The 66,555-nt window shown below is 59.8% G+C and overlaps 4 protein-coding genes and 1 long non-coding RNA gene across 7 annotated transcripts in view; 3 read left to right on the top strand and 2 right to left on the bottom strand.

Annotated features, from left to right (window-relative positions):
- Positions 1 to 4,899: 4,899 nt before the first annotated feature.
- Positions 4,900 to 6,677, top strand: HAPLN2 (hyaluronan and proteoglycan link protein 2). Its single transcript, XM_035009863.1, has 5 exons — positions 4,900 to 4,987; positions 5,201 to 5,554; positions 5,709 to 5,825; positions 5,952 to 6,134; positions 6,397 to 6,677. Exons 1-5 carry the CDS (start codon positions 4,900 to 4,902, stop codon positions 6,675 to 6,677), a joined length of 1,023 nt encoding a protein of 340 aa, XP_034865754.1.
- An 11,513-nt stretch (positions 6,678 to 18,190) lies between these two features.
- BCAN (brevican) lies at positions 18,191 to 34,608 on the top strand. Its single transcript, XM_035009840.1, has 14 exons — positions 18,191 to 18,668; positions 22,448 to 22,557; positions 23,141 to 23,515; positions 23,815 to 23,989; positions 24,277 to 24,404; positions 24,894 to 25,187; positions 27,165 to 27,398; positions 27,911 to 28,555; positions 31,865 to 31,972; positions 32,506 to 32,664; positions 33,205 to 33,287; positions 33,592 to 33,736; positions 34,005 to 34,195; positions 34,484 to 34,608. Exons 2-14 carry the CDS (start codon positions 22,467 to 22,469, stop codon positions 34,589 to 34,591), a joined length of 2,736 nt encoding a protein of 911 aa, XP_034865731.1. The 5' UTR covers positions 18,191 to 18,668; positions 22,448 to 22,466; the 3' UTR covers positions 34,592 to 34,608.
- A 7,806-nt stretch (positions 34,609 to 42,414) lies between these two features.
- NES (nestin) lies at positions 42,415 to 51,562 on the bottom strand. Of its 3 annotated transcripts, none has more exons than XM_035009836.1 (4): positions 50,474 to 51,562; positions 49,389 to 49,513; positions 47,644 to 47,717; positions 42,415 to 47,165 (listed from the first exon to the last, which is right to left on the bottom strand). In XM_035009836.1, the coding sequence occupies exons 1-4, from the start codon at positions 51,431 to 51,433 to the stop codon at positions 42,922 to 42,924; spliced, it is 5,403 nt and encodes a 1,800-aa protein (XP_034865727.1). In that variant the 5' UTR covers positions 51,434 to 51,562; the 3' UTR covers positions 42,415 to 42,921. The 3 variants fall into 3 exon arrangements, with proteins under 3 accessions (XP_034865727.1, XP_034865726.1, XP_034865728.1); XM_035009835.1 differs by having other exon boundaries at positions 42,415 to 47,387; XM_035009837.1 differs by lacking the exon at positions 50,474 to 51,562 and adding an exon at positions 49,939 to 50,001 and having other exon boundaries at positions 42,415 to 47,387.
- LOC118013938 lies at positions 51,132 to 57,380 on the top strand. The gene is made up of 4 exons (XR_004680155.1): positions 51,132 to 51,187; positions 51,811 to 52,001; positions 53,368 to 53,437; positions 56,086 to 57,380. It is a non-coding gene; the product is annotated as an uncharacterized LOC118013938 (long non-coding RNA).
- An 8,054-nt stretch (positions 57,381 to 65,434) lies between these two features.
- Positions 65,435 to 66,555, bottom strand: part of CRABP2 (cellular retinoic acid binding protein 2) — a 4,452-nt gene continuing 3,331 nt past the window's right edge. Inside the window, exons 2-4 of the mRNA XM_035009871.1 lie at positions 66,513 to 66,555; positions 66,259 to 66,375; positions 65,435 to 65,859 (exon numbers count right to left, since the gene is read on the bottom strand). The exon at positions 66,513 to 66,555 is cut by the window's right edge and continues 136 nt beyond it. Of these exons, the coding sequence (XP_034865762.1) occupies positions 65,809 to 65,859; positions 66,259 to 66,375; positions 66,513 to 66,555 (211 nt within the window). The 3' untranslated portion in view covers positions 65,435 to 65,808. The remainder of the gene's footprint in view (positions 65,860 to 66,258; positions 66,376 to 66,512) is intronic.

Raw genomic sequence — 66,555 nt, forward strand, 5'->3', positions numbered from 1 at the left:
CACACTCAGCCTTTTATCAGTTCACATACCTGTGGCTTCCAAACCCTCATTCAGAAGTGATCTGGGGAGAAAGGAGGGTGGGAGTGAGCCCGGGGTGGTGGCAGAGCCTCTGTGTCCCCCTCTCTGTGGGAGGCTGTTTGTCTGAGTTGGGTGGAGGCCAATGAGATGCACAGGATCAGGGTGTCCTGGCCCTGAGACAGGGGCTGTTTGTCTTCTCTGCTCTGGGAGGAGGAGGGACGGCCCAGGAACAGTGATGGAGGAGAGGGAAGACACTCCATCAAACCCCAGAGGAGCGCATGCAGGTGGGGTGGGCTCCCTGTTGTGAGATGTGGCCCTGGCGAAAAGCCCTGCAGCTCCCTGACTTGGAGAATCCGGGAGAGACAACGAAGAGGGATGAGCGGGAACCCCAGCAAGTCCCAGGCTTGACTCCACAGCTGCCTTCCGTGCTGGTTTGTCCCTCTCCCAGCCGGCGCCTCCTCTTTGTCAGGTGCCCGAAGAAGCTAGGTGTCCTGAGGTCCCCTCCAGTTCCAAAAGCACATGATCTTAGTAATGCGAAGCTACTGATGTAGGGCTGCCGGGCGGAGAGAAATGAAGGCTGCGAGGCGATTGGAAGCTGGAACCGTTTCTAAATGGTTATTCCTGGAGGGAGTCCTCCTTCTGCACTGACAGCAAACAAAAAAGAAACAGGCTTATCCTGGGTGTTGAAATGTTCTGTATAAGGAGTACCTGGGTGGCTCAGCCAGTTAAGCATCTGACTGTTGGTTTCAGTTCAGGTCCTGATCTCATGGGTTGTGGGATCAAGCCCCATGTGGGGCTCTGTGCTCAGTAGGGGTCTGCTTGAATATTCTCTCCCTCTGAGCCTTCCCCCACTCCTGCTCTCTCTCTCAAATAAATAAAAATTCTTTTTTTTAAAGATTTTATTTATTTATTTGACAGAGAAAGACACAGCGAGAGAGGGAACACAAATGGGGAGTGGGAGAGGGAGAAGCAGACTCCCTGCCGAGCAGGGAGCCCGATGCGGGACTCGATCCCGGGACTCCAGGATCATGACCTGAGCCGAAGGCAGTCGTTTAACCAACTGAGCCACCCAGGCGCCCCAATAAAAATTCTTTTAAAAAAGAATATTTATTTATCTGACAGAGAGAGAGAGAGAGAGAAAGCACAAGCAGGGGGGAGGGCCAGAGGGAGAAGCAGACTCCCCGCTGCGCAGGGAGCCCAATGCGGGTGGATCCCAGGACCCTGGGATCATGACCTGAGCCGAAGGCAGACGCTTCACCGACTGAGCCACCAAGGTGCCCCAATAAAAAAATCTTTAGAAATGTTCCGTATGTTGATCTGGAGGTTAGTTCCACGGCGTGTACCATGTAAACGTTACTGAGCTGTCTGCATAAGATCTGTGCCCCTTGCACGTACATGTACACTGTACCTCGACAGAAAGTTTTGAACAGTGAGCGTGGACTCCAGCAAGAGCTTAGACTCCAGGGGAGACTGTGGAGATGTGTGTTCCCACCCAGGGAGGTTAAGGACCTCCCTTTTCTTGAGAATTTACACTAAGAGCTGGTGGGACAAATGAGCTGACCTCTTTTGGAGAGCTTTCCAAAATCCTTCTCAGGAATTCCCATTTTCCTCCCAGGCACAGAGACCCCTCCTTGTTGCCAAGCTGCCTGCTGTCTCTCCCACTGCAATTCCAAGCACACACTCTGCCCTCCGCGGAGCCCGGCCATCCCTGGCCTCACACCACATCTCTCCCGAGGCTTGAAGCTTGAGGATGGAAGGGGCCCCATTTCAACCTTCTCACCAACCAGGGCCCCCCCCTTTCCCTGGGGATGTCCATCCTGTTCAGAGCCTGCCCCCACCTAGGCCCTTTTTCCGGTGGTGTGTGCCAGCCGGTCCTGCATCCCACATCCCCAGCTGTTGACATTTCATTGCCTTTGCCCACAGGATAAAGAAAGGGCCCCTGTTATTCAACAATAGGGGGAAAGACAGAGACAATGAGAAATTGTGCTTCCAATGGGGTGGGGCCAGAAAAGGAAAGGACAGACAGACGGACAGACAGGGGGCTGGACAGAAGGGGTCCGGTTTCTTGAAGCTGCTGGAGGTCCTGGAAGTCTGGTTCCCACCTTGAGAGCCTCTTCCCACAGGCAATGCACACCCAGGCTCCGGAGGAAAGAGGTGAGGACTCTGTGGGGCGAGGGGAGGGGGTGCTGCTTGGATGAGGCCCATGTGGAAACGCAGAGACCACGGGAGCCTGACCATGGGTCTGTGAGCTCATCCGCAGTCATCCTCACGCACAGCGGCCCAACGTCTTCATACCCACCAGTCCGTCTGCTCCTTCTCTGGGCCAAGAACATCTAGAAGAAGCGAGGCACCCCACCTTCCACATTCCTCCAGGTAATCTTTCCCCGGTGCCTCCTTCACTCCATCCCCTCGGGGGTCCCCACCCCGGCCCCAAGCGCCACATCTTCCCCAGGCCCAGGACAGTGAGCAGTGCAGACGTAGTGCTGGGTCAGAGGCTGGACACCAGTCACTTAGCCTGGCTTGGTGGACTGACAGGTGGAAAAGTTTTCTCAGCGCCTTGGCTGCTTCTGTGAGCTCAGGGCAGAAGCCTCTCCTCAAAGGTGCAAAAGGAGAGACCCCACTGATCAGGTGCCCAAGTCCCAGGGCTCTAAGGTGCTTGGACCTGCCTGGGGCCCAGGCACCTCCTTCACTGGAACCTCTTCCTGGAGCAGGGCAAAAGGCAGCCAGTCCCTGTCGCTCCCATCTCTGTGAAGAGACCGGCTTCTAACAGGTAGGCACTGGGGGCTGTTGGCTTTCTCATTCTCTGCAAGGGCTACAAAGAGGGTATGTGTGTGTCTGCTTTGAAATGCAGAAATACAGCCCAGCGGTTAAGAAGGAGCTTGAGCCTTCAGTCAAATCCGGGTTCAAATCCCAGCAAACCTTCCTCTTACTAGCTGTGTGACCTTACTCAAGTCTCCTATAATTTGTACAACTTTAAGCGGGAGTAAAAGGGACGCGTAATCATTCCCACCTCACGTCCTTGCTGAGAGGAGTAAATACCAGATACACGTGGGAAGTGCTGGGACGGTCTCACGCAGGTCTCATGCAGGTCTCCTGGTGGGTGTCCCCCCCACCCCCCGCTGCCACTCTTCTCACCAGGCCGGCGGGCACAGGTGCACAGGGCATGTCCCCGCCCAGGTACCTTCCCTCTAGCGGCTGGGAAGCCCTCGGAGGCCAGCCCCCATTTCTCCCGGGGCAAGCGGGGCGTGGCCTTCAGTTGCAGGAAGAGGGGCTCAGCCCCTTGGCTTCCGACTCTCCCCACGTCCCAGCTCACCTTCCCAGAATCCTTAGTGTGGGCTCATTCATTAACATGCACACACATTTATTTAGCACCTACTGTGTGCCAGAAACTATGCTGGGTGCTGCAGATAATAGCTAACACATACATGGCACTTACTACATACCATACACGATTTTAAGCATTTTACGCGTGTTCCTTCGGTGAGATAGGTGGGAATTATTATCCACATGTTTACTGATGACACTGAGGAAGAGAGAAGTAAATAACTCGTTCAAAGCCATGCAATTAGCACTTGGAAGAATCAGGGTTAGAAAACGAGTAAAGCTAGGTTAAGGTGTCCTCAGCCCTATTTTTAAAAAATGGTCAAGTTGATAAAGAACAGATAACAATAAAGAAGGGAAAAATCGGGGGGCGCCTGGTTGAATCAGTCTGCAGAGCCTGCGACTCTTGATTTCAGGGTCGTGAGTTCGAGCCCCACATTGGGCATGGAGTCTACTTAATAAAATAAAGAAAAGATGGGCGCCTGGGTGGCTCAGTTGGTTAAGCGACTGCCTTCGGCTCAGGTCATGATCCTGGAGTCCCGGGATCGAGTCCCGCATCGGGCTCCCTGCTCGGCGGGGAGTCTGCTTCTCCCTCTGACCCTCCTCCCTCTCATGCTCTCTGTCTCTCATTCTCTCTCTCGCAAATAAATAAAATCTTTAAAATAAAAGAAAAGAAAGAAAAGAAAAAGAAGGGGAAAATACACTACTGGAATAGAAAACTGTGTTTGGAATTAGTTCCATAACTGAAATCACGGGATACCTCCCTGATGCAGTCAACAGTGCATAGGTATTACTTTCAAATCCGCACTGCTAGTTCACCTGCTAACAAAAGCACTTCCGAGAACGAGTGCCCAGGCCGGTGCAGCCCGGGACCCAGAAGAGCAGGTCACGGCGCACTCCAGTGTGGCCAGCCAGGGAAGAGGAGGGGTTTCCCAGAGGAGGTGAGGCCGACAGTGATGCCTGGGAGAAGGAGGTGAGAGTGAATTCGGACTCTTCTGGAGCCAGAAGTCCAAGGTGTCTGGAACACCGTGCTGAGGGCGCAGCTGGTGGGAGGCAATGTGGAAGGCGCAGGGAGAGGCGGGATCCCAGAGGGCCCTGCAAGCCGCGGTTAGGAGACCAGACTTTATCCTCCGGGCAAAGGGAGCCAGTGCTTTAAGCAGGAGAGGGACAAGTGCTCTGGCTCCCCTGGAGGACGGAGTTGGGAGAGGTGAGGGACTGCGGCGGCGGGCCGGGTGGCAGGACTCCGGAAGCTGCACCTGTGACGGGCGGGGCGGGGAGGCTGCGCCAACTCTGGACCTGGCGTCTGAAGGGAGGGGCGGAAGGGGGACGGCCCGGGAGGCCTGGGGGAAGGGAGTTTGTTACTGCCCCTTCCCCCATCACCTTCTTTTGGCCTCTTCCAGCCCCCTGCTCTGCCCCCACGCTTTCCAGCTGGACAGTCCCCTCTAAGGGATCCCTGCTGGATGGGAGTTCATCTCCAATCCTGCTCCCTCCCCGCATTCCTAGTCTCAAGAAATGCCCACTCTTTGTGCCCTGCAGACGGCGCTGGGCTGACACGCCATCATGCCAGGCCCGCTCAGTCTCCCAACATTCTGCCATTTCCTTCTCCTTTGGGCCTTCGCCATCTTCCACAAAGCCCTGGGGGACACAGGTAAGACCTCAGCCCCGCCCAGAATTTGGGGAACGGTGGGGGAGAGGCTCCGTGTGGGGAAAGTGGGTGGGGCAGCTGTTGGAGGTGCTCAGGGAGGGCCATTGTTGAGTGCGCAATGGAGGAGACGGTTGGAGGAGTCTGGGGAGTAGAGTCTGAATGGGCACTTGCAGTGGGGACCAGGGGGTTCCTGCCACTGTGGCCCCCTCTGCTCAGCACCCCACCCTGGCCCCCACTACCTCCTGCCCCCCATCCACGAGGTCATTCACTCTCGTCGTGGGGCCACGGCCACGCTGCCCTGCGTCCTGGGCGCCCCGCCTCCCAGCTACAAGGTACGCTGGAGCAAAGTGGAGCCGGGGGAGCTCCGGGAAACTCTGATCCTCATCACCAACGGCCTGCAAGCCCGGGGCTACGGGCCCCTGGGGGGTCGCGCCAGGATGCGGAGGGGGCATCGGCTGGACGCCTCCCTGGTCATCGAGGGCGTGCGCCTGGAGGACGAGGGCAGGTACCGCTGTGAGCTTATCAACGGCATCGAGGACGAGAGCGTGGCGCTGACCCTGCGCCTGGAGGGTGAGGCCCTTGGGTTCCCCGCCGCCCCCTCCTCTCCTACGGGGCTTTGGCCGCGCCAGCTCGGGTCTCCCAGGGCTCCCCCCGCCCGCCGCCGGGGTCCCCCAGCCCTCTCCCCGGTCCGCCGGCCCTCTCCAGGATGTGCGCCTCCCGCCAGGTGTGGTGTTTCCGTACCAGCCCAGCCGGGGCCGCTACCAGTTCAATTACTACGAGGCGAAACAAGCGTGCGAGGAGCAGGACGGGCGTCTGGCCACCGACGCCCAGCTGTACCAGGGTGAGCGGCCGCCCCGCGCACCGCCCAGGCCTCTCGGGGATGCACCCGGCCCCGCGGGGGCGAGCTCCGGTCGGGCTTCTGAGGGGACCCCTCTAACCCCGGACCCCGTCTCCCCGTGCCCGCCAGCGTGGACCGAGGGCCTGGACTGGTGCAACGCCGGCTGGCTGCTCGAGGGCTCGGTGCGCTACCCGGTGCTCACGGCGCGCGCCCCGTGCGGCGGCCCGGGGCGGCCGGGGATCCGCAGCTACGGGCCCCGCGACCGGAAGCGCGACCGCTACGACGCCTTCTGCTTCACTTCCATGACCGCAGGTGAGGCCGCGGGGCGGCAGGCGGGCGGCGGAGCGGGGATGAGAGCCCGCGCCCGCGGCTCCGACGGCGACGCGGGGCGGGTCCGGAGAGCGCCGCGCGGGGTGAGACGCGCGCGTCCGGAGGGGGCCCGGCCTCGCCGTCGAGACCGCTCGTGGCGCCCTCCGTCGCGCGCCCGCCAGGCCCCCCTCCCCGCCCCACTGCGACCCCGCCTCGCTCCTGCGGAGGCTTCGGCCGGCGGGTGGTGACGCGCCCCGCTCCGCAGGCCACGTGTTCTTCGTGCCCGGGCGGCTGACGCTGTCGGAAGCGCACGCGGCGTGCAGGCGGCGCGGGGCCACGGTGGCCAAGGTCGGGCACCTCTACGCCGCCTGGAAGTTCTCGGGGCTGGACCAGTGCGACGGCGGCTGGCTGGCGGACGGCAGCGTGCGCTTCCCCATCACGTCGCCGCGGCCGCGCTGCGGGGGCCTCCCCGACCCGGGCGTGCGCAGCTTCGGCTTCCCGCGAGCCCAGCAGGCGGCCTTCGGGACCTACTGCTACTCGGAGTAGGGCCGCCGCCGCCCGCGTCCCGCAGCGCACCACGGCCCGGGGTCCCGGCGGGCCGGGCGCCGGAGGGGAGGTGGCGACGCCTGGCGGGACCTCGGACGCGCGGATCCCGCCAGGCCGGAGGCCGTCCGCGCGCTCCCGCGGCCGCTGCTGGGGGCGGACGGGCGCCCAGGGCATTAACCGACTTCGGTGCCCAGCAGCCCAGTAACTTGAGGACTTTCTGCGTCTAGTCGGAGGGGGGTGGGGGGGTGGGGGGGTGGAGGGGGTGGGGTGTCTCGGGCCCAGCCGGCCGGCCGCGCGCCGAGGTAGGCGGTCAGAGGTGGGGCTCCTGCTTCGGGGGGGCTGCCGGACCGTGGGGATTGCGGGGAGGGGGCCCCGCAGGTGGAGGGGGGGACGGCAGGCACCGCGGGCAGCCTAACCCGGCGTGGACGTGGGAGAACGCGGTGCTATTGCGCCGGGGCCCACGCGGGGGCGCCACGCACCCACCTGAGACTCTGGTTCCAGTCTCCCGGAGCGCACGACAGAACCAACAAAGATGGACCTAAACATATTTAGGAATGTGTTTATATCCTGCCAGTCTCCGGTCCTGTATAGGAGACTCAAACCACTGTTCAGCTGACGGGAGACCGACCCTGCGCAGGGAGGAGGCGACCAGCAGCCCTGCCACCGAGCCCACCGCGTGGCCGGTACCTGATGTGCGCTCGCCACCCCCTAGGCGAGAGGCGGACGGACCAGGAGCATTAACATCTGGCTAAAGGAAACGTACCAGTAACTCAAGAGACAAGCTCAAATGCCATTAATTCGTTTTTCTTTAGTATATATGTTATTTTAATTAATTAGTTTGTTTATTCACTTTACTGTTCAAGCAATTTAACTCCACCACAACAAGCTTGGGCTGGTGAATGATTACTGGAGCAAAGGGTACGAACTTCGCTTGATACATGTCGTGAAATTGCTTTCCAGCAGGCCTCTTGCTGTAATTGCTAAAGAGAATTCATCCCGTGGGATTTTATATAAAGGAACGAACGGCATCTTCAGTAACTCTCACACTGCAGATGGAGAATCTGTGGCAGTTCGTAAGCTCTGCTTTCCTCTGCTTGGCTGTGGGATACGAATATCGGCCCCAGAGTTTGCCCCGAGGGGTACCTGAAACAATGTGTGTGCTGGGCACCAGGTGCCTGGCACACAATAGAGGTGCTTGCGAATGGTACCTGTCATAACTGATGATTATTATGGTAACACTAACGATAACAGAACATCAACAATACTTACTGTTGGGGTTCTTCCCAGGCAGCCTGTAGGATTGGTTGCTGTACGGCGCTGTGTTCGTCAGGATACACTCAGCCATGCTGTGGTAACAACCTCCAAGCAGCAGTGGCTTAAAACAAGATCATTTCTCCCTTAGGCTACCTCTGCATCGTGGTCAACAAGGGGCTTCTTCTTATCTTAGTTATTCAGGGACCCAGGCTGATAGAGCAGCCACCATCTTCAACGCTGCCAATCACCACACCGGGAGGGAGAAGTTGAAAGAGCTCTGGGAGGTCTTACACCCGCAGTGAATAGCTGTGGCCCAGAGAGACACCTGTCTGTTCTGTGGACAACAGTTTCTTTAGAACTAATTGCACGGCTTCGCTCAACCACAGGGGGGGCAGGAAAGAGCAACCCTACTCAGGCCTAGAAGTAAACCGGCAACTGGCCCTACAGGACCAGCCCCAGCTCCACCACAGGCACTGAGGGCGGCAGCCTGGATTCTGGAACATGCTGGCAGCCACCTCCTCCTCCACGGCCCTTCTGGGTTTTCTAAGTTCTGGTCTGTCATGGAGTCAGAGCCCCAGGAAGTCAGGATGCTGGGCCCCACAGCTTCCCTGAAGGAAGATGGCTTTCCTTCTGTACGACACCCTCAACTTTGTCCAGAGACCAGATGGGAAATAGTCACAGGAATTTTCCATTTGCTGCAAAGCCTTGTTTTTCCACCCACGAAAACACATGCCCACTAATTTTTACAACTACTCTCCACACTGCTATTACAATTTTTTATTATTATTATTATGGAGAACTTCAAACATATGCAAAAAGAGAGAGACTAGGATAGTGGACCACTTCATCATCCAGCTTGACCATTTCAAAACTCCACCCTTCTGGTTTCATGAATTCCCTCACTTGTGTTCGTTTGTGCTGGAGTATTTTAAAGCAAATCTCAGACAGCCTATTATTTCACCTGTTAATTCTCACTATGTATTTCTAACATATAGTGACTTTTAAAAATAACCATAATTCCATTATCACATCCCCCCTCAACTGACATTATCTAATATATACTTCATGATCAATTTCCCTTGAATGTCTAAAAAATATAATTTTATAGTTGATTTGCCCAAACCAGGATCCAAGTAAGGGCTATACATTGCATTTGATGAATTTTTCTTGGTTAATTTTTATTTATTTATTTTTAAAGATTTTATTTATTCATTTAGAGAGAATGAGAGAGAGTGAGCTCACGCAAACAGGTGAGGGGCAAGAGAGAATCTCAAGCGGACTCCTCGCTGAGCGCGGAGCCCCAGGTGGGGCTCGATCTCGGATCCTGAGATCATGACCTGAGCCAAAATCAAGAGTTGGACGCTCAAGTAACTGAGCCACCCAGGCGCCCCTTGGTTAATTTTTAAAAAATATCTTTTAAATTGTAATACTTCTTCCTCCTTCATGTTTTCTATGCCATTTTGTTTGTTTGTTTAGGAAACTGGGTTGTTTTCCTGTCGAGTCTCCCACATTCTAGATCGGGCTGAGTGTAGCCTTGTAGTGTCATTTCACATGTTCCTCTGTCCCCTGTCATCGTATTTAGAAGTTTGATTAGACGTACGTTCACTTTTTCTCCCAGGAGTATTTCATAGGTAAGACTGTATATTTCCTCTTTCATCACATCAGGAGGCACACGGTGTCTGGTCGTTGATGCTACGGTTGATCAGTAAATTCTGCTGCTGTCGGCCTGATCCATTCATTACAAAGTTCCTCGTTGCACCAGTTGCCTATGGCTGTTGCAACGAATTACCACAAACACGATGGCTTGTGACAACAGAAATGTGTTCTTCCACTGGCCTGCAGGTCGGAAGTCTTAACTCCCGGTGTTGGCAGTGTGGCCCTCCGTCTGTAGATGCTGAGGAGAATTCTTCCTTCCTTCTTCCTTCTTCTGGTGGCAGGCGGCATTCCTTGGTGTCTCTGGCTGCATTGCTCCTATCTCTGTCTGTCTGTGGTCACATTGCTTCCTCCTCTTTGTGTATCTGGGTCTCCTCTTCTTCTTTCCTGAGGACACTTGTCACTGGATTTACCCCACCTGGCTAATCCAGGATGATCTCATCTCAAAACCATTGACTGACTTTTGGGAATAAATTCATGTTATGAGTTACATCCACAAAGACCCTTTTTCCAAACAAGTTAACATTCACGGGTTTCAGGGATTAGGAGGTGGACATATCTTTTTGTGGCCACTACCTGACCCAGTACACCCACACCTTTTTATCTAATGACTACTGGTGATCATTGTCTAGATGCAACCCTTACTTTCATTAGGAGCACAAAATAGAGACATTCTAATTTTGTCATTCTTCCTTCCTTTATGATTAGCTGTGAACTCTTCCATAAAGAAAAATGTCCCTCATCGATGATTGTCACCCTGACTTAGATCCATTCAGGAAAGGTAGGATCAACGCCTGATTCTCTCCCATAAGTCTTAGCTAGGTACCTACGGAATGAAGGTTTGCATACCCCCAAATCCATAGGTTAAAGCCCTAATCCCCAGTATGATGGTTTTGGACATGGGGCCTTTGGGAGGTAATCCCCTGATGACAGGCTTGCCCTTATAAGAAGGGATTCGGGAGAGCTTGCTTCTCTCCCCGTGCTCCCCCACAGGTGACTCTGGTGGGAAGGCCGCTGTCTGCAGGGCAGGAAGCGAGCCCTCACCAGACAACAGATCTGCTGCCCCCAGTGCTGAGAGAAATGCGTGTTTGTTGTTTAAACTTTCCAGTCCGTGGTAACTTGTTACAGCAGCCTCAGCTAAGACAGTGGGATTCCCTAAAACCAGATGTCAAGTCAAGGCTTTCAGTATGAGCAGTTTATTTGGGGGGCCATGCTAAGAGGCTCCGCTGGGGGGCTGGAGACGTGAGGCAGGAGGGGGGAGGAAGGCAAGGAAGGGTGTGAGAGGAGCGGGCAGAGCGGCTGGTCCCGTCCTGCTGGGGAGCCCTGGAAGGCGGTGTGGAGCCTGTCCCAGAAGATCCCCCCTGACGGGCAAAGACAGTGGGGTCATAGGTGTGGGCCTCCTGTCCGAAAGTTGACGGCTGCTCTGGGGAGCACTCACCCATCAGCATCGCTGGCTAGCTCAGCGCACACAGGCTCCCACGGCCAGAATACAGCCCTCAGGCAGAGTCACAGATGTCGCCGTCGGCCTGTAGGGTTGGGTGCTGGAGGGTCAGGTCACAGTTGAGGTCCACCTTCCACACTGCTCAGATCCACGTGTCCCCGTGTCCACTCTGCCCTGTCACTGAGTCCTCAGGGCGGCGGCTGGGCTGTGACCAATATCAATATTCCACATCTTCTTCCTCCACGGTTCCTCTGTTGTCTGTGGGGCTCTCACAGTAGAAAAGCCCGGACCTTCACCCCCGAGGGCCTTTCCTTCCCATGCCTTCGACTGGCCAGCATTCTGCACCCACGGTCATGCTTCCCACCGGACATGGGCTAATCAAGAGCAAACGTCTTCGCCAGTATAATTCTTTTCTTTGCCTGTTGGTGAATTGGCATGAGGTTCCCAAAGGGACCCAGAGGCTGATAGCACCTTAGGTCTGGTGGTGCCCTTACCATGACCCCTGGCAGACACATCTCCCACCCTAGGGACTAGGGCTTCTGATCCTACAGAGCCTAAAGATATAGGGACAGGAAGCACGAATTCCCCTAGTGGGTCCCTGGGGCTGACAGTGAGAAGCTCATGGCTCTTTCCATCCCTTGGTTCCTGTACCCACGATTTCTAGCCATCCGGGCTACAGCACCATATAATGGCATTGGTTCAAAGTGTAGACTGCATTTTAAAGTCCAGTGCCCTGATCCCAGATGATGTTCCCCCCAAGCTGGTATTTAGATGTGCTAAAGAGGCCATACCCATGTACCCTCGGGGTTGGCAGCTTCGAGGTGATGTGGTATATGGCAGGGCCAATGGATGCTGTGGTCTTGGGCCCATTATCACATTTCCTTCACTGTCAAGTGGATCCCCTTGGTTAGAGGTGATACTATGTGGGATCTCATAGGGATAAACCATTTCCTTTGTGTCCTTGGATATGGGTACTGGCCAAGGCACTTGGGCAGGGAAGGTAAATCCATATCCTGAATGTGCATAACCCCAGGAAGGAGATAGTGTTCCCCGATCCAGATTGAAAGAGATACATTGTAGTCGACATGCTTCCCAGTGGCTGGTTGATCTCCTTGAGGGATGGGACCGCTTGAGGGCTCAGCACCCATCTGTGCTGCTCACGGGCCAAGCATCCAGCCGCAGTGGTTGCTAGATCGGCCCTGGAGAGAGGGAGCCGTGCCGACTTCTATCCACTGCCATGACCACGCCATTCACTGACCTCGTGCGGGCACTGGCCCCAGGCGGGGGGGCGAGGGGGAAGGGAGGGAGGGAGGACAAAGGCTGGCTGTTCTGTTCCCCTGGCTGTGAATGCTTGTGAGTGGGACTGCCATAGAACAGTGCCCGCTCCTGCAAGGCCATCCACAGCTCTCCCTCTACTTCCTTATCTCCCACCTTCCTGTCATGCCCTTTCCTGGCCTGACCAGCCAGCCAAGCCATGTGCCCACTGCCCAAGGGTCCTACATACCCCTCCCCCTGCAAACTAGGGTGGCCAGCGTGCTGCTCGGAACCTCCCCCCGGTCAGCTCACATCGGTGATCAGAGTGACCCGTCCATGAAGCAGGCCTGGGCTTCTTCCTGCCCTGAAGCCTGATCACAGAGGCGCCCCGCGAGGTTACGGGAGAGCAAGGCAGGGGCACCACAGACATAGGGCCCATGGGGGTCTGGCTTCCCGCTCTCGTATTGCCGAGCCCTCTGAGCACACTCACACCCGATCACAAATGTCCCACTGGGGATCGCTGCTGTGCCCACCACGTGTGCTCGTGACTTGGTGGCTCTGAATCCCCAGATCTTGATAGGACAGTGAGACAGGGGAGGGAAGGAATCCAATAGATCATTGAGTAAACAGTCCCAATACCTGGGACAGATGCCAACTGTGCCCAGCTGGAGCTCAAAGCTGCTGGGAGTGAGGGGAGACCGGGGGGCTTGCCTCACACCGCTCCCACCTGAGGGGGGCTGGGGCTCTGATCTACCAGCTCCCCTTCTGTCACTGGCTGAGGCTGTTTCCAGGCCATCAACTCCTGCGCATGTCTGACTTGCTGTCCACCTGTCCAGCAGAAGATGTCCTCAGGCAGTCAGCAGCCTTTGGTCTGTTGAGGTGACCGCTAAGGGGACACGGGTGGGCACCAACAGGGTCCGATACACCCTCTTAATCTTCACAATTGTGAGTCGGTGCCTCATCAATGTCCAAAGGTGACCAGAGATTTTCTTTTTTAGTATCATGATGAACTCTTATACTTTATAGATTTGATATGCTTTAATCTCTTATGGTCATTATTCATTTTATTTTTGAAAATACATTGAGTACATGAACACTTATGTGTGTGCTTTATTTATTTATTTTTTTAAAGATCTTATTTATTTGTCAGGGAGAGAGCACGTGCACAAGCAGGGGGAGGGGCAGAGGGAGAAGTAGGCTCCCCCCTGAGCAGGGAGCCTGACACGAGACTTGATACCAGGACCCTGGGATCATGACCTGAGCCGAAGGCAGATGCTTAGCCAACTGAGCCAGCCAGGTGCCCCATCATTATTCATTTTAATGCTGTCATGTCATCCTGGCAGGTGGAAGTCTTTGAAAGGTGGCTACTGGGTCCTTTGGACATGAGCCTGACCTGAGTCTCAAAACTTCCTTGATTCACAAGCATGACAAGCTGTGCCTCCCCTCACTGGGGCGTCTCCAAAGAGGCCTGGTTCCTGGGAGCGGAAAGTACCATTTAGAGACAACAGCCCCGCGTTACTGGGGAACAGAGGACAGTCTAGGCCCCAGGAGCACTCAGCGTCACTGGGTGGGGGGCGCGGGGTGGTCACTGCTTCGAAGCCTTTTCCACAGACATAAAAATCATGACTTCCCACTGTTATCTTCAATTCACACGAGAGATTAGCAGTTTGGCTTAACTCTCCTTTTCTCACACTGAAACTCTTCGTTCTGAACACCATTCCTATAATTACTTCTTTGCTTTATCACAGTAAAGTAGCGCCTTCTGCAACACCAATGCCAACGTTATGATTTCTTCATGGTTCTTTTTGTTCTTAGGGATGAATAGTCAACATGCTGAGTTTTATAATCACCTGAAAGAAAATTCTTCCCTGTGGCTTTGCCTCCAGCTTCACGTACAATCACGGGCCCTTGTTTCACCTTGTTTTAGATTTTTAGGAATTGCATCCCTATTCTGCTTTTTTAATTTAGTCTAAAATTAATTTAATTATTCCAAATGTAACTTTATGTTTCAATTATATAATATGTTTATGTGGTTCCAATGTCAAAGCCAGAAAACAAGGGGCGCCTGGGTGGCTCCCTCAGTTGGCGTCTGCCTTCGATTCCGGTCATGATCCCAGGATCTTGGGATCGAGCTCCGCATCGCATCGGGCTCCCTGCTCAGCGGGGAGCCTGCTTCTCCCTCTCCTCCCCACTCGTGCTCTGTCGCTATCTCTGTCTCTCTCTCTCAAATAAATCAATACAATCTTAAAGGGCGCCTGGGTGGCTCAGTTGGTTAAGCGACTGCCTTCGGCTCAGGTCATGATCCTGGAGTCCCAGGATCGAGTCCCGCATCGGGCTCCCTGCTCGGCAGGGAGTCTGCTTCTCCCTCTGACCCTCATGCTCTCTCTCATTCTCTCTCTCAAATAAATAAATAAAATCTTAAAAAAAAAAAAAAATACAATCTTAAAAAAAAAACAACCCAGAAAACAGGATGCTGTTGCCATTTTACAGGTGAAGAGGCTCACAGACATGAGTCCCTGCCCCAGCGCTTGCTGCCCGGCCGCAGGGAGAGGGCCTGCAAGGGGCCCGCAGATGGGACGGCTTTCTCCAGGAGATTTGGATGGTCTCAGGGTTGAGCCCTCCAGTTCCTTCATCTGTTCTTTGGGGAACAGTCTGGTGGTCCCCTCTGAACACAGGACTCTGCTCCCCTGGCAGCAAGGGTCTGTCCGCTCTTGCTCAGGGGCTCCCTGAAATGCTGTTCGTTCAGCCTGTAGGTCCCACCTGTCTCCCCGCCAGCCCCCCTCCCCGGCCACCCCCACTGGCCTTCAGCCGCAGGAGCCCTCAGAACGTTGCTGGCCCCTCGCTCGCTCGTCTGGGCCCGGGTCCCGTGCTTCCTGGCCCCTTTCAGAAGTTATCAAAGCCACCATTCTCCAGCACAGCTGTGTCGGCATCTGGAGCTGTGTGTACGCAGCCCTGCTCCCATGTTCCGGTGGCAGAGGACCCAGGTGCCTATCAGAGACGAACTGAGCTGCCTGGGCCCCACCTCCAAGTCTGGGAAAGTGGGGACAGGTACTCAAGCGGCCGGAAGGACAGGCTCTCCCAGTGGCCACTGTGGCTGGGAATCCAGTGAGGAAGGTCAGGGGCTAATACTGGAGGTGGGGGGAGCCAGGGATGCAAGGGTCTTGGTGAGGGGCTGGCTCTCTTTCCTTAACTTGGGTCATGGCCTCAGCGTTGGCCTAGGTACGGCGATGGTGGGAGAGGGGGAGGGGAAGAGGCAGGAGATGGATTATTCTCCTCCAGAGAGACTGGAAAACTCCCCAGGGCCCAGGAGGTTGGGAAGCGAGCCAGCTGGGCTGCCCCCACTCTCCCTCCTTCTCTCTCTCTCTCTCTCTCTGCCTCCACCATTTCTGTCCCCTGAGAGACAGCTGGGGCCCTGGCAGGAACCCTGGCCTGGGTGTCCGTCGGTCAGGAGACTTGCTTTTGGTCATGATCAGCCAATTGCATGCTGTGTGACCCTAGACAGTCGCTTCACCTCTGGGTCTGTCTCCTTGTCCAGAAGATACTACAGCTCCCTGAGATATTCTCCTTCTGTTCCTGGGGCAGGAAGTTCTACTTGAAATCTGACTTTAATTCTTCCTGCTTCCTTTGATCCTGTTTGCTTTCAGCCAGTCCCTGAGGGTCCCTTTCTGAGACCTCGGTGAGGTCTTGGTTCTTGCCTCTTCTCAGGAAGGGATAGAAATCGGTGGTGGTAGGTGTCGAATGGCCAGGGACCAGGTGCAAGTAAAGTTCAGAAAGACAGTCCCTGACCAGCCAGTGCCAGTTAGACTGCAGTATGAATCCTCAGAGCTGGAAATGGTGCAAGAGTCTTGGGAAGGCACTCATTGCCTCCCCCGGGAAATCCTCAGGGAACGACTCCTCTTTCAGATAATGAGCCCTCTCAGATAATAATCCACGGGGGAGTGCCCCCCAACCTCCTGGCCAGGAGATCCACGGAGATTGGGGCCTGTGTGTACGTGCACGCGTATGTGTGTGTTGGTGTGTGTGTGAGACTAGCAAAGGAAAAGAACTAGATTTTGCTGAGTTCGCCCATGGGCCAGTAGGATAGACATTACCCAGTGCCAGACATACTCTGCAGCCCGTTGTTGAGAAGAGGAAACAATTGCAGACAAAGGAAGCCCTTCGCAAGGTTTGGCAGATGCAGATGGCAAGCCAGGAATTTGACCTCAGGGCCCACGCCTCCGGGGTCCCGCCTCTCATCAGTCTTTGCAGAGGCAGCTCCCTGTTCCCACAGCGCGCGTCTGGTTTCCCACCAGGGGGCTGCCTCTTGGAACAGACGGTCTGGTACCAGCCCTGGTCCAGTCCCAGCTGCTGCTGGCCTCAGTCAAGGTCGGACTCCCCCAGGGCACCAGACTGTGTGCCCACACTTCTAGTCATGAGGGGAGGTGGCAAGGAAGGTCACTTTCTCTGTCTTTCCCCATCACAGCCAGGTTTCCCCGCGGCAAGAACGGTGGTTACATGCGAACCGCCACCAGGATTGAATTTCAGCCACTTGGTTGCCTGGCTGGGCTCAGGCTCCAGGTGCAGCTGATCCCAGCCCAGGTGGGGGCAGGCTGGATCAGGCAACCGTGCTGAGACTGTCCTGGGGGAGGCGGGATCTCCTTCAGCTCGGGTTGCAAGGTCTGAGGGGAGCAAAGGGAGGTCCTGGGGCTATCAGGTGCTGCTCAGATCTGCCCCAAGGCCAGATCCCCCCTCTCCACGGGAGGACTTGGTCCTAAAATAGTGCCTGGTCCATAGTGGACATTCAGTTAACATTTATGTAATGAAAGGAATAAACGGAGGTCCCTCCTTCCCCAGACTCTGCCAGGCACCTTGTTCTGTCCTTCCAGGCTCACACCCCTGCCGGGGTCATTTTATTTACTAAAGGACCCTACCACCCACCACCCCCAGGTCTCCCTATACTGTCTCTTCAGTAGATGGGTGTCCAGGGAGGGGCCAGAGTTCTACCTTTAGATCCTCAAAGATTTGGGGAGGAGTTTATCGTGAGCTTCTCAGAAGCCCTTTGGAAGCCAGTCCACAGCCCTGGGAGCAGAAGACTGGGGCAGCTGGGGCATCAACAGAGGGCAGTCCAGAGTCCCACATGGGAGGGAGGGACTTGGGTGCAGTCTAAATGGAAGAACATGGACCTGTCCTGAGGATGATTTGCACTGCAGGCACCCTGGGTTACTTGGGATATTTGATATTTGGGGGGTGCTGGAGATTATGGGGATCAACCCCCCCAACAAGCTATCCTTGGTGCCACCACTGGTATCCCGGGGAGAGATTCCAGGCTCTCAGTCTGTGCCAGGGGCTCTGCTTCAAGTCCCAGGAGGGAGGGGGGATGAGAGGGGGAGAGGGGCAGAGAGAGCCTGGGAAAGCAGAGGGACTGAGAGGCTCTGGAGCTGGGGAGGGGGCGTCATTGGTATTCTGAGGAGTCCCCCAAGGCTGGGCAGCACTCAAGGCCCACCCCCTGGCACCAGGCGGCACATTCATCGGCAGCAGCGCTGGCCAGCGGGCCCTCTGTGTTCCTGGCAACGCCTGTGTCTTGCACATTGGTTTGCAGGACCAGCGAGCCCATTCACAGGGCCGCCCCTCCCCCCCCCACGTCAGGAGAGTCCCTGACTCGCTTTGCTTAACCCGTGGATCTGCAGCCTAACCTCCATCCCTCCAGCTGCAAAGTCAGCTCCTCCTCTGTGCAGGGAGTGGGAGCACCACCAGAGACAAAACCCACTCAGAGCTTCCGACAGGGAGGGGGCTATGGTCCTTTGCACCTCATCCTGCCTCCAAAAAAGAGCTTCCCTCCCCCGCTTTTCTGCTCCCGTCATCCTCCCCCTTACTTTCCAAGTCTGAGGCCCTCCTCCTCGCCCCTTGCCCAACGGGGGGAAGTCCCTCCGGCTGTCTAACTTCCATCCGTCCAGCTGCAGCATCATCCTCCAGCTCCGCGAGCGCTCCCTCCCCGCCCCTTCTGCCCTCCCTCCCTCCCTACTCCAAGTCCCCGGCTTCTCCTCTCCAGAACGATGTCCTACTTCGCACGTCCTTGCTCTCGCTGCTGCCGCCGGGAACGGACGCAGAGGAGGCAGCGGGTCGCGTGACCTTCCCGAGCCCCCCGCGACTCCGGCCAGGGGGCGGGGGCCGCCCCGGGGAGGGGCGGGGCGGGGGTAAGAAAGGGGGTTTTGTGCGGCGCCCGGCGGCCCGGCGCTCTCTTCCGAACGCCCTGCGGGCCCGGCCTCTCCCTGCGCCCGCGCAGTGCCCGCCGCAGTCGGCTGCAGCCGCGAGACCGAGCGTGGACCCGGAGGAGAGCCGGGAGGACAGCCCGGAGGAGGCGGCAAACTTGGCGGTGCAGGACCCTCGCCCCGGCCCCCGGCCGCCTGCAGGTAGGTGCGCGCGAGCGCAGCCGGGCCGCCCGGACCCGGGAGGGAGGGAGCCGGGGGCGCCCGCCGGCAGCCCGCGGTCCGCGCCCCGGGCCCCGCAGCCCTGGCCTCCCGCGGCGCCCCCGGCCGGCGGCCCAGGCCAGCCCCCGAGCGCCCGCCGCCGCCTCCGGCCCTGCCGCCCGCACCCCTCCGCCACGTGCGGCCCGACTGCGTCCCAGAGACCGCGGGCTGGGGGGAACGCCCCCCGGGCCCCCGCGGCCTCCCGGCTGCGCGCTCCGGTGCCAGCCCCCAGCCCCGACTTCCGACTTTGCGCCGGGCGGGCGGGCGGCGCGGGGAGCGGGAAGCAGCCCCTTCTGGGGGCCCCTCCCCGGAGCCCGCGGGACAGCCACAGCCGGTGGTCCGGTGGTCCCAACTCTGCCACTCACTTGCTGTGTGGCCTTGGGCAAGTTAGTTGACTTCCCTGAACCTCGGGCTTCTCATCGGTGTGAACGTATAGACAGTATTTTTCTTTTTTCTTTTTTTTTTTTTCAGATTTTTATTTATTTATTATTGAGAGAGAGAGAATGATAGAGAGAGAGCATGAGAGGGAGGAGGGTCAGAGGGAGAAGCAGACTCCCCGCCAAGCTGGGAGCCACATGTGGGACTCGATCCTGGGACTCCGGGATCATGACCTGAGCTGAAGGCAGACGCCCAACCGATTGAGCCACCCAGGCGCCCCTAGACAGTATTTTTCTCAAAGTTAAGGTTGTCCATGGGAAGCATTTTTAAGAGGCCTGGCTCAGGTAGATGGTCAGCAACCATTAGCTGGAATTCCGGTTACCACTCCTGTTTTCCTTTCTGGCACTGCCGGTGGGCTGGGGACACCCCCCCCTCCCCCCGCCGCCAGGTCTTTTTATGTCCCGCTCCTAAACTCCTTTTGGAATAGCTGTGCCCACATGCTTCTAACAGGACCAAGAGATTTGCCATCCGTTTTGTTAGCACCGTTAACATCTGCATGACTTCGATTCCAGATAAAAGCAGTAAGATCAAGGGCCACTCACCCATGGCCCGCCCCCCCCCAGCCCTGCCCCCCAGCGGTGCCATCGCCTGATGCTAACTTGGCAGCATCCGCCTCACAGGTTCTGAACTAGGAGGAGCCGCAGTGGCTTGGCTGGGATGCGAATTGTATCACTAGCTGTGCTTCCGATGAATAGGACTATTTATGCGACTGTCCAGCTAGTCTTGCAGGCCCCGCCAATGCCTGGCTGCTGTAGGTTCGGGCTGCTGCTCACACGGCCGCTAAGGGGACAGTGAGAGCCTTCCTCCTGCTGCCCCCGCTGGGTACTGGAGCCTGGTTCCTATAGGGCAGACCTTGGACTGCCAGCCGGCGGGGGGGGGGGGCATTCAGCATGGAGATGGTGGGTGTAGGGGGTGCGCGCGCACACACACACACACACACCACCTGGTCTTGATCTTAAGCCTCTGTGGATTGGGACTGCGAAGCCTGTGAGGGAGCTGGACGTCCCGGTCAGACAGGAATGGTCACGTAACAAGAGGGAAGTTTCCTGAACAGCTTGGGAAACGCAAGGCAAGGGCAGAAATCCTGGAGCTGGAGCAGGAAAGAATGAGCTGGAGAGAGGGATGGTGTGGCATCAGCAGAAGGGACAGGAAGCCTGCTGATGCCGAGCTCTCTAGGTTAGAGATGGAGAGGGTGTCCCGCTCTGGAGGACGGCAGAGGGGGTGGAGAAGGCCAAGGCCTGCTCCCCACCCCAACCCCAGGTCTGAGGCTAGTGCAGGTTGAGGGGATGCCATAGTTTTCTCAGGACACCTAGCTGCCCCAGGATGGAGCTGAGGCCCAAGCTCGGTGGGATTGGCAGTGGGCTGGGGGACAGTGCAGAAGCGTCTGATCATGAGAACCATATAATCCAGGCGCCCTCTTGGCCCCTCTGTTCAGTGACTCCCATTCCTGGAGGTAGGGGTGGGATGACCTCCATATTCCAGTGTGGCCAGGTCTTCATCAGCCTCAGACCTCCCTTCATTCCCTCACCTTCAAAACAGAGATGAAAGGGGGGTCCAGGGCGTGGGTCCCAGAGTGCCTCCAAATATATAGGTTTCTGGGCCACCTGTCGGAGAGCTGGGGCCCGGGTCTGTGAGCAGCTCCAGCTCCAGCTTGAAGAGAGGGGAGGGAGGGCGCCAGAAAGGGGCCTGGCCCAGGACCTGGCCCAGCTCAAATGCAAGGCAAACGGTCTGCCCAGTGTCTGGCAGGCACTGGCTGCTCATGCCAAATGGTCCCCCCTCCTACCCCAGAAAGCAGTCCTCCCAAGGGCCCCCATGCCCAGAGCTGGTCTCAGCAGCCTCTGATCTGGCCCCATGGAGAAAGACCCTGGATGTCTGGCCCCTGTCACTCCTTCCCCCAGTCTGACCCCGAGGAAATGAAGCCCAGCCAGAGTGGGGGGAATGGAGGTGTTGTAGGTGGGAGGCATTCCAAGGAGGAACTGAGATCCCTGGGAGAATTTGGGAGAAGAGAGAAATTTCCCAGCAGCTCAGGCTCAGGAAGGGGGTAGACATGCAGGAAGGCAGAGCCTGAGAGGGCAAAGTAGATGGAGGTTGAACAATGGGCCTGGAGTGGGAATGAACCTGATCGCTAGGAAGTCTTGCCTGTAGTCTAACTTGCATCCCTCCTGCTGCACCGTTGGCCTAGTCCTTGGTAGACCTGGGTCTTCGTGCTTTTCTCCTAGCCCGACCCTTACAGATGTTGTTAGACGCCAGCTCTGCAGCCTTCGCTCCCTCAGGCACATTGGCCTGGCACCTGACTTGGCTTTGCTGGGGACCAGGGTCAGCCCTATCCCTCTCTGGGTCCCATTTCTCAATGTCACCCCCCCATCCCTCCATTATGAAAGTGTAACTGCCTTGAGATCTTCAGAGGACTATTCTGGGTTCTCAGAGTGTCTGATAACCAAGGGCAAGAGGGACATGGCCCCTCCCATTTAGTCTCACCCTCCTTTAGCCCACCCCCCAGCCTAGGGCTGGGGTGGGGGAAGGGAGAGGCTGGATGGAGGCCAGACTGGCAGAGACAGGGGCTTTGTCCCAGCTGGTTTCTGAGCCAGGAGATCCGGTGGGAAAGCCCGTGCCAGGCAGAAAGGAAGGCTGGGAAGAAGAAGGGAGAGGGCAGCCAAGGAGGGGGTGGAGGATGCTAGGAGTAAAGAGTTTCCTTATAAGTAACAGTGGGGTAGGGCTAGAGAGAAGTTGTGCATTGCCCAGGTTCAGTCTAGGAGGCCCTCCTGGAGGAGGCTAGGTGGCTATGGTACTCAGGGAGGAAGGGATGGGAAGGGAATATTGGAGGGGTGCTGGGGGAGGGGGAGGCTCTGGGTTCAAGGAAGGAGCCTGGCATGGGAAGAGCACAGGGAATTGTTAAGTTAATAGCACCCACCACTCATGTATAAGCATTTATTGAGCCCCTGTGGTGTGCCTGGTGCTGTGCATCTGTATGGGGGCTTTAGGATAGAAAGCGCTCTAAAGCCCGTAGCTTCATCACAACCCAGGAGGGTTGCTGACCTTCACAAGTCACAAGACCCGAAGGGGTTACGGAACTTGCCTTAAGTCACTCAGCAAGTTGACTAGAACCCGAGTCTTGGTTCCTAGGAAGAATCCCCCGGTGGGGAGACAGGATCAGAAACAAGGGAGTTAACAGTGAGGTGGGGACAGTGGGCTTCTTGGGTGACAATATGTGCGAGTCCCCATGGATGTGGTCGGGAGCCAGGGGAAGTCCATCTTGAAGTCTAACCCCATCTTTCCTCCTCAAGTCCCTCCACCAGCCTGAGCATGGCCCTACTATTCCTGCTCCTGCTGGCAGCCCTGGCCCTGACCCAGGGCCCTGCGGCCTCCACTGATGCCCTGGAGGGGGACAGCTCAGGTAAGCAACCCCACTCAGAGTCACTGTCTCTGTCTCCTGCATCACCCCTGTGGAAGGGGGTGGCCTTGGAGGACCTGGGGAGAGAGAGGATTGGGGGCACTGTGGGGGAAAGGTCCGGTCTGGGACACTTGGAAATAAAGGGATGAGCTGTGGGCTCTGGGTAAGGCAGGGAAAACTTGGGGGAGGGCCGGGAAGGGACAGTAGGTGCAAGGCTGCTGATCTCTAGGGTATGGGACCAGTGGATGGGGCTGGGAGGCAGAAAAGGGTAGAGTGGGGAGAAATCCCGAAGGTGAGTCTGAGGGAAACAGAGGGGAAATTTTGAGGCCAGAGCTGGAGGACCCGGGACCAGGTTAGACCTGGGGTGGGCCCCGGGGATCCTGGGGTGGTACTGGGCCACTCTTGGGAGGAACTGACTGGGAGACTTGGGGAAGGATCTGTAGAGGGTCTGGGGTGGGTCTGGGGTCCTAGAGCGGGCATGCGGGAGGGGTGGGTGGGAGGAATCCGGGCAGGCTCAGAAACCAGGTGGGACCCTGCGGACCCACACCCAAGTTCCAGCTGGCCCCATCCACCCGCCCACCCACAGAGGACCGGGCCTTCCGCGTGCGCATCGCAGGCGACGGACCAGTGCAGGGCGTGCTGGGTGGCGCCCTCACCATCCCGTGCCACCTTCACTACCTGCGGCCGCCACCGAGCCGCCGGGCCGTGCTGGGCTCCCCGCGGGTCAAGTGGACCTTCCTGTCCGGGGGCCGTGAGGCTGAGGTGCTGGTGGCGCGGGGGCTGCGAGTCAAGGTGAGCGAGGCCTACCGGTTCCGCGTGGCGCTGCCTGCCTACCCGGCGTCACTCACCGACGTGTCCCTGGTGCTGAGCGAGCTGCGGCCCAACGACTCGGGCATCTACCGCTGCGAAGTCCAGCACGGCATAGATGACAGCAGCGACGCTGTGGAGGTCAAGGTCAAAGGTGAGGGGCAGGACAGAGGGAGGTTCCCGCAGGAAGGGAGCCCTCCGTCTGAGGGGGCAAGCAAGCACACGTGGAAGGCGCTCACTGAGCTGGAAAAGGAGTGAGCAGATACAGGCCTTGGTGACCTCCTCTCTCTCTCCGGGTGGAGGAAATCCTACTCACAGTCTAGCTGAAGTCCCGCATGCTGCAAACTGAACGCAATTTGGACTTGACCCTTTGTGTGCAGGGGAGTGACAAGGAGGGTGAGGGGAGGCCAGTGTGGGGGTGGTCCTGCCTCAGGGCTCCTCTCTATCCCCCAGGGGTCGTCTTTCTCTACCGGAAAGGCTCTGCCCGCTATGCTTTCTCCTTCGTGGGGGCCCAGGAGGCCTGTGCCCGCATCGGAGCCCGCATCGCCACCCCAGAGCAGCTCTATGCCGCCTACCTCGGGGGCTATGAGCAGTGTGACGCTGGCTGGCTGTCCGACCAGACCGTGAGGTGGGTGGGGGGCTGAGGACCAGACCGTGAGGTGGGGGGGGCCAAGGACCAGACCGTGAGGTGGGGGGAGGGCTCTAGGACCGGGGGTTTCTAGTTGTGTCTGAGGTGGGCCCTGGTTCTGCAGGGGGCTTCCTGCTGTCTCAGGCTAGCCAGGCAACGAGGTTGGCCTGCTCTGGGGTGTGTCCCTGCAGAACCGGGAAGACAGCTGGCTGCATTGAAAGGCAGTGTGGTTCAGGAGGGGCATCCCTGGAGGGCTCCCTGATGAAGGTGTCTGTACTCGCTCCCAGGTATCCCATACAGACCCCACGAGAGGCCTGTTATGGAGACATGGATGGCTTCCCTGGGGTCCGGAACTACGGCGTGGTGGACCCGGACGACCTCTATGACGTCTACTGCTATGCCGAAGACCTAAATGGTGATCGGGGGTGAGGGGTTCTCGGGGTTCTCTGCCCTCGTCCAGCGCTGTCCAGAGGTCCTCCTGGGGCCTTGCTTGACCTGTCGTCCCTCATGTGTTCAAGCGGGCATCCAGGGGGCATCCAAAGAAACAACCCAGGTCCCACCCTGCGGAAACTGTCATGGAAGCAAGTTCATGGCCAAAGCCTGGGCAGGTGGCCGGAGACTGGCTCTGGGTCTCACCCTGCTGCCACCTGCTGCGCATCTCTCTACCTCTTAGCATCTCTGGGCCTCACTCCTTCTTTGCGGATGAGGAAGTGGAGCCAGGCCCCTCGGAGTAGTGACATCTATCCCGAGGCTCTACCCGAGCTTTGACCTGAAATAGGGTAGTTGATGGCATGTCTCAGATGCGGAGACAGAGGCCCAGAGAGGCCAGCCGAGGGTCTCTGCGGGAGCCCAGGGTGGAAGGGGCTCCCAGCTTCCGGTGACCCAGCCTCGTCTCCCCTCCCAGGAGAGCTGTTCCTGGGCGCCCCTCCAGACAAGCTGACGCTGGAGGAGGCATGGGCATACTGCCGGGAGCGGGGTGCGGAGATCGCCACCACGGGCCAGCTGTATGCAGCCTGGGATGGCGGCCTGGACCGCTGCAGCCCAGGCTGGCTGGCTGATGGCAGCGTGCGCTACCCCATCGTCAGGCCCAGCCAGCGCTGCGGGGGCGGCCTGCCGGGCGTCAAGACACTCTTCCTCTTCCCCAACCAGACTGGCTTCCCCAACAAGCACAGCCGCTTCAACGTCTACTGCTTCCGAGGTGAGTGACCTCCCTGCAGAGGCTGAGACGGCCCGCTCTCTGTCAGGGACGCAGAGCTGAGCCGGGGCCCCACCGCGGCTCGGACCCACGTTTCTCCCGTCTTTGCCGCTTGCCTGAAGGAGGCCTGGGTGACGCTCGGCTTGGCACCTAGGGTCCTCGTTCTGCTTATGCCTTCTGGCTTGAGCTGTGTGGCCCCGGGGAACACCTGCCTCTCTGTGCCCCCTCACCTGCCTTCCCTTCAGCCATCCATGGCTTGCCTCTCCAGGGTCAAAGCCACCTCTTCAGTTTTGGGCGGTTGGAGAGGTTTCCATTTCTGGTCAGCTCATTAGTAGAGCAGAGATGACGGACATTCTCTGAATCCAATGAATGGTGTGCTCCAGTTAACATCGTGCCCTCAAGAGCCCTCACGGGGCTTCCAGAACCTTCAGCTTGAGGGTGTCAGATCTTTAACCACCAAGTGTTGATGGACAGACACAATTCCCCCCACAGGGAGCAGATCCTCAAAGACAGTTGGGTGTAGAGATGGCTTTCTGACCACATCTTATATTGGGGGCTGACGGGAAGGCAGTGCCTGGGACCCCCAGAGGCACAAGGCCCAGATCTAGGGTGGCTGACAGTCATGGGGTGTCTGGGTCTTCACTGCACTTGTGAGCCCACAGTACTGGGCTGGAGGCAGAAATGAAAGGAGAATCCCCTTACCTCCAGGGAGCTCCTGGTCTGAAGGGGAAAGACACTTGTGCCATGGGAGCCTCCAGTCCAAGAGAAGATAAGATGCCTTGCTCCCAGCATGAGGAGAGACTGAGAGAAAAGCATTACTTCTGCTGGGACAGATCTCCAAATATATTTAGTCCGGGGCAAGGGAGCGGTGGGGAAGTGAAGTCCATAGGAAGGCAGGTCCATCTGGGAAGGCCAACTGGAAGAGGGATGATGATGACGATCACAATTGCAGGGAACATGTCTTTGCACTGCTCATGACTATGTGCTGAGCACTGTCCCAGAAAGACTTGGAAAGAGCAGCTGAATGGAGAGGAGGGGGAGGGAGAGGATGACCGGTTGGGAACAGGTGGAGGACAGAGGCGGGCAAGGGCATGGCTTTGCTCGCCTGGCAGGAGCAAGGCTCACTGGAGCAGGTGATGGGGGCAGGACGTGCTGTGCCGTCATGTCTGGCTGAGCACCCACAGCCCTCGGGGCTTTTCTTAGCCCAATGCCACCATCGCTTCATTGGTTTTCTGATCTTGGTTCTCTTCTCCAAAGACAGGTAATCCTTTCTAAAGCTCCAGTTGTTTGAAGGGAGCAGCTCCCTGAAAGATGGGGTAGCCCCTGTCTTTGCCCTCCTGCCCCAATGCTGAGACCCTCAGGTGGTGACTGCTGAATGTCCTTCCCGCACTCCGCCCTTCAGCTCTCCTGGGTATTGGCCACCTGTCCCCTTCCATTTCAAAAGTCTTGGGAGCCCTGGGAGCCCTCACACCTTGCTCCAAGAGCAGGGTCCCAAGGTGCTGAGACCACCTCTCTATCCTTCTGCCTCCATCTCCTTACTCAAGGGACTGTCTCTCTCCTGCGCCTTTCCTGACCACTCTGTCTAAAGTAGTATTCCCCACCATTCTGTCTCCTGACTCTGCCTAATTGTTCTTTATATGATAACATTATAATATATGTTTTTTTGTTTGTTATCTGTAGCTAGGCTATAAACTCCCTTAGGGCAGGAGGCTTGCTTACTGTTCTTCACTGTATCCTCAGTGCCCAGAAGAATGCTTGGCATGTCACAGAGTGGGCCCTTGATTAATTCTTGAGGAACAAGTGATGAACTCCCTCCGTGCTCCCTGGGTCCCCTGGGTCCTCCACAGGAAGGATGAGTGAGAATTGAGAGAGTCTCATGGTCTTTGAGTCCAGTGCTGAGACCGTGGGTCTGTCCACGGCTGTGGCTAGAGGGCAGAGCCACCTGGTTAACCTCCCACTGGCACTTCCCTCCTGACACAGACTCTCCCCAGCCGTCCGCCACGCCTGAGGCCTCCGACCCAGCATTGGACCCAGCCTCTGATGGGCTGGAGGCCATTGTCACGGTGACAGAGACCCTGGAGGAACTTCAGCTGCCTCGGGAAACTGTGGAGAGCGAGTCCCGGGGAGCCATTTACTCCATCCCTATCGTGGAGGATGGCGCGGATGGAAGCTCCACTCCAGAAGACCCAGCAGAGGCCCCGAGGACCCTCCTCGGTAACTGGAGTCCCCTAGCAAAAAAGGTGGGGGTGAAGGTGTAAGCCCAGGGTGCTGCTGGGCTTACGGCTGGCACGACTTGTCCTGTTCTTTCTCAGCATCTTGTCGATGCAGGGCATCTCTCCAGTAATCTCCCAACCCTTGCCTTTCCAGCACATTCCACTCCCAACTCTCTGGGTCTGGGGAGGAGGGTGCTCCCTCCTTTGTTCCCTCCTCCCCCTTAGCTACCCAAAATAGACTAGAGGATTTCAAGCCTAGGAGAGAGAGATACAATGACTGTGTTTTTTTCCTGGGCTAATGAGTGCTCACAGAGCGTTCTCCAGGTAGTCTCAGTATTGCTGCTCAAGCTGAAGGTCTTCTGGTGGGGAGCAAAGACAGCCTATCCCAGGGGCAGCCTTTCCCCTCGCCCCCAGGCCTCCCCTTCCCACCCCTCCCCTGCAGTGTTCCGGTCGGGGGGGCGGGGGGGGGGGCTGGTGCTGTCCCTGGTGCTGAACCATCTGTGCTTTGTCTAGAATTCGAAGCGCAATCCATTGTACCTCCCCTGGGGTCCTCAGAAGAGGAAGGCAAGGCTTTGGAGGAAGAAGAGAAATACACAGATGAAGAAGAGAAAGAAGAGGAGGAAGAGGAGGTGGAAGATGAGGCCCTGTGGGCCTGGCCCAGCGAGCTCAGCAGCCCAGACCCAGAGACTCCTCTCCACACTGAGCTAGCCCTAGAGGAATCGCTCTCCCACGCATCCCCACCACCAGCGAGTGCAGTCCTACAGCCTGGTGCATCACCACCTCCCGATGGAGAGCCAGAGGCTCCCAGGCCTCCAAGGGTCCTTGGACCACCCACTGAGACTCTACCCACTCCCAGGAACGGGAAACTGGCATCCCCGCCACCTTCCACTCCGGTTGGGGAGAGAGAGGTGGGGGAGGAGGCTGGTGGTCCTGAGCTGTCTGGGGTCCCTCGAGGAGAGAATGAGGAGACAGGGAGCTCTGAGGATACCCCTGCCCTGCTTCCAGCCACACGGGCCCCTGAGAGTGCCAGGGAACTGGAGGCCCCCTCTGAAGAGAATTCTGGAAGAACTGTCCCAACAGGGACCTCAGTGCGGGTTCAGCCAGTGCTGCCCACTGACAGCGCCAGCCAAGGTGGAGTGGCCGTGGCCCCCTCATCAGGTAACTTTGCCCAAGGCTCGACCTTCCTCTTTCTCCTCCTTCCCTTTCTCCCCCTTAAGCTCTGGGTCACATGACCTATGGTCCTTTAACCCCCGTTGTCCCAGTCTCTCCTATCCTTTGCCTTCGTTCTCCTACACACCTCTACCTGCGGGTGTCCAGTCTTGGATGCCGCACCTGTGACATCCATCCCCGCTCTCTGATTTCTCACCTCATGACCCCCAACTCCGTGGCCCCACCCTGTGACTCCAGCCTCACCACTGACCACCTGGGGCCCTTTCCTGCCCTTGGCTCTCCACCTGTGACTCACCGGCCCCACAGATCACCCCCAGCCTCATGCACCTTAGGTGCCCCGGGGGCTTATTGTATTCTTTGGGGCCCAGGCCCCTCTCCTGCTACCCCCTCCCCCTCCAGTGTGCCATCCCCTTCAGCCACCCCACTGATATCAGGGAAGCCTGGGATTCCATCCCTGCCCTCAGCCTCTGGGGTCTAGGAGAGCCCTTATCCCCACAGAGCCTTAAGCGACTACTTCTGTGAAGTATTTTTTCGACTGTTTCATGGAAAACAAGCCTTGGAAATAAATCTCTATTAAACCACTTTATAACCAAAACTCTGGCACCCTCTGTCTCCATCCCCAGCTGTCTGCCCTTTTCATTCCCTGGATTTGTGTTGCGGGCAACTCTATGATGCTCCCCTTCGCACCCTGTTTCTCCCTCTCCTCTCTCCCTTGCTCTCTGCGCCTCTCTGCCTCCTCCTCTTCATCCTCAGCGAGTGCATTTTCCTGTCCTCCCTTCTAACACGCTCACTGGTCCCTCATCCTCCCCCCTCAGGCTCTCCTCTGCCTTCCTTCCTGACTGCCACGAGCCCAAATCTGAATGTACAGAGGAGTCGGGGTCCGTCAGTCTGCGGGACTGCCGGGAGTTGTAGTCCCTCACTCCTGATGGGGAGAAACCTCCGCCAGCCTGAGAGTGTGTGTGCACTTGTATTCACTTCTGATGCATCTTGGTGGCTCCCTCCTAGAGCTATACATACAGACTAGTGATGGAGGAAGTCCATCTTAGTGTTGAAGCCCATCCCTGGCACCCGGGTACCCCAGCCTCCCCATCACAACTCAGCAGGGGGACGGGATCTAACTTTCATCCCACTGCCCACAGCCACCCCCTCCTTCACTGGCCCCTGCACTAATGACCACCTCACCCCTCGGAAGAATGGCCTCACTCTCCTTGAACCCAAAGGATCTCAAAGTCCCAGATGCTGGAGAAGACACAAACCAGGAGGCGAGGATGGAGAGGAAATGTAGAGGGCAAGGAGTGCGGAGTTAGGTTCTGGGGTCTGAGAGAAGTCCCACTGACACAGGGAAGGTTGAGCTTCCCAATGGAGACCCTGGAGAAGGCTGGGGTCCTCCCAGTCCCAGGACCGTCCTTCCTAGATGGTCCAGGGTGGGCTAGGGGCCCCTGCATCACACCCAGCCTTGCCCATTTCAACCATTGGCTCCCTGCCCAGCTGGCCTTGGAGTTGGGCGCTGTGTGGGTTGGGAGGGGGTTTGGTGGGAAGAGAAGCAGCAGTGGAGTCTCTGCGGTATCTTAGTTACCCCACCAGGAGGCGGAGGGGTGTCCTTTGGCCTGCTGTTGCAGCAGGAGGGAAGAGCTTTCTGGTCGTGTATAGTAGGTGGCCCCAAGAGGGGGAGGAAGGAAGAGCAGAATGTCTCCAGAAGAGTTCCTTCACGTCCACTCTGTCCGTCCTAGGTCAGGTTCTTCCCCCTACAGCCAGGGGAGGGACCTCATGGCCTGGGTGGGGAAGCAAGTTTGGAAGTCTCTGTCCCCCAGGAAAGTGTGAGGAATGGAAGGGGCTTTAGGACGCCTACCCTCTGTGGGGCCTGGTGCAAGTGTGAGGAATGGACCTACCCTCCGTGGGGCCTGGTGCTTCATGGGTTAAGTAAAACAGCTCCCCTCCCCCTTTGCCTGGGGAGCTAGTGCTGGCAGCTTGGAAGAAACTATTGGCAGGCTAGGAGGGGAGGTGACAGAGTGGGGTGCTGGAACAGCTGGTTCATTTCACCCCAAACAGCTAGGTCATCCCAGCAAAATTCTTGGGATCACCTCCAGCTTCTCCTCCCCCTTCTAGCCCAAGGGAAGCACAGTGGGCCTTGCCCTTGGCTGCTAGGGGTATGGCCTGCTCTGAAGAGTCCCGCTCAGGGCTGATTTCCCCTTCTAAGCTGAAAGCCCAGCCCTGCACTGTCAGTCTGTGGGACCATCTTCCCCTTCCTGGACCAGAAGGAGTGAAATCTGCCCATCCAGCCCTCGGGCCTTGTCTAAGGGCAGCCACCTCCCATCCCAGGATCCAAAGGAGGAGAGTCCAGAGGAGAAGGCAGGTGACCCAGCCAGACAAGAGATGGCAGGCCTTCAGGGTCCTGTGTCAGTCTAAGAAGACTGCCTGGAGGAGAGAGTGCCAGAAGAAGGGAGAGATGGATCCGAGGGGTTTCTAGGCTGGGGAATGTGCAGAAAGCCCGCAGTGGAGGGGAGTCTGGGGAGATAAGAGGGGAGGCAAGAGGCTGCATGGTGCTGAGAGAGTGTGAGGAGCCGGCACTGTAGGACTGTGGGAGCCCACAGCTTCATTCCTGGGGGGCGGGCGGCGATGAGGGCATAGAGTCAGGGAAATAACGTTGGTGCTTCACTGTGATAGTGCTTCCCATTGGTGCTTCTGGGGTGGACTTTACCCCCTCCTCTAGACAGCAGAAGAATAGCTAGCCTGCCCCCACCCCCGAACATCAGGTCGCAGAAGCAGTAAGGGACCAGCTTCAGCTCCCTGTCGCTACGGTGGCTGGCCTCTCCTCCGGTTTCACCCAGCCCACCTAAACTGTACAGAACTGTCAGGGACCTGGCCCCAAGACAAGCAGGTGGGGGACTAGCCTCCAGGCCCAGAGGGGTAAAGTGACCTGCGCAATGTCACTCAGCAGAGCCAGGAGCGAGATGAGAGTCCGGCTCTCGTGACCCACAGCCCAGTGTCTTTCCCTTTCGTGGGGTTGGGTTCTGGGGGCCTTCCTGGCCACTTTCCCCCAGCCTGTTACCTTGGGTCCACACTGGTGGCCATGGCAATGGCCAGCACAGGGCTGAGACGATGCTGAAGGGGAGGTGCTGAGGGGGGTCAGCATGGGAGAGGAACCCAGAACTTAGGGTTGGGCTGACCGCTAAGGTGCCGTGAGAGCTCCCAAGACAAGAAGGTTGGGGCTGTGGGCTCTCTGAGCCCTCTTCTGGGGGGCTCAGGCCGCAGAGCTGTGCCCCCTGCTGCCCCCACCTCACTTCTCTCCCCCCTCAGGTGACTGTGTCCCCAGCCCATGCCACAATGGTGGGACGTGCTTGGAGGAGGAGGAGGGGATCCGCTGCCTGTGTTTGCCTGGCTATGGGGGGGACCTGTGTGATGTTGGTGAGTGTGTTGAGGGGCGGTGGGGGGTAGAGCTGAGGCCTGGACCCTGCCGCAGTGTGCTAGCTCTGCACCCCAGAGGGAGGGCACCGATTTGGGCCTTGTCATTAATGAATCCCCATTTTAGGCAAATCACATAACCTCTCTGAGCCGTACCCTCGATTTCCTCATCTGTTAAGTGGACCACACATACCTCTCTCAAGCGGTCCCCCAGCGAGGAGTGCACAGCGTGCACCTGCCTCTGGCCCTACTTGCCAGTTCTCTTCCGGGAAGAGAGGAGGGCACAGCCCTTCTCTAGGATGGAGGATTGCGGAGACCCAGGCCGGGACTCCCGCCCTCGCCCTCGTTGGTCCCTGGCGCTCAGAGGACGAAACCATCAAGGCCCCTGCACCGGGGCCTCTCGGGGCTCCTCCTCGCCCCCATTCCCCGGGGCCCTTGGGCGCCCGGCCTCCTGCCCCTTAGCCCCGCCCCCCGAGGCTGCGGCGGCGGGAGGGCCGTGCCCCCCCCGCCTCAGTGAGCCACCCCTCTGTGCCCAGGCCTCCGCTTCTGCAGCCCCGGCTGGGACGTCTTCCAGGGGGCCTGCTACAAGCACTTCTCCACGCGGAGCAGCTGGGAGGAGGCGGAGACCCAGTGCCGGCTGCACGGCGCGCACCTGGCCAGCATCAGCACGCCCGAGGAGCAGGACTTCATCAACAGTGGGCTGGGGGCGGGGCTGGAGGGGACCCCCGTCACCTGCTCGCTCTCACTCACTCATTAACCGATCATTAATCACGAGTGAGTGTGTGGATTAATTACCCCCCTTGTTCATTAACCCGGGTACTCAGGACTTGGTTTACCTCGTTCATTCCTTCCGGTTTCCGTTCTCCCTCCCTCCCTCGCGCTCCGCGCGTGGGTAGCGGGGCTTCCCAGGACCCGGCCGAGGCCGGCGCAGGAGGTCCACCTGCGCCCGCCCGCCGCCCCCTGCGGCCCCTCCCCGCCTCCCTGGCTCTGCCGCCTCCATCGGCTCCCCCACTCTCTCTCCAGTTTCCCTTTTCTGGCCCTGCTGATATTTTTCTTCTCCCCCACCCCTTCCGCCCGGCCCGGGCCGTGCCTTCTATGCGTCCGCGGGCCGAGGTCGGACGGACCGACTGGAAAACCGGGAAGCGCGGGCTGGGTCTGGCGGGAACGGGGAGCGGCGCCACCTGCTGGCAGCGGGGCTCACTGCACCCCTGCGTCCGCCCGCGCTTCCTCCCCAGGTCGATACCGCGAGTACCAGTGGATCGGGCTCAACGACCGGACCATCGAAGGCGATTTCCTGTGGTCAGATGGCGTCCCCCTGGTGAGAGGCTCCGGCTGCCCTTTAGCTGGCTAGGTCGCTTCTTCCAAGCCCTTCTGCCCTCCACCCCCAGTGACCTCATCCCTCACCCTCCTTTTCCTGGTCCCTTCTCTGTCCCTCTTCTCCCTGGGCCAGCCTCCCTTCCTTGCGTTCCTCTCTCCTCCCATCATCCCTCCCCCCAAAGCCCGCGACCTGTCCTTTCACCTCCTGGGCCCCCTGTTTTCTAGTGCCCCTCCCACCCTCCTTCTCGGGCCCTCTAGGTCCATCTCTCCCCCTCAACCCCCCCCCCTCCACCGCGTCCCCCCAGCTCTATGAGAACTGGAATCCTGGGCAGCCTGACAGCTACTTCCTGTCCGGAGAGAACTGCGTGGTCATGGTGTGGCATGATCAGGGACAATGGAGCGATGTACCCTGCAACTACCACCTGTCCTACACCTGCAAGATGGGGCTGGGTGAGGCCGGGCACGGGGGAGGAGGGGGCCAAGACGACCCGCCACTGGTGTGTGTGTAGGAGGAGGGGGCAAAGCTACAGAGGAGTCAGAAATGTGTCCCAGGCCATGGGCAAGGGGGAGATAACAAATGAGGTGGGTCCACTAGGAACCTCTGCTCTTTTTTGCATCACATTGTGGCCCTCCCCCCCCCCCCCCCCCCGCATCCCGATCCTGGGAACTGTCACCCACAGAGCCAGGCTCCCAGTTCTTGACTGTGTCCCCCCTGCAGTGTCCTGTGGGCCTCCACCAGAGCTGCCCCTGGCTCAAGTGTTTGGCCGCCCACGGCTGCGCTATGAAGTAGACACGGTGCTTCGTTACCAGTGCCGGGAGGGGCTGACCCAGCGCAACCTGCCCCTGATCCGCTGCCAGGAGAATGGTCGCTGGGAGCCCCCCCAGATCTCTTGTGTGCCCCGCAGGCCTGTGAGTGCTGGGAGGATGCTGGTGGGGGGCTAGCCAACAGTAGCCCTGGGCTCTAGTCCCAGTTCCACCAGCCACTGGCTGTGGGACCTTGCTGCCATCGCTGCCACCTTCTGAGGCAACGGGCCGGGGGGGGGGATGCTCTGGGATCCCTTTCAGTGCTGAAGTCTGAGAGCATTGGCCACACTCTGGCCCGGGCAAGTGTTTTGATGAGATCATGACCCCAGAGGGCAGGCTCTGAGACACAGGGAGGAGCCCAGCATAGAGGCTGAGTGTGCCTGTCTTTCCCAGGCTCGAGCTCTGCACCCACTGAAGGCCCCAGAAGGACATCAAGGGAGGCTCCTGGGACGCTGGAAGGCACTGCTGACCCCTCCTTCCAGTCCCGCCCCGGGTCCCTAGACAGCAAGGCCTTCAACACTGCCGCCCCCAGCACCGCCCTCTCCCCCCACCCTCTTCCCACTGTAGGAGGTGACAACAGGAGAGGGGTGGAGCTGGAGTCCACGGGTCTGTGGGAAGTACGGGGCAGCTCCCTCTCACCCCTACCCTGGGCATCAGGTTTCCCCCCCAGGGCCTCAAGGAAGACCCTAAGTGCCTCAACTGCCCTCTCCTTGCCATCCTGTCCCCTCTGTTCCCCTGGGAGGCACGTGGTCCACCCACTCTCAGATTTCCCAGGGAATGGGTTTGCAGGATGGAGTACCTGTATAACCAGCAGGAAATAAAGCTGTGTTTGATGCTTCTGTATGAGAGAGAGAAAGAGAGGAGAGTGGGGTTGGGCTGGGCCTCCCAGGATATTGATTAGATTCTGAAGGTCAGAGAAGTCCCCAAGATGTCAGTGGAGAGAACAGTGCTGGCAAGGAATAGCGGCCCAGTGCCGATTTATGGGATGAAGGAGCTCACGGGAGCTGGGGGACAGGATCAGGGTGTTGGGAAGGAGCTGGAGTGACAGAGTGTCCAGTCAAGCAGACCTGGACAGTCTGGGGAGGGAGAGGGACGGAGGGCCCACAGAGGAAGGCAGGCAGGCCCCCTGCCTTGGTGGCGCAGTTCAGAGGTTCCCAAAGGGGGGCGTTTCTCTCGAGGGTGAGGGTGAAGGGAATGCAGGTCTGGGGGCCAGACTGCAGGAGGGCTTACTTCCAGCAGAGGAAGCAGAGACGGGAGAATGGGGCAGCAAGACAAGGGCCGGGCAGACGTCCCCAGCCCTGCTGTGCGCTGGGCTCCGGGAGGGACCTGGTAGTTCTCCCGGCTGTGACCGGCAGAGGGCGCCGCAAGGCAGCCTGAGCGTGCCGTGTGCGCGTGCGTGAGTGGGGCCGGGCGGGAGGAGCCGCAGGAGTCCGGGAGGCCGCCAGGGGGCGCCGCGACCTCTCGTTCGGAGCAGCCGCGGTGGGGAAGGGGGTAGCGGGCTGGCGGGCAGAGGGTGACTTCCGGCCAGGCTGCGCTGGCCCCGGGGGCTGTGAGTCAGCGGGGTTGGGATGGTGAGGTCACTCTCGGAACTGGGGAGAGGAGGACGGGCCATGAGTGCGTGTGTCCCTCACCGCGGCGCACGGCCCGTCCTTCCTGGGCCTTCGCGGTGGGGGGACCCCTGCCGCCGCGGGGCCGGGCCCCCAGGGTACAGGCACACGCATGCACACCCCGTCGCGCGCACGCGTCTGCGGGCGCCTGCCCGTCATCACTCACCCGCAGGGCACTTCGATTCCTTTTCCTGGAAGTCGGGAAAACCTGCACAGCCCAGAGGCAGGAGGCAGATCAGAGGAGCAAGAGGGCCGGGAGCCCAGGGAGAGACCCAGAGACAGCGAGGCGAGGCCGGGCCGGGGCCGCGCTGCCCGGCTCCTGGGCCTTCTCCGCCCTGCACGGACACCCCAAGCCCGCGGTCTCGGGTGCATGACTTCCAGGCCCACACCCCCCGCATTCCTCTCCTCACCCGGGCTCACCGGCCCCACCCTCCGCCCTCCCCACACAACCCAGCCTCCATGGCGAGGGAATGGGGCTGTTTCCTCAGGAGCTACAGGCGGAAAACGATCCTGGGGCCAGAGTAGACCCCGCTTCATTCTGTACTACCCTGCGATTGCCTCGTCAGTGCATTGTTAGGGACGTCAGGCGTTTAGCGGGAACTGAGTGGATCAAGACCAAGGTGGCCCCTTGAAGGTAGGGCCTGAAGAGAAGGCTGAGGAAGGGGCAGTGCCTGTCCCTGGGCTCCTAAGGGGGGTTGTCTGAGAAATGGATCCTCACAGAGATGGAGTCGAGAAGGCAGGGGGATCCCCCAGAGGGCTCCTGGCAGGGAGCTGGAGGGGCTTTGGTTTCCCGGCCTGTCCCCAACACTTCCTCACTGAGTCTCCCCCACGGCTGTAGGCAGGGGGCCTGTAGGCAGGGGGCCACCGTCTGACACGTGGATGAGGAGAGGCCCAGAGGTTGACACAGGGCTGGAACTGGAGTCTTCCCCCCTCCCCAACACCTGCTTTAGCAAGTCTGCCGGAAACGGAAGCCTTCTCCTGGCTTTGTCGGGCTTCCTGGAGGAGGGGGAGCTGCTGCAGGGATGACTCAGCACTGTGAACAGAATCCAGCCCTGACCCCCGCGCGTGTGTGTGTGCACGTGGGGGCGCAGGGGAGATGGCTGGGGAGGGGGATCAGCACCTCATGCTCATGGGGGGCCCACCCTGCCCCTCTAGGAACTGCCGAGCGTGGTTACCTTCTCTTTCCCACCTGTCTAACGTGGGGACCTCTTAGGGCTTCCTGTTCTCTTGGGAGGAGGTCAGAGTGAATGGATAGAAGTAGAGAAGGAGGGCACCTGGGTGGCTCAGTTGGTTAAGCAACTGCCTTCGGCTCAGGTCATGATCCTGGAGTCCCGGGATCGAGTCCCGCATCGGGCTCCCTGCTCGGCAGGGAGTCTGCTTCTCCCTCTGACCCTCCTCCCTCTCATTCTCTTGCTCTCAAATAAATAAATAAAATCTTTAAAAAAAAAAAAAAAAAAAGAAGTAGAGAAGGAGGCAGGGGCCCGAGGGTTTGGTGAGATGGACTGTCCAGGTGCCCTCCCACTACCATGGTCCTCGGCATTCCCCCAGACTGCTCTGACCCCCACCCCGCCTCCCCATTCCTCCCCTGTCCCCACCTCCCCACCCCCAACTCCCACACACTGCCCTGACCTCACTGGGGCCTTTGTCCCAGCCTCAACCACGTCTGTAGGACTGTCTCCTGCGCAGGGAGAGAAAGGGCCCCATTGTCCTGGCTGCCTAAAGACTTCCAAAAATGCTCAGCCGGTCAGACCCCCGGGGCTGGGAGGGCTCATCCTGGGGACTGCAGTCCGATCCCTGCCTGAAGTGAGGACCCAGGTGCCCTGGCTCCCATCTGCCTCCTCCAGACCACACAGTCCTTCCTGAGATCTCACTTCCACTCCGCCTGCTACAAAGCAGCCGGCTTCCTCCTGGGAAGGAAGAACTGAAAGACTCAGCAGCAGAACATGAGGAAGGGGTGGGGAAGTGGGGGAAAGACAGGAAAAGAGGGAGAAGGAGGAAGAATGTGAGGACGCTCGCCCACCGGAGGACTCTGGCCTCTAATTGTCTGAGTGGGTGGATCTGCAGCCTGTGTGTTTATTCCCTGATGGTTTTCCTTTAATCTTTGGCTAGCTTGTTAGCCCAGGGAGGGCCGTTGACCACTTGGGACTGGGGCATTTAAGGGGAGCAGTCCACAGCCCCCTGACCTGTGTTCTGTGGACCCCAAGAGGTGTCTAGGGACCCTTAGGAGCATTGGCAGGGGACATCTCTCTGTGCCTCAGTTTCCCCATCAAGGTGAGCTGAAGTTCTCTGTGACATGTGAGGTGAATAGAAAAGGAAGGAGCCCAGGAGAGACCAAGGGATTTGGGAGTTGGCAAGGAACCAGGGAGAGGGAGAAAAGCAGGTACCAGATGTGGAGAGGCAAAACCGGGGAGACAGGGAAAGAGAGTGGGCTTGTGAGTGGTGAGCAAGACTGAGCAAGGGCCCAGGAGGGGCCAGAGCCAGTGAGGCATCTCCCCAGCCCCGAAGCCTCCAGCAACCCTTCCTGGGACCCTGGGGCCCTGGCTTGTCAGCAGCTGAGCCCACAGCTGCTGAGAGCTGGTTCCTCGATGGTGGCCCCCCGGCATCTGCCTTGGTTTATTTCTGGAGCCGCAGCTGAGTCATGGGGGTGGGCAGGGAGAATGGCGCTGGAGGAGGGGAGCTTGCGGCTCCTGGACAAGACTGGAGGGGCCTATGGGGTCTGGGCCCCCTCCCATTGTCAGGTTACAGGAGGGCCGTCCACCCTGGGGACCCGGGAAGAATGGGGCCTGGGGAAGACGTGGGAAAGCAGGAGCCAGGTCCATTGCTCCTGGAATTTGGAGAAGAGACGAGTGTGATCTGGGTGTGGGGGTGCTAGGTTGGAAAGGGGCCCCCCAGCAGAGACAGAAGCAGAGACGTGGATGTGAGACAGGAAACAGCTCCCTGTTTCCTTCTGCTTCCTGCCCCAGATTCGGGGGTGGGGGGGTGGGGGCCTCACCTTAGGCCATTCTGTCCCTCCTCCTTCATTCAGTCCCTTCCTGGTTTAGTGCCTTGAGACTCTTCTGTCTTTCTAAGGTGGGCCCATGGACTTAGGAGCAGGCGCCTGGGTCCTTTCTTTACCCACTCGCGCTGCTGCGTTCACAAGAAGCGTCTCTTTCCCCAGCTCCCAGGGAGACCCATCCCGCTGTGGGACCCGTCTCCCCCCGAGCAGAGCCTCTGCTGCAGGGTGGGAGCGGGTCCCGGGGGACCCGGGGGCCCGTCCCCAAGCCCAGAGTCTTCTTGGGTTTCCTGGGCTCGGGTGGGCTTGGTCTCCGTCCCCTCCCCTCGCTGTGGGCACCCCAGAGGGCACATTCCAGCTGAAATTAAACCACATTCCTTCTTGCCTGCCTGCCAAGGATACCAATGCAGACACAGCAGCTGGGACACCAAAGGGTCAAGTGGCAGCAGCTGGTCCCCCAGGAGGGGCGGGGGGGGGAGCGCAGGGAGCTGAGGGGCCAGTGCGTTTGGAAGCAATGGATGAACTCTTAAGTGTTTGATCTGAAGAGGCCCCAGCGAGAGGGGCAGCCAGCAGGGGGCGGTGTAAGGTTAGACCCCGGGGAGCCACAGCCTCATGGAGCCTCAGGTGGCGGGGCCCCAGCGCTGCCTTCTCAGACGACCCTGGACGACACCCTCCCCACCCCTCCACTGGGCGCGCACAGCCGGCAGGAAGCCCGACGGCCCTTTAAGAGGCCCCCCTCGGAGCTCCCTTGGCCCGAGCCCAAAGCCCAGGCCTTTGATTCCCTCGGAGACCCAGCGGGTGGCCCCGAGGTGGCAGAGCAGCGACAGCATCAGCCTGGCTGAACGGAGCGCTCAGCCCCTGACCTCACCCTCTGGCGCCGCGGCCTGCATGGCCTTATAAGGAAGTGCCCCATACAAACCGAGGAAGCCACCTCCGGCCCCCCACCCCGCCCCCACCCCGTTCCGAGGCTATATTTACCCGGCAGAGGCCCCAGAATAACCTCCCGCTTGTCCTCGTGTTGGGGGGGTGCTGGGGGGTTGGGTGCTGCCTGTTCGCTCCCTCCTCTGGGGACTCCACCCTCCGAAACGCTTCCTGTCGTCTGACCTCATCACAGTTCCTGCCCTCATTCATTCCCTACCTGTTTGCTGAGCACCCTGGGCCCCCAGAGACCCTGGGCTGGACAAAGTCCGCGCTCTCCTGGAACTTTCTGAGAGGACGGGGTCCGCTGAGCTGCGGGCCCCGGGGCCCTCCCGCTCCCTGGCCTCTCCTGTGGCTCCTGCCCAAGTGTGGCCTCTCTGCGGGTAGGTACCTGGGAGCTCTGTCCTGGGCTCTGTCTGGGTGACCCCCAGGCCACCCACCCTCCTGCTCTTGTCTCCACCCTGGCCCTCTCTCCTGAACTCCGAGGCAGCTCCTCCGGATTCTCTGGCTCAGAAGATGGGACCCCCTTCTTCCAGCTGCCACACCCCCTCCGTCCCCCACAGTGGGCCCCCAAGAGCTGAGATCCTGCTTCCCTTACTGCTGTCCTCTTCGTGCCCACTGCCACCAGTGGGCCTGCTCGGACCACTGCAGTAGCCTCCCCGAAGCCCCTCCTGGCCAGCACAGGCTATACTGAAAATGCAGACCTGGTCCTGCCACCTATGGCCTCAAGCCATCAGAGGCTCCCCCCGCCCCCCGCCCCCCGGAAGACGTGCACACTTCCCGGCCGCCTGGCAAGGCCTCAGCCCAGAGACCCAGACTCTCCTTAGCCTCCTGCGAACCTTCTTCCCCCTCACCCTCCACCTCTGGCCACACACGCCTTACCCCTGCTCCTCAGCCCCCTGGGCTCTCTGGTCTTGCCCCAGGATTTCGCACATGCTGCGCCCTCTGACTAGGATCCTTTCCCTCCCCCTCCCCCCCAGCCCAGATCAGGTGAGGCTCCCCAGCCTCTCGGCTCTGCACTCCCACAACCTCCTCCTCCTCGGCTCTCTTCAAACGTGACTTCCATTCAGGAGCCCTTGTTCAGTTAGAAGGGGGTAAGGAACCCCGGATTCTCAGGGTCTGCACAGTGACAACACATAGTAGGTGCTCAGCAAATATCTGTTGAAAAGTGACACTCCTCTTATCGCTCCCCGAATGGCGCTGTTACTGTCCAGCCTTCATTTCTCTTGCTGCATCGACAGACTGCCATTTCCAAAGAGAACACACCTTCCACTACTTACCCCCTTTCCGGAAGCCCTGACCTCTAACTCACATCCTTCCCCCTGTTCAGGACTGTGGGGGTGACTCTGTAGGGGACCAGGGATCCCAGCATCAGGGGGCAGGAGGGACACCCGGGGACAGGGAAGGACTGCTCGGCGTGGCCTCTGTCCTTGGCCCCTGGCCCAGGCGGTGGTGCCCGAGGGTCTGGGGAGATCAAGCACAGGGCTCCTCTGTCCCATGAAGAGGGGCAGCGGGTGGGCCCTACTTGCCTGGATGCTGAAGTGCTGGCCCCCGGGCCCGGCGGGCTGGCGGGATCAGACCAGGCCTTGCCAGCAGTGGGCACAGGAAGGAGAGCAGGGGCCTTGGGCTGCCAGAAGGGTGGGGACAGACAGCATCCTGCACCCAAGGGCAGGGGTGTGTGTGACATGAGGGCCTTGGCGCCCAAGACAGAGACTCCTGAGTGGAGAGGGAGACAGCGGGAGTCTCTCGGGGCGCCTCCTGTCCGCCCACCCCTCTTTGGCCAGAGGACCCGAGTGCGAGCCAGCGGGGCTAGGACTGGGGCTGGGGTTCCATCCTCTCATTGTCCCCCTGCCTTCAGCCTTGGGCCTGGGGAGAGGAAGAGCCTGCTCCCGGACTTGGGCTGGCCTCCAAATGTGGAACGTTTGTTCGGTCGCCCCTACCCCGCCCCCAGCCGGACACTTGGAGGGGCTGCCTGCCCTTCCTTCCCGCGGAGCTGAGCCAGGAATGGTTTCTCTCTGGGTATCCTGACTTCAAGGCCTCAGGCCCCACCTAACCTGGGAACCCCTGGTCTCTCCCTGCCCCTCACAGGGACCCAGAGCACTCCTGGGGAGAGAGGTGGGGGCGGGGAGAAGCTGTGGCTGGGGGGACCCCAGGCCGAACCCCAGTTGGCAGCAGAGCCCCTGGCTCCTTCACACCTGACAGCTTCGGTTTACCCCCACCTCACGGCCTCATCCTGTCTTCGGGAGGCAAGTCCCACTGAAGATCTAAGCTGCAGCCCCCCCCTGCCCCGGCCTTCCCCAGCCTCCTCTTGCTCTTCCTGCCCCCAAGGCACCCCCCAACCCCTTCCCCGTCACCCAGCCCAGCGCCCCTCACTGCGGCTGAGTCTGAGGTCCAGAGAGGTTAAACACTGACCAGAGGCCACACAGCCTCCCTCATCCTGCTCTGACCCAGCCACCTGGAGCCAACATTGCAGGCCAGATGACTGTTTGGGTTTGGAGGCAAGGGGCTCATTATCCTGGCGGCACTGAGGGGCCGGGGGAGCGGGGAGGATGCACAAGGTGGGGTGGCCCCAGGCCTAATCCCTGTCATCAGCGCTGTGGGCAGAGATGATGATGGGCCTGACTTCTGCCAGCACTGGGGTCACCTGGACTGCCACCCAGCCCTCCCTGGGCCCCATGAGGCCTTCCAGTTCCTTCTCTCCTCAGAGGCAGCCCCTCCCCAACATTAGCTTCTTCCCCAGTCACCCTGTCTCCTCTACTCCGCCCGGCCCTGAGGAGCCCCCACACTGGGGAAGGAAAAGTCCAGACTTCGGGGGCGGAAGAACTACTTTATTCAGGCAGGGATGAGCCAGACACAACATGGCAGGAATACGGGGGTCAGGACCTGGGAGCACATCCTCACCCAGTGGCCAGACACCCCGAGAGGGTGCAGCGAGGGGGGACAGGGCTGGTGAGCCCTGTGGTGAGGACCACCACAGCCCCCTCCCCTGGGAGGAGCCCTTTCCAGATGGCAGGAGGGGGAGAAGGGGTGTGGGAGGAAAGGGGCCTAGTCCTACAGTGGTTCAGCTGGCTGAAGCCTCATGGGACAGCAGGGTCGGAGGGGCTGGGTTGCATTCTGGAGCCTCCGTTCTTGGGACGCACCCCCATACCACACCCTGCTTCACCTTGGCCGGCCAGCCTCTGGGACAGAAGCCACGGGTCAAGGGATCATAACTTAAGGGTGCTGCCTCTGAGCAGGGAGGGGGCTGAGGGACCCCCCTGACACGTGCGCACACACACACACACCCCGAGTCCTCAGTGAGGGAGGAGCTCTCCCTAGTCCTCCCCTGAGGACCACGAGTCGACATCTCCTTCCCTTGGAGTGAACTTCAGGAACTGGCCCACGCCAAGGTGAAGAGGAGATCCTGCCCAAGGGGCCTTCAGGGCACTCCCCTCGTCCTCCTCCTCTTCCAAGGGGCTGCCCTGGTCCGCCTCAGGGCCCCCCAGTTTCCCCTGCCCTCCTCCCTCGGACTGCTGCAGCCCGTTTAACACCCCCCCATTCACATGCTCTAACTCCTCCTTCAGGCTGGGGCCCTGGCTATTGACACCCAGGCTGTCCCCCACTCCCAGGCCCATGTCTCCCACCCCACTGAGGGTTCCCAGAGGGCCGGGGACCTGGTCCTCCCTCTCCAAGGGAACAGGGCCAGATTCCTCGTCCGAGCCCGAGGGCTCCGTGCTGTCCTGGGACTCAGTCTCCAGGGCAGTCATGCCAACATCGGCTGTCATGCCAACATCGGCTGCCATGCCCCTCAGGCCATCATCCCAGGGGACGCTGCCATCTGTGGTCTCAGACCCCAGGAAGTTCCCTCTCTGAGGGCCACTCAGGGCCGGGAGGGGGCCCACAGAGGACCCTGGGCCCCACTGGTCAGCCCCCGACTCCCTCCCATCTTCCTCTCTGTCTTCCTCTCCATCCTCCCCACTCTCTTCCTCATCTGCAAACCCATCGGACTCCCCATCCCCGTCCCAGGCTGCAGGCTCCAGCAGCAGCTGAGGCACTTGGCCTGGAGGTTCCACAGCCTCCCCGGGGATGCTGGGAAGGAGAGAACCCTCGGTCTCCAGGTCCTCAAACTCCTCCGACAAGTCAGAGTCCTGACCACATTCCTCCTCCTCTTCCCCAGGCTGAGCCCCACAGCCCTCAGGGGCCGGAACAGAAGGATCCCAGCCTTCCTCTCTGGCCTCCCCTTGAGGGGAGGGCCTCTGCTCTCCAACCAGGTCCCACTTGGGGGAGGCTGGGGACCGGAGATAGAGGCCCAGGGGAGTGGAGTCAGGAAGAGTCTCCCCAAGCTCATCAGCCTCGCTGTCTTCTCTGTTCTCCTCCCCCTCCTCCTGGAGATCCTCAGGGCTCCCCTCAGAACCCAATTTCTCCTGCTCCCCCTCCAGCCTTCCCAGAGCCTCTGCACTGCCCTCCAGCCCCCAGCCAGCCTCCTGGCTCCCCTCAGCCAGGAGCTCGAGCCCAGGGGCATCTCCAGGGATTGGGGTGGGTGCCCGGGGCTCAGTGGGCCTTGGGCTGGGGGGCCCCAGCACTAGCTCTGCATCTTTTCCTGCTTCCTCTGACCCCAGGGGCCTGGGCTGAGGGGTACCCCTACTGCTTCCACTGTGAGAGGGGCACTTGGTCTCAGCGGGGAGCCCTGCCTCTGCTCCCCACGGGGCCTCCGACTCTGCCTCCTCCCAGCCCCTGGGAGGCTGCAAGGGGTCTGTGCTCTTCCTGGACGGGGTGGAAAGCTCTGGGTCCAGAGCAGCTGCCTCCTCTGGGTCCTTTCTGGGCCCTTCCAAACCCTGCAAACCTTCCTCGCCCATGGGTGACGCCTCCCCTTCCTCTCTGGCCGGGGGGCCTGGGTCCTCCAGCCCCACCACCTCCTGCTCTGGTCCCTGCCGGCTTCCCGCAGCAGACTTGCCCACAGCTGTCTCTAACCCCGAAGTGACCTCTGGGGAGGCCTGGCCACCCCCCAGGGACTCATCTCTACCTTCCAACACCGGCTCTCTCACCTCTGACACTCCCTGGGGAGCTTGGAGGCCTGGCACCCCCACTTGCTCCGGCTGCCCTTCGGGGCCCCGGAAGCCCTCAGTGCCTCCCTCCCCACTGGCTCCCTCAACTGGGACCCTCTGCTCTTTGGGCTCAGGGCTCCCTGGGTGCCCCTCTCCTGTGCTCCAGACCTCCCCTGCGGCCACTAGCCGCAGCTGTCCATGCCCCTCAGACTCCTTCCCGGCGAAGCCAGCCCACTCCCTCACGTCCAGCTTTGCCTCAGCCTCCTGGCCCGCTGCCGCCCTGCCAGGGGGCAAATCCTGCTCCAGTTCTCGGTCCCCCACCACATCTTCCCACCCCTGCTGGTTGGCAGACAGTGGCAACTCCTGTCCTTCCTCTTCCAAAGACCTCGGAGACTCTGGATTCTCCATCTGCTCGGGGGTCTCTTCCTCGGTCAGGTTCCTTTGACTTTCCTGACCTAGCTCTTCCAGAGGTCTCAGATTCTCTAGGTTCCACCCTCCCAGAGATCTCAGTGATTCCTGGTCCCCCTTATCTAGGGGTCTCAGTGTCTCTCGGTCATCTTCCACAGAGTCCAGTGCTTCTTGAATTTCCTTTTCTAGAGGTTTCATTGTCTCCTGATTCATTTCTTCTGGAGACCACAGTGACTCTTGAGTTTCTAGAGATTTCAATATTCCCAAGTCTTCTCTTGCAGACTTTAGTGACTCTGGATTCTCAGTTTCTGAAGATCTCATTGTCTCTACATTCTCTTCTTTTAGGAACCTTAATAACTGTTGATTCTCATTTTCAAGAGGTCTAAATATCTTCTGGTCTTTTCCAAGAGACATGTGTGGCTCTGGTTTCACTTTTTCTAGAGGTCTCAATGTTGCCTTGTCTTCTTCTACTAGAGACTCCCCTGGCTCCTGGTTCTCTTTTTCTAGAGATCTCAATGTCTCCTGGTTTTCATCTTCTAGAAACTTCATTGACTCCTGGTTCTCTTTTTCTAGAGGCCTCAATGTCTCCTGGCCTTCTTCTTCTAGAGACCCCACTGGCTCCTGGTTTTCTTTTTCTAGAGATCCCAATGTCTCCTGGTTTTCCTCTTCTAGAGACTTCACTGGCTCCTGGTTCTCTTTTTCTAAAGGCCTCAATGTCTCCTGGCCTTCTTCTTCTAGAGACCTCAAGGACCTCTGGTTCTCTTTTTCTAGAGGTCCCAATGTCTCCTGATTCTCATCTTCTAGAGACTTCACTGGCTCCTGGTTCTCTTTTTCTAAAAGTCTCAGTGTTTCCAGGTCTTCTACTAGAAACCCCACTGGCTCCTGGTTCTCTTCTTCTGGAGGTCTCATTGTCTCCTGGTCCTCTTCTTCTAGAGACCTCAAGGACCTCTGGTTCTCTTTTTCTAGAGGTCCCAATGTCTCCTGGTTCTCATCTTCTAGAGACCTCACTGGCTCCTGGTTGTCTTCTTCTAGAGGTCTCACTGTCTCCTGCTCCTCTTCTTCTAGGGACCTCAAGGACCTTTGGTTCTCTTTTTCTAGAAGCCTCAATGTCTCTTTGTCTTCTTCTAGAGACCTCAGTGGTTCCTGGTTCTCTTTTTCTACAGGTCTCAAGGTCTTATGCTTCTCATCTTCTAGAGAGTTCAGAGACTCTTGGTTCTCTTTTTCTAGTAGTCTTAAGTTTTCTAGATTCTCATCTTCTAGAGACTTCAGTGGCTTCTGAGTCTCCTTTTCTAAATCTCTTTTTGACTCAAAGTTCTCTTCTAGAGACCTTACTAACTCTTGATTTTCCTTTTCTGGATATAAAAATGTCTCTAGATTACCTTCAAGAGACCTCATTGGTTCTTGATTCTCCTTTTCTAGAGATTGCAATGTCTGTGGGTCCTCTTTTCCTACAGGTTTAAGTAGTCCTAGAGTCTCTTTTTCTAGAAGTCTCACTACTTCTGCATCCTTCTCTTCTAAAGACATCAATAGCTCTTGATTCTCCTTCTCTAGACCTTTTGATGTGTCTAAACTCTCTTCTTCTAAAGACCTCAGAGATTCTGGATTCTCCTTCTCTAGAGATCTCAGTGCCTCATGGCTCTGTTTTTCCAGAGACATCAGTGGCTCTTGAATTTCCTCTTCCACAGACTTCAGAGTTTCTTTTTCCAAAGGACCCTGGGAGTCCTGGATTTCCTTCATGTTCAGATCCCCATCTTCTTGCCATGTTTCCTGCTGCAAACTGTTCACCATTTTTACCTCTATGGCCATTTCTTTCTCTGCCAGTCCCCAGATTTGCCCTTCACCTTCCTCCTGGAATCTGCTGGCCATTCCAGACCCACCGGGTTCTCTACCTTTGGCCTCTAAACTACAGGGGTCAGGGCTGAGGGGTGGGGCCAAGGAGATATGATCCTCAGGGGACTGGCCAGTAATGGCCTCTTGTTGCTCGCCTCCAGGCTCCTCTGGTCCTGGCAGGATGCTGGAAGGGATGGCTACCTTGGCTTTAGAGTGCAGGGCCTCTGGAACCTGCTGCCTCCCAATCTGTGGCTGGAGCAGGGACAGCGGGGCATCCTGGGCTCTGATCTCTGTATCTGTAACGGCACAGGGAGCCAGAAGTGTGGGCGGGATGGGGGTGCTGGCCAAGGTTGGGGTACGTGCCTGGAGGAATTCTTGGCTCTTCAGAAAGCCTGGCACTGGTGTCTCAAGGGTATCAGGCAAGGGCAAGGAGAGGGAAGTAGGGCTCAGGGCAGTGAGCAAAGGTCCCAGATGCCGGCCCTCTGGGGTCCCAGGGAAATGCAGCTCCAGCTTAGGGTCTGGAAAGGCAGAGGGGAAGAAACAGCGTCAGTAGGGACTGGCGGTGGCCCGGAGCTTCAAAGCAGCTACCACTTCTGGCAAGAGCACCCATGAGCCCTGCCCCCACCTTCCACGGGCTGGGCGGAGAGTACACTCACTGCTACAGGAGGCCAAGGAGTCAAGACCTAGACTGGGTCTCCCAGGAGAGGAATCACTCTGGGGTATAAAGGGCAAAGAAGGAGAGAGTGGGGGGGAGGGTCTGGCCCCTCCTCTTACCCTGGCAGCCCAGGAAAGTCTTGGAAGCGCTGCCGGGAGTCTGCAGCCGGGAGTTCTCGGCCTCTAGGAGGGTCCTGCGGATGAGGGAGGAAATGCTGGGTCAGCCACCCGCCCGCAGGCCTCTGGCAAGCCAGCCAGGGAGGACTCGGCTGAGCCTGTGTCCCTGGCCCTGCCCGATTCCTCTTCATTTCCACTGCAGCACAAGGCCACGCGTGGGATTACACTTGGCTGCACCCGGGGTGTCCCATGGACACACCCCACAGCATCACACGCTTACTTGGGACACAGGGCAGATTCCCACACAGTGCGCACACACCCACACAGCCCCCCCCTCCCAGTGATCTCATCCATCCTGTGGGGCCCATTCTCATGCTAATTGCTGCCTTTGTCCACAGTGCCCTCCGGAGGGTCTGAGTAGGGGGCTTCCCGGGGGAGGGGTGGTGGTGGTGGGAATTCTCAGGCCGTTCCCATGGGATAGCCTCCCTCCTTCTCCCCCAGGGGCCCCAAAGCTGGTCACAGACAAAAGCAAATGAATTCCGCTCTCTCTCTCCAAATCCTTTTCATGCCTCAAAAACCAGTGGTTAAGCCTGCCCAGACCCTTCGCCTGAGTGGTTTGATTGGGGGTCAAGGCCTTCATCCTGGGACCTCTAAGTACTCTGGATCCCAAGCCTTTCGGGGCAATGGAGGTCTTTGTGTCCATGACCCTGCCTCCGTGCCCCACGGGGAATAGGAGGGGACGGAGAGGGGGAGGGGTGATGCAGAACATCCTGCTCCTCTCAAGGACTCTGAGTCTGCTTAGTGTTTGCCATGGTCTCACCTCTGTCCTTGCTGACGGGGCACCTGCTTTGAGCTCTGTGCCCCGTGGAGGTACAGTGCCCTCTTCCTCAGCCCAACACCCTCACTGACCTTCCCTCTCAGGGCCCTGCCTCCCCTGCCCTCCTGATCCTGTCCCAGGGCCGCTGTCTTAGTTGGCCTATGAGTTCTCCGGGTACTGTCCTCATTGCATGTCCAGCCCTAGCCCCCACCCTGTGGCAAAGCCCCGTCCTCAGGCTCCATCACCGGGTCCTCAGCCGGACAGGCCAGTTTCCCAGAAGAGACTGTCGCTTTGAGAGAGGCAGCACTTGCTCGGTCTCAGCCTTTCTGGAGCCAACAGGAAATGTGATCAGCAGAAGGGCTGGGCACAGCCAGGGCGCTAGGGCTCGAGGGGAGTCAGGCCCATGACATTCAGGATGGAAGGGCCTTGGATGTCACCCCTCGCATCTCCCATCTCCAGACAAGGAGACTGAGGCCCGGGTCAGGTGCCCCACCCCCAACCTGCAATTTCTCCTTGGTGGGGCTGCCCAAGGACATCATCGCCTCAGCGTGAGTTTGTGCGCGCACGCGCATGCGCGCGTGCACACACACACACACACACACACACACTTTGGCTTTTCAGCCCCTTGGCAGGGCTCTGGATGGAGAGGCCCCACGTGTGTCCAGCTGTCTCTCCTGAGGCCGCCCCACTCAGCAGCCTCGCCTCTCCTTGGGAGATTTCCCAGGCACAGGAGACTATTTTGGTCCCGAACCCACGGCGGAACAGGTGGGCTCGGGTGGAACCCGTCCTGGTGCGGTAGGAATCAGCCCAGAGTCACAGAACCTAGAGGTAGCCCAGTGGCCACCACCCATGGCTCTGGGCTCCTTGGGCGGAGCTCGGCCTGCAAGCGCCTGTGCATCCTTGCACCTGGGTGGGCCCAACGAACCCATACCTGTATGTGGCCACCTCCAGGCTGAGGGACATCTGGAGGTGCTCCAGCTGCCGTCGACCTTCCAGGACCCGGGCAATCTGGCTCTGCAGGCCCTGCTTCTCCTGCTCCAGGGCATCCACCACCAGCTGCAGAACAAGGGGAGGCAGCCCGTGAAGGGCCGGCCCCCCACTAACTAGCCTGCTCCCTGACCGACTCCTGCCTCTACCCCCTCCGTCCTGCCCGGAGCGCCCCCTCTGGAGCCCCCGAGGTGAGGCTGATGGCCCTCCCGGGCTCTCCCATGGGCCGGCTCCTTCTCTGAGGATGCGGAGCGCAAACGGGACTTCAGCTCCCACAGGAGGGGGAGGTGAGGGAGGAGAGGAGATGCTTACAGAGAGGAGAGGGAGAGAAAGCGAACGCAGAAGGAAAAACGATTAATCAAGAGGCCTGGAGCACGGTCCCAGTCACTGTCTCCTGGTCGGTCCTCACACCAGGCCCCCACCCCCTCCACTTCCCACATGTTCTGGAATCTTTCTCCTCACAGAGGAGGGGTGGGAGGTGGCCGTGGCCAGACCTCTGTCTGGCCCAGGCGGGAGGCTGTTTTCCCAGCTGCTGGTCCCATCTGCGCGGGGTGAGGGGGAGCAGCTGTCCCGGCTTCTGGAATGTGCTGGGGGGAGCTGAGAAGCTGGGACAAGGGAGTAGGGCCGGTTGGTGGCCGCGCCTCGAGGGCCCCTGACTCCCTCCTGTCGAGGGGAGGAGGGCGGCTAGGAACGGGGCCGACTCAGCGCTGGGGGAGCTGGGGCTGGGAGTGGTGGCCCGCGCATCTTCGGAGCGACAGCAGAGGCGGGGACAAGCCCGCGGCCCCGGCCAGGGAGGAGGCCGCTCCGCTGCCCGCCGGCGCCGGCCAGGGGTGTGCTCTTCCGCACGGCTCCGAAGCCCGCCATCCCCACCCGACTCCAGACAAAGTTGGGAGAGTCGAGGGCCTCCGGCACCACTACGGGCTTTCTGAAGCGGCCCCTGAATGGGCAGCCGCACCCCGCACCGCGCTCCCGGGCCCCTGGCCCCACGGGGCCTGCGCGGCTCCCCGACCCCCCCCCCCCCCCGGTCACCTGGAACTTCTCGGTGGCCCGCAGCCGCTCCTGCCAGCCGCCCTGCAGCCTCTGCTCCAGCGCCGCCCGTAGCTCCCGCAGGCCGCCGCGCTCGGCCCGCAGCTGCTGCAGCTCCCGGCGGCCCTCGCGGGCGCCCTGCACGGCGCGGCCCAAGCGCTCGCGGGCCTGGCCCAGCGACGTCTCCATGCGCGCCACGCGCTCCTGGAAGCCGCGCACGGCCCCGCGCCACGCGTCGCCCAGCTGCCGCGTGAGCTCCTCCAGCTCCGGGGCGGGCGCGGGGGGCCCGCGGGGCGCGGCGGCGCGGCCGGGCGCGCGGGGCCGGGCGCTCAGGGCGGCGCGCTCCTCCTCGTGCGCCGCGCACACGGCCTCCAGCTCGCGCTCCAGCTGCGCCGCCCGGGAGCTCAGCCGCGCCCGGGCGCCCTTCTCGGCCTCGGCCGCACGCCGGGTGCGGGCCGCCTCGGCCGCCGCCCGCTCCCGCGCCAGCCGCTGCCGCTCGCACTGGCCCGCCACGCCCTCCACCTCTTCCGCCAGGTTGTCGCGCGCCACCTCGGCCGCGTGCTTCTCCCGCCAGCGCTGGTCGACGAGGGCCCGCAGGGCCGCCAGCTCGTCGTCGGCACGGGCGCGCCAGGAGGCGTCCCCGGTCTGTGCCCGGAGGCCCCCGAGCTCCGCGCCGAGCAGCTCATTCTGCTCCTCGAGGGCCTTCACCCGCGCCAGGTAGGCCTCCAGGCGCCGGTTGAGCTCCCACATCTGGAAAGATTCCTCCCCCAGGCAGCCCTCCATCTTGCTCGCAAGTCTGACCCACCGAAGGTGGAGAGACGCGGGGCGGCGGGAGAAGCCAGCAACTCTCAGAGCTCTTAGGACGGACGGGGAGGGAGAAGGGAGCCCGGCGGGGACAATGGCGGGGCGGAGCGAGGAGCAGCCGAGCGACTGAACGTCGGGAGTGGGAACGAGGCTATTCATACTCCCGCCAGCCAGGCGGGAAAAGGGGCGGGACCCGAGCCTTAACCCCTGGAGTTCGGGAAGCGGGCCGGGCCCGCGTCCGGGCGCCGCGCTGTGCCGGAGCCTGGAGCCGATCTGGACGGCTGCCCGGGGAATCCGATCCCACCGAGTGGCTTTCTGGGGAAGGAGGCCGTGCCCAGACCTGGGCCTGTGGAGGGGGCCCCGGGGACCGAGGCCCGGGTGGGGGGAGGGGGTGGGACGGGGCGAGTCTCTGTTACCCAGCACACCCCGGAGCGGTACCACTTCCGGAACTCAAGACTCGGTTTCTTCATCCGTAAAATGGGAGCAGTGAGGGGCATCTCACGGGGCCGCTGGCCGTTGGTCTGTTTTGCTGCCAGAAATGCCGGGGGAAGGCGGCCTTGCAGAGAGAGGGCAGAAGGACACACACGTTCTGTTGGGAGGGCGCAGCACGTGCGCACACGCCGGGAACCCGGGAGGTCCGGGGAGGGCTGCGCGCCCCCGACTCACCTCCATCCTTCCTTCCTACGGCTCTTCCGTGGGGCCCGAGGCTCACGAACCCGCGTTTCAGGTAGGCCAAGGCCTCCCCCAGTTCTCAGGCAAAGGGGCGCCATCCCTCCCTCGCTGTGTGGGGCGGGGGCGGGAGGGTTTCATGGGCAGAGGGGGCCCCCTGGTGGTGCGCAGACGAGGCCCGGAGGAGGAAGCAGGCGGAAAGAAGAGGCCCGCTGCCTCGCAACCAGCCCGTTTCCTGAGCCTTTGTAAGGGGCCGGGTCGTGTTCTAACATCTTACTGGCATTCCCTGACTGAATCCGCAAAACATCCCTTTGAGGATTCTGCAGTTCTGGAAGCGGAGGAGGGCGCCCTTGAGCTAGGAAGTGAGGGACAGGTAAGGTGTGGAGAACGCAGAGTAAAGGGCAGCAGGGCCACAAGGGGACGGAGGGGATCTCTGGGGAGGGAACTGCTGCTCATGTAAACCCAGTTTAGGCTAGGAAGTGTTAACCCCTGCCTGTGATGTGTCAGCCGCCCTCGCCGGAGGGGCTCATAGTTTGGTCTGTGAAGGCAGCAGGGATGGACGCTCAGGGTCAGCTGGTGGGGATAAATATAGCGAGATTATTGCAGTACTTAGCTCCTGGGGCGCCTGGGCGGCTCCGTCGTTGGGCGTCTACCTTCGGCTCAGGTCATGATCCCAGGATTCTGGGATCGAGCCCCGCATCGGGCTCCCTGCCCTGGGGGAAGCCTGCTTCTCCCTCTGCCACTCCCCCTGCTGGTGTTCCCTCTCTCGCTGTGTCTCTGTCAAATTAAAAAACAAACAAACAAAAACTTAAAAAAAAAAAACAGTACTTAGCTCCCAAAGTGTCCACGGAGAACTGGGGAGCACAGAGCATGGACAGGGTTTCTGGGTGGGGGTAGAACAGTGACCAGAAGGCCATCCCACCAATACCTCCACCCCTGTCCCCAGGGCAGCTGGGCTTTGGAATCCACTACCAATCGTGGACCGGAGGCCCGGGAGGGGTCAGTGGGTGTAGAAAGGGGGACTGACTGAGGGTCAGTGCAGACCTGAGGCTGAGGCTTCTCCATTCTCACATTACCCCACAAAGCCTGCTGTCTGGCCCGGGCTGTGGGCTCCCAAGACCTGTGTCCAGGAGAGAGCCCCGCGTCTGACTTTTGCACTTTCTGGCTAAATGACCTTGGGCAGATTGCGTAACTTCTCCAAGGGACTCTCAGTGTATCTGGTTGGTAAAGGAGGTTAATACCCATTCCCATAAGCTTGTTCCGAAGATCAAGCAAGCCACGTGTGGGGAAGTCTTTGAAGACCATCCCCACGAAAGCCATTACACTGGAGCAAACTCTCCCATGAACACTGGTGGTGAGTTTGGGGACCACGGGGAGCAAAGATGCTCTAGAATGTTGAGAAGAGTGGTATTGATTTTCCAAAGGCAGGAGACAGTGGGTTCCAGCCTCCACGGCCTGACAGAGCCACATCGACGCTCAGCAGGTTGTAAACAGGTAAGTGATATTTGAAGCAATGACCAATTCAGGAAAAGAAGGCCCTCCGTGGGCGCATGGAGGCCCAAATGGCCTCCTCTCCCCCTCCCCCGGGGTTGCACTGGATTACGGGATTTTTGTGAGGCCTTTGGCTGCACTTCTTCTGGGCCCGGGCCCAGGACACATGGGCCACATGATACTACAGTGGGCAGACACAAAGTTCAGTGGCCATCCCCAGAGATGTTCCTCAGAAGGCAGAGGAAGTCTCCGTGGGGCTTCTTGCAGAGTTCTGTCCTCCGTCTTAACTGTCGCAGATTTTTGTTAAAGACCCAGGTGAAAGCCTAGAAGCCGCATTTGTCCAATATACAGATAGAAAAAAATGAACCAGATGACGTTTAGTAGGGATAAATGTAAAAATCTGCTTTTGGTTTCAAAGGCAACAGCCTAAGAAAGGAACAGTGAGGGGCGCCTGGGTGGCTCAGTTGGTTAAGCGGCTGCCTTCGGCTCAGGTCCTGATCCTGGAGTCCCAGGATCGAGTCCCGCATCGGGCTCCCTGCTCGGCGGGGAGTCTGCTTCTCCCTCTGACCCTCCCCTGTCTCATGCTCTCTCTATCTCATTCTTGCTCTCAAATAAATTAATAAAAAAAAATCTAAAAAAAAAAAAAAGAAAGGAATAGTGAAGAGGAGAGCGGATCCACTGAAGACAGCCTGAGGGTCTTAGCAGACCACAGCTGTCATGAACCAACACTGTAAAATGGCTGCCCAGCCAAGTAAGCCATTAACGGACGCAGGGTGTGCAGACCAGAGGTGAGAGCCCCCTTGCCCTCCGTACGTGGAGGATTGTTCTGGATACCATATTTTAAGAGGGACCTTGAGAGGTTGGAATTGATCTCAGAGGAAGAAGATGGGGCGGCAAGAGAACTTGGAGTAAGGTTTCATGAAGACTTTCTCAATACACTCATGTCCCAGCTAAGCTCCAAAGCTAAAAGCGGCAGCCTCTGAGCACCACACACCCCCGGAAGAGCGTTCCCACAGCCGCCGGGAAGGCTCTGCACCCCGTCTACATGGGGACGGCCACGCTGGGCTGCAGGCCAGCCCTGGAAGGCAGGCTGCAGCTTCTCCCTCCTTGGCTCAGAGGGGAAGTGTGATGCCCCCCAAGGCGAGTAGGTGTGGGCTCCCGAGGGGACCAGTCCTCAGGGGTGGGGGTCCGCCTGAAGGGCACGCTGGTGTCCCACTCCTGGGCTGGGAGTTTGCTCACCTGCCCTCTGGGCCTCGCTGAGTAAGGGAAACAGACTGTGGACAGGGTTGGCGGGGGATAGAGGGGGCCCCAGGGAGGGACAGGTGAGGTTTGGTGTGCCAAGAGGACTCCATGAAAGGCCCCCCCCCGGGGCAGGTCCATGCCTGAGGGGGGCTGATTACAGCACTGGGTAAGCAACACTCACCCCTGTTTCCCCCTTCTAGGAGGACAAAGAATCTCGGAGGGGGTCTGCCAGATGTCCTGAAGGGACCGGAGAGGGGGTCAGGGAGATCTCAGAGGGTCTCAGTTTGGTTACCTCTCCTCTCCCACCTTCTTTGCCTCAGAACGCAGAGCCCAGGGCATCTATCGTTAACTTAGCCCCTCCCTTTGCCTCCCTGTCCCGCTCCTTCCAGCTAGCGGGCATGGGGCTGGCATTGGCCGGCTTGGCCCTCTCTCCTCCTGGCCAGGGGGCTGATGGACAGACAGCAGGTAGGGTGGAGAGAGCACTGAACAAAGAGCCCAGTCCCTCTAGGCCACTTGGAGGCGTCAGCGTACCCTTCTGGGTTTTCTCATTCATGTATTGGAACAGTATTCACAAACCCCTCTTGAATGCTAGGGGCACCATACGCACTGAATAAATGTTGCAAAGGAACCACGGAGGACTCATGTGGACCCCCATCCCCGGGAGCGTCTGGGCCTATCCGACACATGGGGCTGCAGAGTGTGATCCGTAGACAGGCAGGCAAAGCAGGATGCAGTGTGGTTAAAGTGGGGCCTTTGCCCTCAAGGCAGTGAGGAGCCATGGAAGGGTTTTAACCTCAGTCGAGGGGTAACCTGGTCAGATGTGCATCTTAGGAAGATCACTGCGGAGGACTGGGGTGGGGGGGCGGTGGGAGAGACAGGCAGCCTGGCCCGTCACGAGGCCGATGCCCCCACCAAGCTTCGACATGATGAGACCCGAGCCCGGGAGTGGAGAGGGGGAAAGAGATGTGGGAATACTTAGAATGTCAGCTCCAGGAAGAGTGAGATGTGGGGATGGGGCGGGGGGACCGTGAAGACCCCCTGCTTGTGGCCTGGGGAGGTGTGCAGGGCGGGGCTCCGATTTAGAAGGATGAAGGCAGAGCGGGGCAGATGGGGGGGGCGGGCATGAGCGTGGATGAGGCTGCTCTGGGAGAGAAGGTCCAGAGACGCGCTGTCCCTCTCCATCTCCGGCCCTCCGCGTCTGGGGTTCGGTGAGCACCCCGCAAAGAGGCAGCCTTCCCACTCCTGGCTCAGTGAGCACGGGTCTGTGCCCTGTCGTGGGGCGAGGCCACCAGGGGCCGCTGTTGCCTCAAGAAGCGCCACATCCTCCCCTGAAACTGAATTTCTAAAAACTACGATTTAGGGAGTGAGGCAGGTAACATTATTGTGATCGGCCATGATTTCCACTGGAGGAGACAACTCAAGAGGTTAAGTCACCTATCCAAGACCACACAATCAGAATTCGGACGGCGCGTCCCTCTCTCCGGGAATGAAGCAGATGGTGGGATCACAGGATGAGTCAGAGGGGACCCGTGGAGAAGTCCAGTCTCTACGTCCCTCATGCTTCTCCTGTCATCTCACTCGGGGCCACTGTGGGCCACACGGAGCCAGGTGGTGACCGACCTGGGACTCAAGCCCCTCTCCCCTGGTTAGAGTTGAGTCTCTCTCTCCCACCACCACCGGCCCACCCAGCTTTGGGAGAAGCGGACAGAGAAGGACAGGGGAGCTGCTGGGGGTGCACTGGAGGTGGGATGGGGGGCGCGGGCTGGGCCGCCAGTGCCTGGATGTCCTGCCCACACGGAGCTCCCGGCAGGTGTTTGCTGCCTCACAGACCACACCCCAGGGTGGAGTTTGGGCCGGGGCACCCCACTGACCCCACCCCACGGACACCCCGCCGCATGCCTGGTGGGCACGCAGGCCCCCGGAGCAGTGGGGCAGGGCTGTCCAGACTGCCAGCTCTTGAGTCACACCCGAGTCGGAGTCCTGCAGAGACGCCTAAACTCTCTGAGTCTCAGCTTCTCATCTAAGGTGGGACAGTAATACCTCCCCGGCCTGAACCCGGATTGCTCACCTCTGCCTGCCCGGTGCCTGGTCCTCCCCAGGAGCTCACGTCTGCCTGTGAAGTGGAGCATTGGGTGAGGGAGGTGGGGACGTGGGTCCTGGTGCCCGACACCTCCCAGGCACCCTCACCCAGGCCTCCTGGCCCACAGGCGCCGTCTGGGAGGGAACGCACATCTTCACTGGACAAAGGATGCCTCACCGTTCTCTAACGTGGGTGTGCGAGTTCACTCTCCACCAGCGGGGCACAAGCAGGTCCCATTGCTCCGCATCCTCTTGGCGCCATCAGGCGTTTGATTTTTTCCGGCCGTGAGGTGTGTTCATTTGATACAACTGTGGAATCACAGCCCCGTGGACGAAGCTCACGAGCCTCACGCGGAGAAGGAAAAGCCAGGGGCAGAACCTAAACGTTCAAAACCCTGCAAAACAGTGTGTCCTGTGGACATAGTCAAAGTATGTCTGGAAAGCAAGCAGAGGATAAAACTGAAGGAGAGGACGGCGGTCCCCTCTGTGGAGAAGGTCAGAGATACAGGGGCTCGAGAGGTGTGCCACTGCGTGTAATAGAATTCTTGATGACAGGGGCGCCTGGGTGGCTCAGCCGTTAAACGTCTGCCTTCGGCTCGGGTCATGGTCCCAGGGTCCTGGGATCGAGCCCTGCATCGGGCTCCCTGCTCGGCGGGAAGCCTGCTTCTCCCTCTCCCACTCCCCCTGCTTGTGTTCCCTCTCTCGCTGTCTCTCTCTGTCAAATAAAATCTTTAAAAATTTTTTAAAAAGAATTCTTGATGACAGAGTGCATGAAGCATTTGAAAATAAATACAGAGGACGGGTCATCTTGGGCCTGTGGGGGCTCTTGGGTAAAAGGGCCCAGGCTTTTCTTCTGTGGGTCCAGGAAACAGGCCTGTGAGAGGTGGAAGCTGTGTGGCCAGAGGCCAGCCTGGACAGAGGCGACCGTCACCTGCTTCTGTCCTGCAGCAGGTGTTACCGAGGGAGACAATGCCCTGTTGTTGGTGCACAGACCAGCCGCCTGCTGCAGGCTGATTCACCTGGGATCTGTCCTGAGAGCCTTGGCGGCTTCCCCTCCCGGCACTCCAACAGTCTAGGAATGAACAGCAGTCCATCCTGATCCCAGGCTCCCTCTTCTGCCCTCCCTGGAGAGCTGCAGTTCCTGCCCTGAACTATTGTCAGAATGTTCTCTGGACCAACGCAAGAGGCAAGAAGTTAATTGCAGGCAGAACTTGCGTTGTGGGACCTACCAGGAGCAGAGTGGGATAAGACAGGAGGCAGCAGGGGCCTCCACCAGCCCCACCCCACCCCACCCCTGGCCCCTGGCCAAGTAGGAGAGGGGCCCTGGGGCCCCACCTGCAGGAGCGACTCCTGTCCAGCGCCAATTCCCCCTGCTCCCCAGGCTCTGGGAGGCCTGCCCCAGCCTCCCCTCCCAGGGGGAGGCTCCGCTGGGAGCCCTTTGCTGGGCACAGGTCTCAAGATGGCATTAGGTGGAGCCAGGACACCTCCCCTGTCATCTATGGGATTTGGGGGCCATGCTGTCTCTCTGCTGGGAGTCCAGGGCTGAGGGGGGCCCACTAGGAGGGCATGTGAGGGGAAGGCCTTAGAAGCCAGCCCGGTCTGAAGAACCTGGGTGAATGGCAGAGAAGGAGGGGCTCCATCCGGGCAGCTCGGGGGGAGGGGAGGGTATATTTATCTTGTGAGCTGGTGGCATTAAAAATAACCGGGGGCCCCAAGTAACCCAAGCTCCGGAGCCCTCTCTGTTGGTGGAGTCGGCGTGAGGAGGAAGCGGAGCCTGAGACCAGCAGTCCTGCTCCCCCCGCCCCCAGCCCGGGCTCGCAGGGATGGGGCAGGCGGGTGCTCAGGGAGGGAAGGAGGAGGCGAGCGGGGAGCTGGGCAGGAACAATGCTGGCTCCCAGCCAGGAGCCCAAGTTGGGGGCTGAGGCGAGGGGAGGGCCGGGAGAGTTTGGTGGAGAGCACGGGAAGAAAGGTGAGGGAGGTGGGAGCAGCCAGTGTTCCGCCCGGCCGCGCCCACACACTCCCCTGCCTGGTCCCTGAAGCTACTGGAGACCGGAGCCTGTCCTCTGGGTTCCGTCCCCTTGAAGAGCGGACGCTGCAGCAGAGGCACTTAAGTTAGCCTTGAGGAAGGACTTCCCCCGAGGGATGGGGGCAAAGGGCAGGAGTGAGCCAGAGAGGGCTGTGGAGGGTGAATCTCTCCTCTGGCGAGTCCCTGGCCCCGGCTGGGCTGTGGCCCACGTTCTTGCCCTGCGACGGGCTGCTGGGGGGAGACCTCACCTTTCTGCCTGTGCAGTTCCACAGTCCCTTGGCTGGTTTCTGCGTCAGGAGCTGTGATGACAGAAGGACAATTACAGGAAAGCTTGTCTGAAAAGTTTAGCCTCTGCTCGGCGGGAGGAGAGGCCGCAGTTGAGCCCCAGGCAGCCTGAGGCTGGCAGAGGCCCCAGGGGCAGGAGAGGGCCGTCCTTCTCCGTACCCTGTCCCGCACAGCGAGCTCCAAGTGCCCACCCTGGCTCCAGAGCCCAGGTGGCCTGTGGAATGACACGCTGGGCACCTCGCAGGGGGTCAGAGAACATTTCCTCAGTGGCTGGGAGATGACGAAAGCTGTGTGAGGGATCGCATTGGCTCCGGCCACCGCGGGGTCTGCGCAGAGGGGAGCTCTGAAAATGTTTGTCAGGGGGATAAATGCTGCCCGTCTGTGAAGGGCCTGGCCTGGCCTGGCTCCTGGCTTTGCAGGCACCCCTGACGGCGATACCTTCCCCCTGTGTCACCCAGGTCGGGGAGGCCCCCAGGCTTCCTGATGCTCAGACGCATCCCCGGGTGGGCTGAGATGGATGGGGGCTGGGTGTCCCGCCCCCATGCTGGGCCCAGGGACGGTGGCTCTCCCTCCCCAGGCGGCTCTGGGCTGAGCCCGGGATACCCTTGCCTTTAGGCTCCTGCTGAAACCTTAGCTTATAATCCCCCACCTGAGATCAAAGGGCCCCGGCACCTGTCCTGGCCTCATAATCTGTGGCCCAGAAGAAGAGAGGGGCCCAGCGAGGAGCACCTGCTTGCCCCACTGCAGGGTGAGAGACAGAAAACAGACTGCAGGGAGAGTTCTCTCCACCCTGAAGAACCCACTCCCCTCACTGGAGAGCAAGAGGGTGTGGAGGGGCCCAGCTGACACCTGCTGGGACTGAGCTGGTTTGTATTGGACCCAAGCAGCCCCCTTTTGTGGCACCAGTGATTTCCCTGCTGCCTGAGCGACCCCCCAAACAGGCCACACCCCTTTCTGGTCCTCAGTTTCCTCTCAGACAAAGGAGAGGCATGATCCCTGAGGGCCCTTCCTTCTGGGACTCTGTTCTCTGCTTCTAGAATTCCCAGCTTCCTCCACCTGGGGTGGCGGGAGGGAGGGCTGGTTGCTGAGGACCGTGCAACTGTCTGCTCCGGCTTGAGTCACCAGCTTGAATCCCAGCCTGGCTTGACACACCTGCTCACCTCCGGGGGTGGGGGTGGGAGCTCAGACCTGAGTCCCGTCTCCTCCAGAGGCCCCAGGTCTCCCCGGCCTTCCTCCCTGCCTTCTGATCTCCCACGCCCCCTGCAAACGGCCTTCTGATCTCCCACGCCCCCTGCAAACGGCCGGCCAGTGCCCTGGGGGCAGTTGGGGGAGGTTGGCCAAGCCTGTGAAAGGTTGGCAGAGGCGCTAGGAGTGGTCTGAGGTTTCTGGGGCGCTGGGCAGGGGCAGAGGTTAGGCAGACGTTTAAGGAGGAGGCAGAAAAATGGAGGAGATGGCCTTTGAAAGTCCCTTCCCGTTGGCGGAGTTGGGTGATGAGAAAGGGACCAGAATGTCCTGGGACTTGAGTGATGGTTCAGGAGGAGACCATGGGCTGGGGTTAAGTGGGGTCAACCCTGTCTCACCCTGCCCCCTTCCGTGCCAGTGACTGGGCCAGGGGCTGACCCTGCTGTGGGGAGCGATTGTCAGGGCCCTGTGGGGAGCCTGGGGGAAAGGCGCGGGGGGGGGGCAGGAGGAGGGGACCCACCCTGCCCCGTACAAGGCTGCTCGGAGGAGAAGAGAAGTCTCCCTGGAGGGGAAGCAGGCTGGGAAGGGGGGTGGCAGAGACCCCAGAGGCCCTGGCGGGGGGCGGGGTGCTGTCGGCCTGCCAGGTTCCTGCCGCTGCCGGGGAAGCGCCCAGTCAGCCCAGAGATCCTTCTCCAGCACAAGCACAGAACTGGTTTCTCGACTGGCAGCGCCGAGGGGGACAGGGACCGGAAGAAGCCAAGAGGTCAGGAGGGCAGCGGGCCTGCAGGAGAGGGGGGAGCGCCCGCCCGGGGGACCCCTGCCCTCGCTAGGACCACAGTCTCACCCAGCTCTGCTGGGGGCCTTGCTGGTGGGGGCAGAGACACTGCATCTTACTCACACCGATTCCATTTCTGCAGAGACCAAAGGGCAGCCCAGGCCCCCACCGTCCTCCTGCCTGCCCCCCATCTTTCCCAGGTGCGGCTGGCCCAGCCAGGGGAAATACCTGGTTGGACTCAGCTCCTCCCCCGCCCGCTTCCTAACCCCCCAACACTCCAAGGCCCCTGAGGTCACTGGGGGAGGGGCAGGGGAGCCAACAGGCATGGGGGGGGACCCGGGGGACCTCGGAGCCTGCTTCCTTTCATCCCCCGCCACAAAAGGCCTGGCCGCCCCGGTCCCATCCATCTTGCGCCTGCGGCGGTCCTCAGGCGGCCCTTTGTCGGGACCTGGGGTCAGAGGGCCTGACCAGCACGCCCCCCTCCTCTGACTCCCACTCCTGGGGCCCTCAGTACCCTCCCCTCCCCACTGGATTCCCCCCCTCCCTGACCCCTGCGTCCCCTCGGCCAGGCCTCTCCCTCTCCTCAGCACCCTCAGGGGTTCCGGCGCCTGGCCCACTCTGCCCAGCCTCCCCGGTGGGTTCCTGCAACTTGGCTCTTCTTGCCACACAGGGGCAGGGAGCTGCCTTTGGGTCCTGGGGGCCTCCGGGGCACCTGGGGCCCCGGCTTCCGCAGGCTTAGTTCTCCTCGGTCTGGCTGTGCCCTGACTCTCTTGGTTTTGACGTTGCTAGGTCAGTCTCAGCCCCATGCTCCTGTCTCTTGCAGAGTGTGTGTGTGTGGACCTCGGTTTCCCTAAGATGTTGGTGCAGGCTGTCCCCGTGTGGGTCAGGGCCCCTGCTGTGCGTGGCAGCCACCCTACCCCAGGGCAGCGTCCCACAGCCCCCTCCCTTGCCCCTGCCCTCCTACCTTCTCTGGCCCTCCAGCGGCCCTCGGTTCAGGACAAGAGGAGGCTCGGTGGCCCGGGGCCCCTCTGCTGCCCCCTCTGCGGTTGAACTCTGAGAAGCCTGACTGGAGAGAAGGTTCTGCCCACAGAATTTGGGGGATGCAAGCAGGGGATAGGGGCTCCTGTGCATTTTCTTCTAAAAGCACTGCTGAGCAATGAAGGCCCAGGTAACGGAAGAAGAGGAAGAGGGCCTTCAGGGTGGGAGGGGAAGCTGGAGGGACTTTCTCACAGGTAGGGCCAGGCTGGGCCAGATGGGTGAGGCGGCCCCTCCCTGATCCCATCTCCTGGGTCCAGGACTGTAACTTCCCTGTCATCTCAGCCTGGAGGGCGGGGAGTACAGAAACAGAGCCAGGGGGAGGGCCTCACCCTCATGGAGCCCCAGTCTGATGGGGGAGACCCTGTACCAGCCCTCCAGGAGCCCCCAGTCTGATGGGGGAGACCCCGCCCCTGCCCTCCAGGACTTCTTTGGAAATAGACACATCCCTCTTCTCCTCGGCAACTTGATTCTAGAAAGAGACAAACTGGTCAGAAAAACAAGAGCAGATGCTCCAGCCACAAAGGCATGAGAAAGGGCAGGGAGAGCTTGAGTAAAGGTCCTCCAGGGTGGGCATGGGAGTCAAACTAAGGTGGGAAGGGTGGGCTGGGGAGTCAGCAGATTGGATGGGCATCCGTGGGAGCTGAGGTCAGGGATGGGGTGGGAGGGGAGGAGGTGATCAGAACAGAGATGAAGCCGGGCCTCAGGCTGAGGAGTTAGGATGCTTCTGGATTCAAAGAAACAAAACTGGCATCCAGAAGGCCCAGATTTATTTCTCTGTTTCTAAAAACAGCCCCCCCAGGACCAGAGCCAGAGAGCCACCCAGGACACCCCCCTTTCTCTCATCCCTCCTTCCTGCCTCATGCCTCACCGGGTCTCCCCCGTCCCTGACTTTCCGCCCTATGCTCCGGCCTCTCCTAGCCTCTTGCTGGCTCCGTCCCCTCGCCTGCTTTTCTCCATTCATCTTCACCTGACAGCCAGAGGGGACTCCTAAAGCACATGTGGGATGCCGCCCCCTTTAAATCCTTCAGTGGCTTGTCATTGCTCTTGAAAGCAAATAAGAAATATGGACTGGGGCCCTCAGGCCCTCAGGTCCCGCACATCTTGGCCCCTAAAGGCCCCTGCTGCCCTGCACTCCAGTCCCCAGACCTTGGAGAGACCCAAACTGTCCTTGGGGTCTTCACCCTGTGGTTCTCCCTGCCTAGAGTACCTTCCCCTCTGCTTCACCCCACTGTGTCCATCAGGCCCCCCAAAGTTCTTTGTCCTCCCAAACACCTGTTCTCCCAACATGGCCACCTGCCCCCAGCCTAAGTGAGGTCTCCCCTGGTGCTCTCTCCCTCCCTCTGCCCCCTTTCCCTCCAACACCTGCATGGGGTGCACTCAGGAATTGAGGGGTGTATTTATGGTTTCATCATCTCTTCCCACTAAAGGACTGTGCCCTCCTGCAGGCCCCAGGAGGGCAGGGAATCTTGCCCATGGGATGCATTTCTGCGTTCCCAGCACCCAGCACGGTGCCCGGCTCCAGGGGGCTCCCGGGAAACACTAATTGGCTATACCCGTGAAAGGGCCCCCCACACTCAGAGAGGGGACCGGCTTGCCCCGGGACTCTTTACACTGTCCCCCCACTCCTTGGCCCTGACCCCTCTGCCCTCAGCTGCAGCACGTGGCCTCCCTGGGGCAGGAGCCGGACGCCTGGCCCCAGGGCACCCTGGTCTCGCAGGGAGAGGAGGCTCACCTGTCGCACACAGGCCATGAAGCGTGACCAGTGGCTGTCAGCACTGCCTGTGGGAGAGGCCGCTTCGGGCCAGGCGGGAAGCCAAGCTCTGGAGAAGCGCTGGGTGCCCCTGGGCGAGCAGGTGGCATGTGCAGGGGAGGAGCTCATGCAGGAAGGGCTAGGGGCCACGTCTGGGATGGCCGCTAATACCGGTCTGCACGGTAGTCTGCACAAAAAGAGGAGCTGTGGCTAAGGTGAGTTTTGTTTTGTCTTATTGTTTCTGAGCAGGGCACTGACATAATACAGCTTACGTTTTGAAGGACCACCCCCCTCCTGCCTCCTGGCCGCATCTTGGAGGGTGGGTCAGAGAGGTAGGACCTTGGCTTTGTGGGGGCTTACTATTGCTAAGTGCTATGTACTTAATGAGATTTATTTAACTGCTACAATGCCTTTGCGAGGTGGACATTCTATATGGTTGCTGGATTATAGATGAGAAGTCTGAGAAAGCAACTCTTCTCACAGAGAAGTGCTCCTTCCCAAGCCCCCGGGCTCTGCCCCACCCGTCCCTCCGCAGGGCCCCTGGCCCTGTCCGCAGCAAGTGGGCCGGAGAACAGTCATGTGACCCCGCAGAACCAAACCCCTTCTGGCATGAAGGTATGGACCCTGGGAGAGAATCTCTCTTTTGGGGGGACCCCAAGCTGTAAGCACGTGAGCTTGGGGCATCTGAAGTCAGTTTTCCACGAGGTAGGGAGGAGTTCCGTTTGACAGGGTTGAATGTGGCCAGTGCACAAAGGACACAGAAATGAGCAGGACAGGGGGCAGGGGAAGCCGCTGGCCACCTTGGCTGGGTCTGGCTGGCCCCCACGGACACTCCCCAGCAAACAAGCCATTGGATTACAGAACGAAGGCTCGGAGAAACTGAGTAGCTTGTCCAAGGTCACGGAACGAGCAAGTGAGAGAACCAGGACAGGAACCTCTCTTCCAACACTTGTGCTCACTTGCCCCCACAAAGCCATGAAGACGGACGAGCAGGCCAGGCAGGCCCGTTAGAAGGTGCTGCGGTATGAGACCAGGTGGGCCGGGAGAAGGCCCAGTGGAGGGCCCTGGCCTGCGGAAGGAGGGCAGGCACTGGAGATGACCGTGGAGCTTGGGAAGATGCAGTAGAGCCTTGACCTGAGCGTGGAGGCGTGGGAAGGTGGGGGGGAGCCGGCAGAAGGGGTGTGTAGGTCTCAAGGCCGAGATAGTCGTGTCTCAGAACCAGAGGGCGGGCAGGACCGGAGTCTCATCAGGAGACCCGGGCGGGAGCAAGGCCAGCCTGTGGGCATTGGTGAGCTCATCTGGAACCATGTGGGAGGCCAAGGCCAGACCTGGGGTCACCCACGGATTGGAGTTGGAGGAGAGAAGGAACATTGGAGGAACGTGTGGGAGAAGGTGGGAGTCAGCTCCTCGGAGCCCGGCGCCCCTGCTGAGAAGTCCAGGACTAGCCTTGGGAGCCAGGGCAGTGCAGGGGGCTGCAGGGGTGGGCAGTGGGGTGAGGGGAAGCCCCCCACCACCGTGGCCCACCTGTCCTGCTGTGGACACCATGCTTCCCACACCATGCTTCAGACGCAAAGTGGAACTCAGGCGACTCATCTGTCCCCTTCCCAGGGAGCCAGAGACAGGTTGTATTTTTTTAAACATTTTAATAAAATTAACCAATAAATATTCGACACTGTGTCGGCTACAGGGACAAAGAGCGGAAGCCAGAGGGCCGTCTTTCCCACTGGGGCCCTCAGGTCCCCTCCCAGAAAGAGAGGCTGTGCTCTGGGCTGGTTCGGGACTGCTGGCTTGGGAGGGGGAGTGTTCTGGAAAGGGTGATCTGGGCTCTTGCCATCCAACCCTGAGCCCAGCTGGAGGCATCCCAGCATCCCCAGAAGTGAGGGGTGGGGAGGGGAGTGAGGGGAGAGCTAGCCTAGAAGGAAGGAGGGAGGGGCAGTGAGGCAGGGAGCGTGGAAGGGTGGGCTGGGGGCTCTGGCAGCTCTTGGACCCACAGCTGCTCACTCTCGGACATAGACCCTGGTGCACACAATATCATCCGCCGTCATGGTCTGGAAGGACACAAGTCAGAAGTCATCGTTAACCTGGAAGGTTCGTGGTCCCTGTGGCTTCGGGGACCAAACCTACTTCTAGATTCAGGACCAACAGGCAGGAGCTGGTCCCCACATGCCCCGGTGTCACAGGAGGGAGGATGGTGATAGAGCCCCAGGGCTCTGTCCTCCACCCTCCTCCCCAGGCCAGGAGGGTCGTCGCCCAGAGGAATGCTGGGCCTCTCGGTGTGCATCCGCTGTACGCGGAGGACCATGTCCTGGTCACAGAGCGGCACTGTCCGGCCAGCAGCCCCCTCGGGAGGCGGGGGACCAGTACAGTTGATCTTGAACCTCCTGCGCCCTGGAGTGTCCCAGAAAACCCCCGAAGGCGGCGCTGGACTGGTAGGAGGCAGGCCTTACCAGGACCAGCTCCCCGTCAGTGGTCAGCTCCCTGGTCCAGGAGGTCTTGGGGCCCTCTCCCTTCAGAAGCCTCTGCTCGCAGACCATTTTGTTCTCGCTCTCCCAGTTCACCAGGCTCTGCAAGAGAGAGGCCACGTGAGTGGGGCCCGCAGCAGCGAGAGAGAGGGACTTTCTCCACTGGGAGTGGAGCAGAGAATCCAGGAAAAGACTGGAAAATGGCCGGGCAACGGATGCCATGACCCCGAGGGACTCACCTTACAGGGCCTCCCGTCCACAGTCTGCTCCTCAAACTCTTCC

Source organism: Mirounga leonina, unplaced genomic scaffold (assembly GCF_011800145.1).
Source record: "Mirounga leonina isolate KUSES-001 unplaced genomic scaffold, KU_Mleo_1.0 Mir_154, whole genome shotgun sequence".
Lineage (NCBI taxonomy): Eukaryota > Metazoa > Chordata > Mammalia > Carnivora > Phocidae > Mirounga > Mirounga leonina.

Bases quoted from the DNA above. Each gene is read 5' to 3' on its own strand.
- NES (XM_035009835.1), bottom strand. From the start codon at position 51,433: ATGAATAGCCTCGTTCCCACTCCCGACGTTCAGTCGCTCGGCTGCTCC. The intron at 47,718-49,388 runs GTATGGGTTCGT...CCTCATCCGCAG, and splicing joins CTGGAGGTGGCCACATACAG to GACCCTCCTAGAGGCCGAGA. The intron at 47,388-47,643 runs GTAAGAGGAGGG...CTGCCTTTCCAG, and splicing joins GACTTTCCTGGGCTGCCAGG to ACCCTAAGCTGGAGCTGCAT.
- HAPLN2 (XM_035009863.1), top strand. From the start codon at position 4,900: ATGCCAGGCCCGCTCAGTCTCCCAACATTCTGCCATTTCCTTCTCCTT. The intron at 4,988-5,200 runs GTAAGACCTCAG...CCCTCTGCTCAG, and splicing joins CAAAGCCCTGGGGGACACAG to CACCCCACCCTGGCCCCCAC. The intron at 5,555-5,708 runs GTGAGGCCCTTG...GCCTCCCGCCAG, and splicing joins GCTGACCCTGCGCCTGGAGG to GTGTGGTGTTTCCGTACCAG.
- BCAN (XM_035009840.1), top strand. From the start codon at position 22,467: ATGGCCCTACTATTCCTGCTCCTGCTGGCAGCCCTGGCCCTGACCCAG. The intron at 31,973-32,505 runs GTGAGTGTGTTG...CTCTGTGCCCAG, and splicing joins GGGGGACCTGTGTGATGTTG to GCCTCCGCTTCTGCAGCCCC. The intron at 32,665-33,204 runs GTGGGCTGGGGG...CTTCCTCCCCAG, and splicing joins GGAGCAGGACTTCATCAACA to GTCGATACCGCGAGTACCAG.